This window comes from Ornithodoros turicata, chromosome 6, assembly GCF_037126465.1.
Source record: "Ornithodoros turicata isolate Travis chromosome 6, ASM3712646v1, whole genome shotgun sequence".
In the NCBI taxonomy this organism is placed as follows: Eukaryota; Metazoa; Arthropoda; class Arachnida; order Ixodida; family Argasidae; genus Ornithodoros; species Ornithodoros turicata.
The window spans coordinates 61,737,633-61,809,721 of NC_088206.1; the positions used below are offsets into that span (position 1 = coordinate 61,737,633).

The following is a 72,089-nucleotide window of genomic DNA, read 5'->3' on the forward strand; positions in this document are numbered from 1 at the left end:
GACACACCAAATACATACATACAGCTTTTCTCATTTTGACACGCCTAATGCTAACACATTAATATGTGCGCATTGTAGTACGGAAATTACTGACTGTAATGACGGTTAACCTCAACGCCGCAAACGAGATACAAAAAGCCAGAATACATAGAAACAATCTGGCTCCAGAATACTGACTCGTGTCCAAGACTCTCGCGCACACCTATTACATCGGCCTCGTTATTGTTCAGCTTCTGAAAGAGCTCGCGATTGTTGGCCTCACGTAGGTGGGCAAGGTCACGACTAACGGCATCCTGGGCCGACTTCTAAGGAAACTGTGCCTACATATGTGTGAAAGTGTCTGAGTAAAACCCAGGAAAAACCCCAAACAGCACAGCCGGCACCGGGAATTGGCGAAGTGAAATGTATGTCCCCCTATGTCCCGCCTTGGGATAGCCCGAACATGGTCACATTATTTAGCTATAGTTTTGTGAGGACGAAGAAGAAGCCGTTTAGCCATGGCCCTAACCATTCTCTCTTGGTGTACCATACTTGGTGGATGAAAGGCAGTGAGCGAAAAAGAGAAGGACGCCACGAACGCTCGCCCTTCCATTGGGGTTGTTCTGCTCTGCTCTATGTCGGCTAATGCGCATCGCTTGTCCGTTCGGGACCAAACCCCCAAACTCCTGATTGCAATTGGCATTGCAGCATTCATCACATTGGTCATCATCTACACATTGTGGCTGTATCTAAAACCCGGTAAAGGCACCAACAGCCCCGGTCCAGATCTGGAACGCCTTCTTTGGCAGTCTGCAAACACCTGCATGGACTCCTGCAAGGACTTCTATAGCTACACGTGTTACAACTGGGACCTGGCAGAGGAGTCGACTCTACTCGACAAGTTGTTGCTCCACGAAGTTTACATTCCAACGTACACCTACAGCAGAGCCAACAGCGTTGCGAGTCGTACCATTGCGGATTACTACCGTGAGTGCCTGGGCGCGCTGAACGGAGAGGACATGGGGCTCGCAGATGCTGTCAAAGCTGTCTTTAGGGCATTGAGACCGTCGCTTAGCCCAACAGCCAGGAACATGTTCAACTTTCTCATGCGTGTCACTATTCTGTACAATATGGTGCCTGGCATCAAGATCGCTCCCGAGAATGTCGGTGACGAAGTACACCTTGCGGTCATGCTTCATAATAGAGGCAGCAGCGGTTGGCGTCTTCCGAAGCCACTATCAGTACGGAGACCGGGACTGGCTGTGTTCAACGAATTAACATCACGGAACTTAAGCTTAGACGTACTGCAGTTAATAGTAAGCATATCCTTCGTCGGCGGGCGAAATGTGTTCGAAAGAACGAAACCACGCTCGGCCACATCCTTCCCAACGTTGGCCTACCAGACTGGAAAAGAAATTGGCGGTTGTATAGCACCACGGACTTCCCGCAACAAGTCATTCTCAGTAACCTGACATTACTGCGGCAGTAGTTCACTTATATGGTGAACGGACCGCAACCTGCCAGGTTTGCATTGCTCACGGTTGAGGCGGCCGTTCAGTTGCGATACGATCGGTACAGCTTACAGCATGCAAATTCTCATACGGTGGATATCTGCAGAGCTTTGACATACATGTTACACCTTCTGTGGGACATTGTTATCGCGGAGGCGCTCGCGGATCCACACAAGGATGACAGCACTCGCACCATCTACGGCGAAACAGTCGCAGAAATAGTTGGCCGTGCTACGACACTGTTTATAGCCGAAGATGTCGACGTTATCCGTCTGCAACTCGCGTGAGCCCGAATATATTTCCCTCTGGACCTGCACCTTAGAGACACTGCGCCCCCTGTTGATGTAACTGGCTCCTGGAACAGGAAACTGGCCTTGCTCGAACACGTTCACTCTGTGTCGAACTTCAGACCAGAAGAGATTCCGTATTCCTTACTACCCGTACGGTATTTTCAAGAGGAGGAACTCGTGGAAACAAGTTGGGCCGACGGCCATGTTCGTCCTCTCACCCGCCATGTACATTGCGATGAACTTCTCTGCGGGAGCTGACCCACTGGTTAACATGGCTGTTGTGGGAAGCTCATTTGCGTTTCTATGGGAAAATATCGCCTCCAACCTGGCAGGATACAGCCAACCAACTGTCCTCGCCCTCGAGCAGTTTCGAAACTGTTCTGACGATCACCGTTACGTGGTCACTTGGAGGTTTAAGCTGGAAACCGTCGAGGCCATCACGTCCAGACATGGAAACTGGCGGACGGTGATCGGCTCTTGGAGTGCCGCTAATATGACCAGTAGTAAAATATTCTACATGAGTTTGGTCCTGAATGTGGCGGGAAAACGAGAGATAAACTGCAAGCTCTTTCGACGAATAAGGTACTCTTGGGTATTCCCGACTTTGCAGAAACGTTTGGATGTACTCTCCGCCCTTCCGCCTATTTTACTGTCTGTGTGCTCCCGGTGTAGAAAATACTAACGTTCTTTTCGAAACAGAATACACTCAGAAATATTACGCCAGTTGAACAAAATACAAGATCATATCCATTCAGAGTTCGTCACTGTCGTTTTCCCATCTCGTCTATACTTCGTGGACTACGCCATTGCTCGGTTCGCGCAACGCAAACTCTGTCCTACCTCGTTACTACGCGTATGTTCAGTGGCGTATCTAGAGCTACCTGCGCCGATGGCAACCAGTGAGTCTGCGCCCCTGTTCAGGCACATATCGAGGACACAGTTGGTCATGTTTTGTAAATACTTTAATGAAATCCACAGAACTACTACACATGCAGATGGCCCACTAACGTCACATATCCTTTCTGGCTTTTGCTGCTGCAAATTTGTCGATAATGTCACTGAAATCAATTTTTTTCGTTTCTTCTCGTTCAACACTTAGGACAGCAAGCTCGGAAAGCCTGTCCTGGCCCATTGATGCTCTTAAATACGAAAGTATCAGCTTTAGCTTGCTAAATGACCACTCACAGCTGGCAATTGAAACCGCGATCGTAAGCATTATCTGGACCGCAACCCGAAGGTTCGGGAAGACATTCTCATCTCCATAGTGAACAATAAATTCAAGAAGCTCTTCGGGTCTCGATATTTTGTTTTCTGTACGCCTCGCGAGCAACATTCTGCAGTCCAAAATTTCTTCGTACAGCTCGTTGCCGTCAACATCTAAAGTGTAAAATTTGCCGAAATCGCCCCTACACCTTTACACCTGCCCCAGCCCGACACACGGGTTCAGGTCGACCCTCTCGTTGGTCCGCCCGATACGAACTCTTTTCGTCGGGTCGATTTTCTTGCTCAGATATCTCTCTCAAAGTCCCACTGCTGCGATCGGCTTGCTACCTAAACATCCTCAAATGCTGCTGTCGCGTCCCGAGTAACCGTACAGGGTACTGGGATCTCCCTTTTGTTTAGGCTGCCTCGGTCTCGGCCGTGACAGTCGCTCACTGAGCTGGTTCGGTTTGCTCACGGTGCCCCGTTCTCGTCAATACGTCACGCGCCCAGTTTAGCTACCTCGTGGTTAACATGATGTCCTTGGGGATGCGTTTTCGTGTGTTCCGCACTAGGTTTCACATACAACCTCTCTAATTTAGATCATTTATGAATGTGCCAGGTTGAGTGCACGACCTGGCACATTCACACCCGACCATATAATGGCGCCCCTGTTCACCTGGCGCCCATGGCACCTGTCCACACCTGCCACACCCTAGATACGCCACTGCGTATGTTTATGTGTGAGGGGAGTGTAGCGGAGAAGCGAAACTATACCGCGACGGGGAATCGGATAAATGAAAACGGACACTTTTAAGAGCAGCAAAAATGCAACGCCGGATTGATATTCCAACCCCATTAAGAATCGAAAGCGTTCTTGCTGGCGTCTGCGCCCTGAGCCCGCATGGAAAAGGGGCGACAAAAAGACACCCTTGGATGGGCAGGAAGGAGCCTCTTTAGGGGAAGCCTGCCCTTGTTGCTGAAAACTGCAAGGTCCTGTCCAATCTAGGGCTAGCCGCCTTGAAAGCAGTCTTCCTGTCTCCTAGTAGTAGGTCTTAGTAGTAGGGCATGGTACGGCTGTACGGCGTGGTGCGGCCCAGTTCCCTCTTGCAGACGCCCGGCGCGACGTCTCTTATAGGCGGTGGAAGTGGAGGTGCATATCCGGCGTTCTGTGAGAGACGCCGCGCCCTAAAGTTCGACATGCCGAACCATAGCCTCCTATACACTACATGCCTGCCCAATGATCCGGGAACACACAGGCGCCGGTCGTTCACAATAGTGGCGCTAGATTCCTAGGTCGGTGATAGCTACCTCGATGCAATAATACAATATCAGCAGTATTGGTCATAACGCCGTCTTCCTACGCAGAGATTGCCGAAATTTCTCCACGGCGTTTCGCGGCGCTCACGAGAGCTCGAGAGAGCGATGTTTTCTTGGCCAATGAGATGATACGCGTATGTCCAAACCTCGCCTTCTCGTTTTGTCGTTTGCTGGTTTTCGCCGTTTGTTGCGGCAGTTTTTTCGCATTTTCCATTTCGCTTGCACCATTGAGATAATTAAAATATTGATGAGCCGCTGAAGCATCGAAATGAGAGGAAATGAAGGATCCACAGAATGCACTAAAAGGAGGCTGGTCCGATGAAGTGCCCCGAAGGGTCTCACCAACCACGAGACATAGTGGTGAGCTCTTCGTTGTGAGGACATGAAAACGACACCAAAGTTCGCTTCCTTCCTGCTCTCTTGATGGCCTTGGTTTTGAATTTGATTAATTTGCATCGCAAAATTTACCTAATCTAGCTATAGGTGCTCGTTTAGGATCGAAAAAAAAAAAAAAAAAGACTGGCTTTAAACACTGAGTGGCTCCAATCCTGCTGTTTGACATTTACCGGAAAACTCGTGATTCAAACATTAGTTAATGAATTTTAGGTAATTCCCTTTAGGTAATCTAGTAGTTGTAAACCCTTTTCGACAGTATGTCTGCCATGCCATAGAGCCAACATGCAAAATAACAACAACAACAACTTTGTGAGATGGTGAATGGCTTCTGCGATGCTTTCATAGTAGTTTTATAGCGAAAAATTTGGATCGAAACAAAAGCAGCATATATACACTGCTTACCTGGTCACCCGGGCCGTTCTAAAGAACTTCACCGAAGTAGTTTAACGTAATTATCTATAAAAATATAATACGGCTGATATTTTTTATGTATAAAATGTTTCCGCAATCTCCCAGGTGTCCCAACGTATTCCGTATCATGGGTTTTTGTGCGTTATTCCTGTAGTGTTGAACAGAGACGCAGACCTGAGAGAGAGGTGCGGATGTCATGAATCCCCTCATTTTCTATGTCACATAGTGAAGTTTATGTTACAGCGTCACTTGGAAGACGCACGGACGTAAGACGTTGCGGGAAGTCCATGGTGCTGTACAACCGCCAATTTCTTTTCCAGTCTAGTAGGCCAACGTTGGGAAGGATGTGGCCGAGCGTGGTTTCGTTGTTTACGAACACATTTCGCCCGCCGACGAAGGATGTGCTTACTGTTAACTGCAGTACGTCTAAGCTTACGTTCCGTGATGTTATTTCGTTGAACACAGCCAGTCCCGGTCTCCGTACTGATAGTGGCTTCGGAAGACGCCAACCGCTGCTGCCTCTATTATGAAGCATGACCGCAAGGTGTACTTCGTCACCGACATTCTCGGGAGCGATCTTGATGCCAGGCACCATATTGTACAGAATAGTGACACGCATGAGAAAGTTCCTGGCTGTTTGGCTAGGCGGCGGTCTCAATGCCCTAAAGACAGCTTTGACAGCATCTGCGAGCCCCATATCCTCTCCGTTGAGCGCGCCCATGCACTCACTGTAGTAATCCGCAATGGCACGACTCGCAATGCTGTTGGCTCTGCTGTTGAAATGTAAACTCCGTGGAGCAAAAACTTGTCGAGTAGAGTCGACTCCTCTGCCAGGTCCCAGTTGTAACACGTGTAGCTATAGAAGTCCTTGCAGGGGTCAATGCTGGTGTTTGCAGACTGCCAGAGAAGGCGTTCCAGATCTGGACAGCAGAAGACATCTTTCGGGCTGTCGGTGCCTTTACCGGCTTTTAGATACAGCCACAATGTGTAGATGACGACCAATGTGATGAATGCTGCAATGAAAATGACAATCAGAATTTTTCGGTCCCGAACGGACAAGCGAGACGCATTAGCCGACATAGAGCAGAGCAGAAGAATCCCAATGGAAGGACGAGCGTTCGTGGCGTTCTTCTTCTTCTCTCTCTGCCATTCGTCCACCATGAGAGAATGGTTAGGGCTAAACGGCTTCTTCTTCGTCCTCACAAAACTATAGCTAAATAATGTGACCATGTTCCTCCTATCCCAATGCGGGACATAGGAGGTCATACATTTCGGTACGCCAATTCCCAGTTCTGTTATGTTTCCCTGTACTATTGGTATTATTTTTTTTTGTTAATTTATTGTTTGTGTAGTCCACAATTCCCTTAGAAGTCGGCCTAGGACGCCGTTAATCGTGACCTTGCCCACCTCCGTGAGGCCGACAATAGCGAGCTCTTTCAGATGCTGAACAGGCCCATGTAATAGGTGTGCGCGAGTCTCGGACGCGAGTCAGTATTTTCTGGCTTGTGTATTTCGGTTGCTGTGCGGAGGTTAACTGTCATTACAGTTTGTAACTTTCTTACTGCCGGGCGCATTAATCTACGACTCAGGTTCGTGGGCTAGAAACCCTCAGGTCCGTCGTGGCCTAGAGTCCTCGGGTCCGCTGGTGCTTAACGCCCTCAGGTCCTCTTACACCTCAGGTATAATACCTTCAGGTCTGTCGTGGCCTCGAACCCGCGGGGCCAGGCGTCCGTCGTGTCCTAAAACTCTCAGGTCCGTCGAGGCCTAGAACCTCCAGGTCCGTCGGGACCTAGAACCCGTAGGTCCTTCGTGGCGAGATTCAATTTGATATGAGGGACTAATCAATCTAGTTGTATGGGGCAGCTTCCGGTGTGTCCGATGCGCGTGGACCTGAGGGCGTTAAGCACCAGCGGACCCGAGGACTCTAGGCCACGACGGACCTGAGGGTTTCTAGCCCACGAACCTGAGTCGTAGATTAATGCGCCCGGCAGTAAGAAAGTTACAAACTGTAATGACAGTTAACCTCCGCACAGCAACCGAAATACACAAGCCAGAAAATACTGACTCGCGTCCGAGACTCGCGCACACCTATTACATGGGCCTGTTCAGCATCTGAAAGAGCTCGCTATTGTCGGCCTCACGGAGGTGGGCAAGGTCACGATTAACGGCGTCCTAGGCCGACTTCTAAGGTAATTGTGCCGACATATGCGTAAAAGTGTCTGAGGAAAACCCAGGAAAAACCCCAAACAGCACAGCCGGCACCGGGACTTGAACGCAGGCACCTCCTAGTCTCGACGTGACATGGCCAGCACGCTAACCACTGAGCCACGTGAGCTGGGTTGTTCCTCATACGGGTGACTTTATATACGACCTACTGCATGAGCTACTGGAAACACATACAAATCTGTTTGTGAGCTAATTCTAATGAGCTAATGAGCAGTGAGCTAATTCTTCACTGCTCCTTGTGATCACCTTTAGGTTGCGACCTCTCCACGCTATGGCACTTGAGGAGCGACTCACAGCCGTAGAAGCCGTCCTGGTGGGACTCACCCCGTTGTTAATAAGATCCTGGAACATTTGTCTCCGAAGGCGGAGACAGAAGTGACGCTATCTGAACAAGGCAGACCGGAACAAGGCAGACCGGGGACTATCCCTGCGAATGGATGCCCGCTTTGAGGTTGAGCGATCGGCTCATGGGGAGCCCCACCCATTAACTACGGAATGCCCTCACTCGGGGTTCTCCGCCCCTGCAGCTACAATACCGATGGAGAACCGGGTGACTACACAGTCAGCTCCTATCGCCTCCCCAGCAGATGATACATCTACGCCAAGTTGGTTGGGTGCAACTTCGAATTTTGCTCAGCGGCATTGTTCTCGAGCAATCGAATAATTCATCCACCGTAACTCGGCCGGGGAGACTAGAGTCGAACGTCGAAGACGAGCCTGTCTTCACTATCCTCAAGGAGGACGGAGGAGTACGACTGATTCTAAATGGCGATTAATCTGTTCATTCGTCAGGAGCACTTCAAGATCGAAGGCTAGTATTCACTACGCCCTCTCGTACAGCCGAATGACTATATGGTGAGGATAGGCTTGGCGGATGCGTACCTCGCCGTATACCGTTTCACCCTCGGACCGGCCTTGGCTTTGTTTCAACTGCAAGAACAGTCTTTTTCAGTGGACTGCACTACCGCTCGGCCTCAGATCGGCTCCCAGAGTATTCATCAATTTACTGAAACCAGTTGTGGCGTTCCTGCGAGCTCAGGAAGTCCGTATGGCCATATATCTGGACGATATGCTGCTACTATATCAGGAGCCCCAAACTCTCCTGACTCAGCTTCACCTGACTCTCTCGACCCGCGAAAAGCTCGGGTTTGTCATCAACTGGAGGAAATCGGAACTTCATCCTGTCCAGTGCCTCATTTTCTGGAGCTTCACAATCGACAGTCTCCAAAGATGAACTTAAGCCTTCCTTGTCGGAAGGTCGATCACCTTTTGCGCGACATCCTGTCAGTTTTGGACAACTCCCAGGTTGAGATAGACGTCCTAAGGACGTTTATCGGGAAGCTCATTGCCACTTCTCCAGCTGTGTTTCAGGCACCTCTCCACTTGCGGGATACAACATCTCCAAAAACAAGTTTCCCTGCACGAGCCATGCGGGGCTATGATTACACTAGACCCGCAGTCCCGGCTGGAACTAATTTCGGGGCGAGACGCACTTCAGAATAAGGTGGCACGACCGATTCACGACCCACCCGTGGTGCTGACAATCCAGCTGGTAAGCTCGGTACTAGGGTGGGTTGCTTGCTGTGGCAGTGTCACCACAGGGTACAAATGAAATCCGAGCATGTGGACAGTACACATCAACGTCTTAGAATTGATGGCAGGGTTTTTGGCTCTACGCGCTTTTGCGGAACGCCTAAAGAAGGGCCTTAGAAATGGACAACGTCGCAGCAGCTGCAGTCATAAACAGACAAAGCAGTCTACCTTCAATGCATGTATGTGCAGTGGCGAAGAGTCTGTGGGACTGGTGTCTGAAGCAGGGCACCTGAGTTCGCGCACGGCACCTTCCAGGCGCTCCGAATGTTCAGGTGGACAAGGCGCCACGGACGTTCCGAGACTCAAGCAGTTGGAATCTCCTACCGGAAGTATTCGAGAAGATATCACACCTGTGGGGCCCTTTTCAACGGACCTCTTCGCACATTGCTCCAGCCTCCAGGTCCCCCATTACTTCAGTTGGAAACCCGACCCCTTTTTCGGCTCTTTTTCGGTTTCGGGTTTTTGGTTTTTCCGGCGGGAGTCGACGCTCTGTCTCAGGCCTGGAACAAACAAGGACTATACGCATTCCCGCCGTTCTGTTTAGTAGGGAAGCTATGCGAACGACCATCTACTTTGGTCACGATCGCCCCAGTGCGGCCGTACACAGCCATGGTACCCTCTTCTGTTGCAATTCGTTGGCGACCACCCTCGCCTCCTACCGGCGCTAACAGGCCTCCTCCGAGATTCTCCAGCCCCACCCGCTCACGAAAACAGGAAGCCCAACTCTAGCAGCCTGGAAGTTAGCAAGCCACCCGAGGCTCTTGACGCGCTTTCGGAAGGCACAACCCGCCTCCTCGAGGCTTCCTGGAGACGGAGACCGAATCAATGTATGCTTACTGCTGGAGAAAATGGATTCGCCGGTGTGGTGAACGACAGATTGATGCATTTCTCCATCTTTAGCTCAAATCCTAAATTTCTTGGCTTCCCTTCTTTCCCAGAATGGTTTAGCTTATCGCACTGTCTGCTGTTATTAATCCGCCCTGTCCCAGTTTCTTCCACCAGTACAAGATGTTTCGATCAGCGAACATCCAGCAATTTCTCGCCTTCTGCGGGGCATTTTAATTCGTGCCCTCCAACGCTCCGTTATTCTTTCACCTGGTCTGTCAACCGAGTCACGTCTTTCCTTGCTCATTTATGCCCAAGTTCTGATCTTTCACAGCAACAGCTAAGTTATACGCTGGCGACACTTCTTGCGCGCTGGTCTCTGTTTAGATGTCTTTGGACCTCTTGCCCTGGTCTCTGCTTCGAGGTCTTCGGACCTCAGCCTGCTGTCGATAGCTGGCGTCAAACGCTCTCCCGATGGTTGGGAGTGGGCTTTAGACGGCTTGAGGAAGACATCACGGCCGGGTAAGTCCCGTCCTAGTCTTGTCACGCCCTCCGTTCCTGATAACGGACTTACATATCCGATCCAGTGTGCAGTGGCTTGCTTCCAGAAAACTGCCTTCCTTCGATCAGATACGTTTTGTTTGTTCATCACAACACAGAAACCGTTCCGAGGGGCGTCCAAAAACACAATTGCTATTTGGATTAAACGCACCTTGTCACAAGCTTGCATTGACACTACCTACTTCTCAGCACACTCGACTCGCGGTGCCTCCACATCAAAAGCGGCTCGGCTCAACTGGGCGTCACAGTTGACCAAATTCTCGAAGCGGCGTACTGGACATCCACCTCCACATTCAATCGGTTTTACAATAGACCGTCTAACCCATGTGGCGACTTTGGACGGAATGTTCTGGCTTTGAACAAGCAATCGGAAACTGTGATAGTAAGTGTCGACGGGGGCCGAAGTATAATTATCAGTTTCACAGAACGGTACTTACCTGATAGGGAAGCTGGCATTATACGAGGCACACGGAGACACTTACTATCATGATACCGCCCACGCTCCCGTCCGCGTCTCTTTTGTCCGTTGCAGACCGCAAGAGATAAATAAGGCTACACCTGCCAGCATTCGGACGTTGACTTTCCCTCTGTGGGCAGTTGTATATGGTTGAACGTGGTTGAACTCTTTTGAACATTGTGAAGTTTACTGGATAGTTTATTTTCAGTTTCCCGGATGACAAATAAAAGCTGGCTCAGTCCTTACCCTGTGACCTCTGACCTGAGATCAGCTTGGCAACGTCCTTGTGGGATGTGTGGTCTGTCCCTTTTCTCTTTCCGACAACGCACTGCAAACTCGGGAAGATGAAGTTGCTGGAGACGAGCACGCGGACTAGAATGATGGAAAGCACCATCTATGCAGAGAGTCTACAAGTTTTCTTGGAAGTTTGACGCTAAGTTACGCTGACCGAGAAGAAAAACAATCGTGAACCATGATAGTAAGTGTCTCGGTGTGCCTCGTATAATATCAGCTTCCCTATCAGGTAAGTACCTTTCTGTGAATCTGCATGGTAATTGCTTGGACGAGTCATTTCTAATGAGCGTGTTGATGGCTCCCATTTTTGCATTTGCCGCACTTCTCAATCTATGTAGAACTCTATGCACCGTAGTACTGTCCTCTAGGTTAGGTTAGGTTGGTTTGGGTTGGGTTAGGGCTCGCCCCCTTCTGCCATGAAGAACTTCCTACGCCTCTTAGCACACGGCACGCCACAAACGCACACTGAAGGATGCTTCGCCGCACCATACAAGGGATATGCGCAAGTTGCCTTGCGCTCGACGCTTGGGCAGTTCCCAGTGTTGTACCCGCTACCAAAACTAAGTAACGAAACACCGCTACCCGCTACTCCACAGAAAAGTAACGTAAATACTACGTCGCTACTTTTCCGCTATCGTACCCTTCTCTATGCAACACCTTACCGTAGGCATCTCGTTGCCGAATGTGTGCCGTGTGTGCTTCGCAAATGTGCATGAGTCTGCCTGATTAACAAGTAACTAAAAGGAATGACCAGAAGAAATTCTGCTTCACCGTTATCTCACTTTTTCTCTGTGTTCTACACGTCTTCCATATTATGAAAAGTAGCACGGTAGCGGAGAAGGAGTCTGCCCCGACCCGTATTTGTAGCGGAAATGCTTTTCCAGTTACTAATGCAAAATGTAGCGCGATCGCTATCCGCTACTGAAAAAAGTAGCGAATACGGTAGCGGCGCTACTAGTGGAGCCGCTATGTACAACACTGGCCTGTTCCTCCACCCGATCGTGGATGAACGAGTGCATGATCGGGGAAGTGGCGATGAAACTCCCCATTCATTCTTTGTCTTCACCTTTCCTTTTTCCTTTTCTTTTCTGTCCCCTTTTCTTCTCTTCTTTTCCTTTTCTTTTCTTCCCCAATTTTCCTTTTTTTGGAATAGCAAGCCGACCTCCGTCCCGCTGACCTTTCCTTTCTTTTTTCTTAATAAACATATCCACCCCCCATTCATCATCTCAAAATAAAGTTGCTGTTTTTGATACGAAAGAAACTAAGAATGTCGTGACAAATACGACAAAAATCTTGCATTAGGGCAGGCAGAGCGCTATACATCAATAGCTTTTGATGGAGCAGTAACGAGGGTTGATCGGCGACAAGATTGACAGTATCCGCACGGTGTTCGCGCGTGTACGATCCGTATCCGCGACAGCTGTATATTCGCACATATATCTGTCTACTTTTCTCACCTTCGCTTCGAACAGCATAAGCCTGCTGTTAGTATTCTGCACGACGTGCGCTATCACCTGCACGCGAAATAGGAACAACGCCCCCTATAAATCCACGCATCAAAGACGTCGGAGAACAGGTCTGGCCTCAAACGTGACCCTGCGGTGAAGACCACGACCGAGCCAACGCTGGACTGAATCCAGAGATAAGCCGTCATCACGATTGTACTTCAAACTTCACTGTGCACGTTTTATATCGTTTCAGCTGTCGGCACTACCTATAAAGTGTTCATTTCAAACAAACCCGTTTTTCACTAGGCCTTTTCTGAGCAGACACGATTCCTTTCGTGGTCAGTGTCAAGGTGACGCAAGGTTGAACGACCCTTCTCCCCTTTCAGATGCAGTCTTCGAGTACGTATCCAAACACAAAGGTAAAAAGTGCTCTAAACGCAAGAGAGAGAAAGCGGGAGAGAAAGAGAAAAGAAAGAACGACGGAGAGCGAAGTGCATATAGTAGAGTCGCCCACACGAGAGAAAGGCTGCCTATTTTAAGGCACTCGATGCACATGGGGTGTAGAAAGGAGGGAGAGAATGGTGGCAAAAATGTTTTGGGGTACACTCAGCTTGAACTTCCGTCGCACCTCTTTTGGAAGAAGTTGGTAGGAGTATTTTTAGCTCGTCAGGGTGCAAGCATAGAGAGCAACAGGTGCGTCAGTGTCAGCAATGCGGTCGCCTGATTCAGTGCGGCTGGTCTGGGATCGAATCGTATCGCCGGCTGTATACTACAAAAGTACAAGCATATGCTCAACGTGCAGCTACAGAGCTTGGGCTATTTTTTATTTGTATATATATACATATATACGCACACAAAGAAAGGAAAAAAGCCGAAGCCCTGTGGCTGCACGTTGAGCATATGTTTATAAGCTGATCGTGCAGTCCCAACCGAGGACAGCTGTTTCGTTCGAAGCTTGTATTGGTGACTGATTAGGTGAGTCACAGACTTCGTGTTCTGAAAAAGTTTTATTCGCAACAATTACTTATGTACCACAGAGTGTGTGTATTGTCATCAAGCAGTAGAGCTACCAATGGAGGTAGTCCCCTTTGGTTAGATGTGTTAGGTGTTCCACTTGGAACTCGTCAGCTCGGCGCAGGGAAGTCACAGATATCTTGGGTCGGGGCTAACAATGTGCCTCGGCGAGACGTCAGTGTTCCACGGTGACAGCGCCACCTGTGGAGGCCGCAGTGCAAGCCAGCAAGTACATATACAAAGGAAGAATAGCCGAAGCTCTGTGGCTGCATGTTGAACATCTGTTTATAACTTGATCGTGCACTCCCAACCCCTCGGTGGCTACATGAATGACGATGTGATGAGGTGATTCACAGCAACAATTTCGGTACCATACCTCAGGGCATATCAGTGGGATGACGATGAAAAAGATGAGGCATACACACTCGCACAAATCGAATCAAATCAGCGAACAGGGAATTACTATATCGTCTCACTCGTATTATCTAATAACGAGGGCCAGAGCTGTTCAAACCGTACGAGACGAAAATAGGGGCGGAATCTCTCGCGTTCATGTGTTCTATTTTGCTTCCCACATCGCGTCTGCCCTATTGAGTTCAAGGTCCGCCACTCATTATTTTAGCCGTGCCTACACTCTAGAATGTGCTGCACCAGTCGCTAGTTTGAAGTCTCCAATGAATCAGAGCTTTACACAACGGTTAGTGCGCAGGAGTTACGTAATATGTTCGAAATAGCTGAGAAGAACCCCATCTTATGCTGGGTCTTGGGATAGACCAGTCATCAAGGCGTGATGGGGACCGAGTACAAGGCTCATACCTTCGTGCCACGCTATCACTGTATACGGTGTACGCGGTGCGCTCATTGATGCAATGGCAAAGTTAACTGGAGACGTAAACGGACATCATCACCACTGCTATACCTTCTTCCTGAAAGGCACAATACAATGACCACTCCTATCACAATACTTCAACTGTTTGACGTATGCATGAGCTTCATGGACGCTCATATAGTAAGTCAAACTTCGCTCGTTCCTAATGACATCCAAAGAAAGGACAATTCTCACCCAAACACATAATCAAACGAAGCGGATAGGACCGGCCAAGGTATAGCACAGACGTTGAGCACGCGGAATACGTTCTCAAGCCCACACTCAGAGCGAAAAGAGAAAGAAAAGGGGCAGAGTGGGGACAAATGGGGACTTAAAGTACATTTGCGGGTACTTTTACATTACTTCAAGTAATTCTGCTGAATAATACTTTCTACTTTACTCGAAGTACGTTTTGCTATGCTTTCGGCTGAAGTTCTTGAAGTGTCCTTCTGTGAGCCTCGCAATCCTCTCAATCCTAAAATCGCAATCCTGTCAAAGGCGACGTATTCGCACGCCTCTATGTGCTCTTCCGATTTGGTTTCTTGTGCAGATAGCGTCCGTATAAGCGTCCGGCTAAGAGGTAGCATTTGAACGTATTTGTGTGCATATTAGTCTCAGTAAACAGCTAAAAGGCATGTCATGAAACCAGCATGTTTTGTTGCATGTTGTGAACTGCATGTTACAGGTAATGAAAATGTACTTGAGGTACTTTTTAAGTAGGTACTTAAAAAGTACCTCAAGTACATTTTCATTACCTTGTTGTTTACTTACAGTATTTACCGCCCGTAGGGCTTTTTACTGTATTTAAAGTACACATATTCTTGCAACTACTTAATACTTTACTTGAAGCACTTTTTCTGTTACTTTGCCCATCACTGCCACTGGACCACCAATGTTCCTCATTGTAGTCCCCTGACCTGAAATTTACACCCCACCCAGCACTGCAAACAATCCCTTGCAATACATCCCCAAGTTCCTGATATAGTGTCCTTCATTGTCCCTTGTCCTTGTCCCATCGGCCATTCCAGAAAGGGACTGACGGTCGCCGCACATCATATCCTAAAATGGGCTGAACTTACTCCCTCTTCTTCGAGTGCGATTCATGCAAGCACCGCAGTGGAAATCTCCAAAAGACGTCGCAGAAAAGGGGGGACATTAACCGAAATAAACTTTCGTCGAAGAGGAAGTACGAAGAAACAAACTGTGAGCGGAAATATTAAGAAGAGCGACGTTAAGAGACGACGGTTACGACGGTTTCTCGCGTGGCGCAAGCTGTCAACGTCGTTGGCGTCGTTTCAGTAAACGGAACAAGCGATGACTTCTAAAGGAGCCGACGCGAAAGGCAGCTGTGGCTGACGATTAACGTGATTCCAGTACACGTCCTATGGCGCATTCAAAGAATACACACACACACGCGGCGTTTGCCTTATGGTGCTGCCGCGTGCCAGATGTGCTCGCTGAACAGAAGTGAAAGGCTGTCTGCCGAAAGTTATGCGGAAAACGAAAGCTCGTTGCGACGAACACGTTTAACGGGGTGTGTATATACTTCCAAATAAAGTGATCGAAATCCCCGTTGCAAAATAAACTACCGTATATAAATGTGATGTGACTGCAAAATGCCCAGTATATATATATATATATATATATAGACTACAAACAGCGAACTTAGACTAACCTAGACATACAAATGCGAACATCGGAGCTGGACTAACCTAATAATAAACTAACCAACGTGCTGTTGCGTCGTGTCCGGCCTGTTAAGCCTAACGGTCGCTAACGTGCGACTATCGTTCGCTAAAACGACTTGAACCGCGAAAAACCGTGAATTTAAGTGGTTAAACAGTGATGCCGCGTTTTTAAACACAGCATATACCATCTTACGAAGTAATGGAGCATTCTCCTTCATTTCACTTGCTTCGAGAACGTGAATTTCGAGATCGGCGATTTTAATACATAATAATTGGGGGTTTACGTCGCGAGACAACTGAGATCATGAGCGACGCCACAGCGGTCGGTCTGTGGATTGCTTTTGCCCACCTGAGGGTTCTTTAACGTGCGATGAAAGCTCACCACACGGCACCCCGTATTTAACGTCCCTCGCGGAAGAGGGGGTGTCTAAGCAACTTGTACCCTGCCGCCAAGTTGCTGGCGTCACCTCGGCCGGGTTCCAACCCGCGACCTCGGGATCAGAAGGCGAACACGCTACCGACTGAGCCAGATCGGCGATTTCGCAACCGGGAATATCGGGGTCCTCCCGTTCAACGAATGCAACAATCGGAGTTGTTCCTCTGACCTTCGGCCTCCAATTACGAGGTCTGGAGACCATGGTAATCTAAGAGTTCCTAGTTCGTAAGAAATCTGCACATTACCTCTGGCTGTAATTTACGTAATTTAAATTAGTTACCAAATAAATCATTTTTGGTGTACACTATGAAAACAGTACTCCGCCGCATAAAACTTTCGTGCCTTGCCAGGCGCATGGAATGATATCGCTGGGGGAGGGGGAGGGGATTTATCGGCAGAACAATGAAAAATAAAAGGAAAATGAAATATAAAAGGGGAAAGGCTGTGGAATTGGGATATCGCTGCCTTGCGCCTTGCTTCCCCCTATTCTGACGCGCCCTATCGGCGATGTAAGGTGTGGGGCACCGACGTTGCTATTAGGACTATCGCCCCTTACCGACTCCAATAAAGCGGAATGGATCATCATGGATTACCGGATGGGTCTTTAGATGCAGTGGTTTATCCAAAATCCCAAGCACGAAGGGGTGTTAGCAAAAATTGGGGGGGGGGGGGTCACGATTATAATTACGTCATTATATACCTTAATATATCACCGACGTGTGTCTAAGGCTGAAATCGCAAGGGCACCTCCTGTAGGGGGTACACAGACGAAAAAGTTAGGGAGGTGTCACTGAACATTTAGGGGGTGTTAGGGGGTGTAGCGGGGGTCTGGATAAATCATTGTTCAGATGGACACGTTCCTCAATCGTGCGGCGTATATTGTGCAGGAGATATTTCCACCTGACTCAATAATGAAAACGAACTCATGGCGTCACACACGACGCTATTTTTCTTTTTTTTCTTCTTCTTTCGTGTTAGCGCCGGGAAGCAACTGTGGCTATGAGCGGCGTACAGATGAGGACAGATGGAGAGAGGACAGCAGCAAGGAGTGGGGGACACGGGAGGTTAGTATGCGTCCTGGGCCGATTTCAGGGGGAGCTGTGCCGACATTCGTCCTGAAAGTCTTCGGAAAACCCAGGGAAAACCTCCGACAGCACAGCCGGTGGTAGGATCTACGTTATTGTGCTACGAACGTCGTGTACGTGACCTGGCGTCGAGCTGCCCCGAAATGACATTGCTACCCTTCTTTTTGTTCCTCACCGTGAGGTCACGAAGGGGCCAGAGTTGAATAGGAGTGTCAAGTTCAGCATTCCACATACGTGACCCGACGATTATGCTCAGATGTGATACGGCGCCTTCTTTTATGTCCGACCACGTTCAGGCACCTTACAGCGTCGCACCTGGGCTGCCGGGGGAGGGGATGGGGGAGGATACATGCTTACTGGTATGAAAGGAGGTTAACCAGACTATGGGCACACCATGCTTATATACAGACACTCGAAAAAGTATTTAAGTTAACGGTTACTGAGTACCAGGCAAAAAGTGAGCAAAGTACTAAATTCTCAACCTGGAAAGGTACTTGAGTAGAGTACTAAACGCTCTAAAAAATGCGAGTGACTGACTGAGTGTCTCTGTCATTGTAGTTAAGCATTTTGTTTTGCTAAGTGATCTGGAGTTGTCGGCTCTCGTAATGAGTGCCTCTCTCTCCATTTTTTTTTCTTCATTCTTTCAACTCAACTTAACAAAGAGTACCTCATTGCTTTCAAGGTACTTACGAGTTACAATTCGTGAAATTTACTGTCAAAATTGAAACAAAGTGGAGATAGAAAGATATACTTGCTCGAACACTCTCCTGTTCCCGTGGTACGATCCTGGAGGATGTTCTCCTCCTCGCTGCATGCATGCATGCATACAGAAGTGCATACCGCCCAACAACAACAACTTTATTTTGATGACGATGTTTGGGGAGTTTCCTATGCGAATAAAAAGAAAAATAGAGAAACAGAAACAAATGAAATGTCTTACAAATAACCTACCGAATGAGTACAAGTTACTTCCAAAAAAGTATTCCTCAGTTATAGCACGACGTAGACCCCCAATTATTATCAAAAAGTATTTAGGTTAGAAAGCTGAATACTCATTTTGAAAAGTATATGTTTGGTGCTTTATGGCACAAGAGCGACTAAAAGTATATGTGTAAGATGCCAAGTTGCTCCCAAAAGTACAAAATTGAGTAAATCGAGTACAGTTACGCACAAGTATGTCACACCCGCCCTTTAAAGCTGCTTTTCGATAAGCGTGCATGTGCTCAATCATACAGGATTTAGTCTGAAAGAGACTCGTACGTAACCGAAATACGCTTGTGTTCTGTTACCTTTGTGTCTTATAAATACATTTAAAACTCAGTATTTAGTACCTTGACTTCAAAACTTTTTTTTTTTTGTAAGAACATGCACTCATTTCCTAAGTTACTGCAAAGATATTCCTTTTTATTTCTTTTCAGGAGACAGAAAGGTCGAGAAAAAGGTTGCTTTCTTCTGTTTTGCTTGGGCGCAATGCACTCGCATGTGCACACATTTCATCTGAGACATTCCGGGGTACCCATGTCATTCTGCGGTGTTTAGGTTTAGTTGGTTACGCGGCGCAATGTGATGGCCTGAAAGGTATGTTGGTGAATGCTCAAGGTCCGTCGAAGCCAGGGAAAACGAACGATGTAAAGTAATTGTTCTGAGGCTGGAACCCTATACAAACAGACAAACACAACACAGTCCTCAAGTTGCCTGGGAACATGAACAGTTGGAGTATGGCAGCCCATGACTGCCATATATTTCAAGACGAGCGATGTTTCATGGAGTAAAGGCGAGCAAGGACGTCTATAAGCGTTAATACTTCAATTGAACAGTTGATTAAAACGATTGATTTAGTTGAAGAAGGCTTGCTCGTTTATGTACTATATGTAAGTCTTATGTGGCGCTTTCTTCTCCTCCTCCCCCCCACAGCATCGCATCGGATATCTGCGCGTGCGACATTATCGGGCGTGATGTACGAAGAGGACACCATGTACCATAAAGATATCGCGGGAACACGAAAACAGTATCCAAACGACATCCTTTTTTTTTTCTTCAGAGGACGCAGATCGAACAGCCGCAGGCGCGCACCAGTACACCCGCCGTGTCCCCATCATATCTTGTCTCGGGGGGATCGCCGTTACCTCGTCTCAAGCCTCACTGGCCCCACGATGCAGTCTCAATGGTAACGCGACATCACCACCCACTCTGCTTTACTCCGTTGACCCCACATTGTCCCTTACTCTCACCCGTCGAATGCCGCGTTCCTTTACCACAGTATTCCACCGCATGAGACTTCACGTGGCTTTTACACCAGCTTTCAAACACCTCCTCGGTGTCGGCGCCTCCAGCCTCTGTTGCACATGTGGTGTGCGCGGTGACCTCCATCACGTCCTCCTGGTCTGCGGACAGTACGAGCGCGAGCGCGCTCTCATGGAAACTGCTCTCCAACGCGTCGATCAACGCCAGTTCGACTCAGCCAAAATTTTCTTGGCCATGGTCGGACACCTCACATCTGATGCAAGGCCTACGAGCTGTTGCTGAGTTCCTCTCCAGCACTGGATTAATGGACGAACTCTAATAGGACACCTTTCCATCATCATCACTTTCTCATCCCTTCCACAAGCGCAATGGGGCAGTGTACCGCCATAACGGCGGAGGATAACCCACCACATCGTCATCCCATTTGTGTGGGTGTTTTTTTTTTGTCTTCGCTTTGTTCGTATTTGTTTGATAGCAAATTTCACAAACTGTAAGTAACGACTAACGAGTTACTTTCCTCGGTATTTATAGTATTCTACTCAAATACTTTTCCAGTTGAGTATTTAGTACTGTACTCAATTACTTTTTTGCCTGGATCTCAGTAACTTAACTTAAATACGTTTTGTGAGTATCTTGTACAAGCCTGGTCAGAAAAGCGTGTACGAGGGTTTCATATTCTTTTCCAAAGGTGTGGATTGATGGATTATCGGAGGTAAAACAAAACAGTGAAAGAAAAATCAAATGCCCACATTGCCATGGTCCTACTCGGGGCAACAGTTTTTTTTAATTTTCCTGGACACTGCAGGACCTCAGCCCTCGTGAATCTCATTATTATAATTTCACCAAATTGCCGCGAGCTACAGGAGACTGTATGATCGCCTGTATAGCGATAGAACATCCCAATTATCATCATCATCATTTTTCTTATGCTCCATCTGTGCTGCGTTGGCTGACACTGAGCATGTGATTATGGCCCGTGATTTATGCGGCAATGCAAGAGAGTTTCTACTTGACCGGATCACCGGATTAATATCACTGCGAGGCACCGTTCACGTGTACATTAGTGCTTAGTCCCTGACTCGATATCGTACAGCACCGCTAATCACCATGGTTTGGTCACAGAGGGGCACAGGTCCCCCGTACACTGCTGAACTGGGCTCATATCGTGACTCTTACCTCTTGTGCACAGATATTATCTGGTCACGAGGGTTTCATGAGTCTATAATGTGATGACTCTTAGGTCTTGCTTTATGTATAGGTTGTGATACAGCAACGTGTGGGCCAAACGACGCGACAGCAGGTGAGTCCACAGTACTTCCATTGCACTTAAGAGGACAAAGTCCTCGCCCTCGGGGATTGTCGGACAGAGGGCAGCATGCGACAGAGTTGGGTGGTGGCGGGCCTGTAATTAGGACTTGACCCAGCGGCACCGGAACGTAGACTCGATGCCCAGCGGCACCAGAAGCACTCAGAGGCGACACACCAAGGCTAGCAGCCAAGAATCCTGACCAGCAGCAGGAATCCGAGCTTAGACCTAGCGACAGGACCCAGATAACAAGACCAGTAGCCGCAGTCAAGCGCCAGGGGCCAGCAGAAGGGGGGCCAGCAGAAGGAGAGCCAGACAGAACCATGCGTTTACTCGGGACCAGAAGCTGATGCAGGCACGTCCTTCTTCTCGCCAGGCCAACGAATGTCATGCCCCCGTGCGGTCCTTTCTGTGTGCACACACTTCGTTTCCCCTGCACGTTTTTCTTTGTTTCCACCATGACAGAGGTTACACGACGACCCTTGGGAGTAACATGTATGGACATGCGTTATGTCTATGTAGGGCTCTAGGTCTTAAGAGTTAATTTTTTTTTGTTTTATTCGGAAGGCGTTCATCGGAGTTACTATCGCACGAGAATTCTGAACCTTTTTTCCGTTTAACCGTGGTTGGTATCCGAAATTCGGAGAAAACGGGATGGCTGTGAAACACATTCGCAAGAGGCTGCCTTGCAAAAAAGTTTACTGTAAAAAAAAAAAAAAAGAAATGAAAAACGCGGCAGAATTCGCAGACAACGACATATGTATCACGATCACCAAGTGAGGTGAATATCTCGAAATCCGGCTATTCTTAGACAGAGTCGCAAGGTAGTTTTCGCTTACGGCCCATATTACCGTCTGCGCTGCGACAACTAGCTGCCGTTGATGTTAACAAAAAAAAAAAAAAAAAGCTACCGTTTCAAGAAAACAATTCTATGCTTCGCGCATTGTTAAGTGAGACTGCTGCACAGTGTCAAGAGAGCTTAACTGCCTTGCACCCTTATCCTGCCCTTCCTACTCGAGGCAAGCTCGTCAGCCTGTCATCAGTGCATGACATTTGTTGGTGAGCTCTCGGTGACTAGGACCCCAAAGAAACGTCTTTGTCGGATAAATCGAACACGGAACCCTAGTTTATTAACCCTTCACTTAATCATTTCATATCTCATGCTGAGTAATGTGCTCTGGGGCAGCGAGCCATAAATTATGAATGACAAATTTCCTGAGTCATCGTCTTTACACGTAGTTGCAGCTGTTCTTTTTTCGAGCTCTGGAATGTTCTTATCGTCGCTTTGTGGACCACGCAAAAACTGCGATGCCGCTAACTTTGACTGAAAAATTTACACTGACGCTGTGTGAGGTTCAAGACAGCGATTCCAGCTCAGCCGATCCTGGGATCCATAGTGATACAACGAGGAGCCTTTCGTTTCCGGAAGAAGCAGGAACAGTTCTCGTGCATGCTACAAGGCAATTTGGATGGATGGCAGCACAGTGCAGTGTTAGAGCTTAGGAATATAGTGCGAATAATTTTAACTAATCAATCAACTCTTCATTTCCTTTCAAACCAGGACGCTCGGTTTTCCAGTCCTGCGTGTCAGGACACCTTACGTTTCTCTGCCGAACTAACAGCAAATCTATAAATATCCCACAACCGGACACGCTGTAATTTCGTGTCGTTAAAGCGCGCTTCGAGGTGGTGCTCTGCAACGAATGTGTCCGCGCAGGAAAGGTGCATGCAATTGTTCCCTGCAATTACCCGGCGGGAAACGGCTACTGCTTTTTTTGTTTTTGTTTTTTTTTTGTCAAACAACAACATATTATCCTGATGGGTACATGCAACGAAAATGACGATGGACAGGTATGCTGGTACAATGTGTTTGATCTCTTTTCTCAGATGGATCTGTCCCCTTATGAAGTTTCCCTTTCAGCGTTCATGTGGCTTTCCTCTAAATGTACCCTTAGAGAACCCGAAACAAGAAAAAAAAAAAAAAGGCCATAACATAGCCCGCAACTGACAGTCCGCTCTTCACTGTCTTCTACCCCATCATACGTATCCCGCAGAGTTGACCACGATTATAAAGTTAGGTTGCTCCGATCCCGCACAACATCTTTCGCAAACTCATTTCTGCAAGTGACCTCATCAGACTGGAACAGCCTTCCACACCACATTTCCACTTTTGTTCACCACAAAGAGTTCATAGCCGCTATCACTTCACACTTCATGTCGACTACCAACTATAGACAAACTACTTTGATAATTACCCTGACATGCAGTTTTGGTCGCTCTTATTTGCTCTGTGCTCTTTTTTTTTTTTGCTGTGTGTATGTATACTTAGGAACAAATCTGTGTCACACTCTCTTCGGTATTGACCTTCTAAGGCTTCCAATGAAATGAGATGAAATGAAATGGAATGAATGAATGAATAGATGAATGAACGAATGGATGAATAGATGAATGAATGAAATGGGATGAATGGACTTTGTGTTCATGGACTGGCGTCGGTGGGCCAGTCCCTAAGATGTCTGCCTATACTGATCCCAAGGTCGCGGATTCGAACCTGGCAGAGGTCGCCAGCAACTCGGTGGCATGGCATACAAGTGGAAGGCGACTCGTAGTCCTCCGCGACTGACGTCAAATACGGTCTGGATAGCGGTGTGTGAGTACTTCTGTCGGTGTCGATCCGTTAGTATTCATGTCATCGATCGCAGCAAAAGCAGTCAGTCACGCGATTGTATTACCTTTCATACACAACCCACCTTCCTTTCTCGCTGCGTAACCGTCGCATGCGATTAGGCAAACGTATATATCACATTTCTACCCGTCGAGAGAAAACACTCCATCAGCGACACCCATGCGGAGAGACCGTCCTTGACCCAATCACCACGCAGCTACTGTGTATATAACACATACACATTCATGGACGCACGTGGTTTCGTGTGCGCATTCTTTCCTCTGAAGGAGCTCACGTGGTTTCCATCACGTCGGACCGACACAAAAGTCTTCCGGGCACACATAAAACAAAGGACCAGTGCGTGACAGCCGGTAGACTTGTTCATCAATCTCAGCCATCTCGTGCTGCCATGGCTTTTAATAGGAACTTCGTCCCCTGGTTTTCAAAGTGGGTGCTCGAAAGGGTTTAGTGCCAACTTAAGTGCAGTAAACGTGCTGTAGCAACGTACTCTTTCGAAGGAAAGAAAAGAGGCGAGACAGGAGCGGATCAAAAAGCAAGGCTCGATATGTTCATCGAATGCCATGACAACTGACCACTGTGGCGACGCCACAGTGGTCAGTGCGCGGCTTACCGCCGTATTCTTGCTCCGCCCTCGGGGATCCCTAGAGCCTAGTGCTGTTCAACGGGCTCTCTCACTCTCTGTGTTTCCGCCGTTTTCTCGCTCCGTCCTTGAGTATCCCTAGAGCCAGGGAACAGTAATAGTAACTGAAAGTATATTACCGGATCCTGGACCGGTAACGGTATGAGAAACAGATAAACACGTAGATCGTGTACCACTATTACCGGAAACGAAAATGATATTCGGTATTGAATTCGGATAATGGCTGTGTATATAAAAGAGGAAGACACCACACAGGTACAAGGTGTTGCACAACCGAACCTTGGGTACTTTCTTTTTGCTTTCCGTTCATGCATTTGTAGATGTAATTATCAATACCTTGCACAGTAATCTGAATACGAGTACAGAGTGAGAGCAGAGAACGTAGTTAAAGAGAGAACATGATTATCAGGCACGTGTCGTTCGGGGAGGGGGGAGGATATATTTATTAGGTGAAAGGAAAAAAGAACGGGGGAAAGGGCAGCCGAAGGGGACGTCCGCTTGCTATTCCGCAAGGAAATAAAATAAAAGAAGACTATGATAAATAAAAAAGAAAAGAGACAAGGACATAAAGGATAAACCAATAAACAGTGAAAGAAGGATGAGATAGATTAAAAACAAAGATGACAAAAGGTCGTGTCGTTCGGGAGCGGCAGTCAGTCAGGCAGTCATCGTTGCTCCGCAAGAGAGATAGAAGAGGTCCACCTCTTGCGGCGGCACCCAATACGACAGGGTGTCGATAGTTATGCAATCATGAAGGAACACCCTCCGGCACGGTGCCCATGCCCATGCTCAAAGCGACCAGAAGTGCCCAAGCAGGCCACTGGACTGGACCGCGCTCCTGCTTCGGGCAATGCAGTTTTCATTTTGAACGATCATCTTATTCTGTGAACTTGGTGTTGCGCTCGTCTCCGGAGCACACCGGCGCATGCGTATTAGCAGTCACAGCTTTCGCGCACCTCCAAGATGGAAGGGAAGGTGGCCGTTTGGTAGGTACCACCAAAACGCATTTTGAAAGTCCTGCCATATAGCGATGACCTAGGACTTCTGAACGTCATGCTGTAGTCCTACAGGTCTCTTCAGGGCACCTAGCTGTTCACAGCCGTACTTTCCTGCACAGTGCCTCCAGGCCTATGGGCCAGGGAACTAATCTGTGCAAATAAACAGAAAGATACCGTGTTCACTGCAAGACATTAAAAGCAAGAGCAACAGGAAAGAAATGCGAGACATTCAAGCTCATGTGCCCAGTGCTCTGCCGCCATGCTTTCGCGTTTCGTGCAAGTGCATACATACAAGGAGAGTAGTAGAAAGAGTAACAAAGTATGATCACACTGTGTGCTTCAAAAATTAAAAAGTGCTAGCGCAGTGCCTACAGGTTTGCACGTGATGTACGTTCATAGCTCCCCATCAAGCATCTCATTACCGGAAACAGTAACGGAAACATAACGGAAACGAAACTCAGTGGCAGGTACTGGAAACGAATAACGGAAAGGAAAATGTTCCAGAAACCGAAAAGGAAACTGTAACGAAAAATACTGCCGTTACTGTTCCCTGCCTAGAGCCCTGTGCTTGTGCGCTTCAAGGGGCCCTCGATCTCTCTTTCCTCCGTGTTCTCGCTCCGCCCGTGAGGATCCCAGGCGCCTTGCACGCTTCAAGGGGCCCTCTCTCTTTCTTTCTGCTGTGTTCTCGCTCCGCCCATGGGGACCCCTAGAGCCTTGTCCGCTTCAAGCGGCTCTCTCTCTCTCTCTCTTTAGAGAGAATACCCCTTTATGCGCACAAGGCTCTTGGGCTCTCTCTTTCCGCCGTGTTCTTACTCCACCCTTGAGGATCCTCAGAGCCTAGTACGCTTCAAGGAGCACTCTCTCTCCGACGTGTTCCCACTTCGCCCTTGGGCATCCCTAACCTAATGCGCTTCAAGACTCATTTTCTCTCTCTCTCTCTGCCGTATTCTCGCTCCGCCCTTTATGATCCCTAGAGCCTAGTGTCCTCCAAGGGGCACTCGCTTTCCGCTATACTCTCGCTCCGCATTTGAGGATCCCTAGAGCCTAGTGAGCTTTAAGGGCACTCTCTTTCCGCGGTATTCTCGCTACGCCCTCTTGGACCCCTAGAGCCTTGTGCGATCTCTCACACTCTCTCTATTTCCGCCGTGTTATCCACTTTTGAGGATCCTCAGAGCACTCTCTCCGCCGATGCGGATCCCTAGCCTAATGCGCTCCAAGAATAATTATCTCTCTCTCTCTCTGTCGTATTCTCGCTCCGCCCTTGAGAATCCCTAGCCTAGTGCACTTCAAGTTTGTGCTTCCTGACAGTGCTTCCTGAGCCTAGTGCACTTCAAGACACTTTCTGCCATTTTCTCGCTTTGAGGATCCGTAGGGCCTTGCGCGCTTCAACGAGCCCCTCTCTCTCCCTCTTTCCTGCTCCATCCTTGAGTATCCCTAGCGCCTAGTGCGCTTCAAGGAGCACTCTCTTTCCGCCGTGTTCTCACTCCGCCTTTGGGGATCCCAAGCCTCATACGCTTCAAGACTGATTCTATCTCTGTCGTATTCTCGGTCCGCCCTTTATGATCCCTGGAACCTTGTGCGCCTCAACAGGCACTTACGTTACGCCATATTCTCGCTTCGCCCATGAGGATCCCTAGAGCCTATAGTGCGCTTGAGGGGGCAATCTTTCCGCGGTGTTTTCGCTCAGCCCCCGGGAAGTTTGTAATTTCGTCCTTATTAACGGTCATTGTTTGCAAAGGCTATCACCGAATATATTCCGCCCAGTTTTTTTATTGGTTTTAGCGCCGCGAAGCAACTGTGGCTATGAGTGGCCTACAGATGTGGACAAACGGAGAGAGGAAAGCAGGAGAGCGTCGGGGATTAGTATGCGTCCTGGGCCGACTTCAGGGGGAACTGTGCGACATTCGTCTGGAAAGTCTTCGGAAAACCTAGGGAAAACCTCATCCAGCACAGCCGGCGGTAGGATTCGAACCCACCACCTCCCAGTATTCAGCACGACCTTGGTTAACACCAACGAGCGGACGCCTTAGCCCACTCGGCCATGCCGCTGGTATATTCCGCCCAGTAACTTCTAGGCAATCTTAGAGCGGAGCTAAACAATGTGCCTCGCATTTATTCGCATATGTATGGCTGTATTTATTTGTGCGGACAGCCATGTGGTCCTGGTATGGAACACCTCAAGGCGTGGACTACCCATTACAGCTCCTGCGGCCTTGACCATATCACTGCAGCTGCGGAGGCGGCTTGTATCCAGCCATCATCAACTATCCTGCCTATTACGTCACGTGCAACATCTCGTCTGAGCTCTATATCACATTTTGCTAACCGCAGGAAATGTAAAACATCAGAAGAGGTGACGGTATAGTGCATTCGAATTGATCACTCGTGTAGAAGAACCTTTTCCGCCGCCCTGTTAAAGTGTTACAACCTGTGTTAATGAACATTTGCTCGATCAAACGGGAAAAAAATAAAACAACATCAAGATCATCGTCCCTTGAAATCAACTTGTGAGCACCAGGCCGGTTTCTCGTGCTGTCACATTTAACGTAAGGCGAAGATACAGGCCTAAAAAAAGTCGAGCATATATATCGAAGAACGTGACCCAAATTTGCGATACATTTTGATAGATACACCCACTCATTTCAGAGAAGCCCGATTACGCAACACCGAGGAAAAAAGCGCCGGTTCTACTTTAAAAGGAAATCATTTCTTATACGAACCACTTCCCGTATCGACCCGCCAAATAGAAACAGTAAAAAACAGAGCGAAAGAGCGAACGCACGCAGGACGAAGGGGGAATTGAAAATATAACTCCCATAAATCTAGCGGACGAGTGCCGGCGTGATATCAGTGTGGCAAAAGCGTAGTACGCGCCGCGATTAACATGGCGGACAGCATGAGAACGGTGATGACCCCGCGAAATACATGGGTGCAGGTAGAAAAAGGTACCTATGTCACTTTAAGCGTGATAAGCGGGGTCTGCGCGGAGGACCAAATCCAATAACTCACTAGAAATCTCCGCAAAGTTTGTGACCTTGAAAACTCCATTATAAGAGCGATAGAAGCAGCGTAGAACAAGAAAAAAGAAAGTGTTACTCAGCAGTTAATGGAACACGTTCAAGTCGTCTAAGCAGTGCCGACTACGTTTTACGTTGATCACATATGATTTAATGAGGACGAAAAACAGACGAACAAAACAAAGAAAGACAAATGAAAACATGTCCCGAACCTGTAGAGGTGCGATTTCGGAGGAGTTCGCGAAATTCGAAGTAGTTCATCAAGGTCTGACAGCACTGCGCATGTGCGTCTATCTTTTCGCCGAATCTTAAGGCGTACATTTTCTGTCTCGCCAGACTACCACGTAGCGTTACGTGTATGCGATAGTATGATGTTAGGATGATGGAAGCTTGGGCTATATAGACAGATGAAGACCATTTCACTCATATGCGGTTCTGCCAACTCCTCACTTGGTTTCATTCGTCGCACTTTCTATATGGCCCCCTCAAACGTTAAACTGCTCCTGTACAGATTCCTCGTGCGTCCTAAGCTAGAGTACACTGCTTCGGTTTGGGACCCCGGAAGCACTAACCTTACTAACCTGCTAGAATCCATTCAAAATCGCGCAGCACGCTTTATCATGGCAAACTACAACCGCACAGCAAGTGTTTCCCTCATGAAGCAGTATCTATACAACTACTCCTACTAGCCTGTCGTCGTAAAGTTGCTCGCTTATCACTTTTTCATATAATATTCTATCATGAGGATCTCGTCCTCTCCTCTTACATATCATCGCCCACGTATACCTCCCACCGCTTGGGTCACTTCCGAAAAGTTAAAATCTATCACGCCAATACTGATTCTTTCTCCGACTCCTTTTTCATTCGCACCGCACGTGATAGGAACAGGTTACCGTGTGACATTGCTACCATACAGGATCTGCCCTCTTTTAGGGATTCCATTACAGAGTTATTTTCTGCATAAGTAGTGCTAAACCCATTTTCACACCCATGCTCTCCTGTTTTCCGGTTTCCATGTGCTATGTCTTATCATATGTTAGATGTTATATGTTAATTGTTGCTACTATTATTTATTTTGGGGCATCAGACTGCGGCTCTTTTGCAATATTCAATAATTTTCCACCATGTACCTTTACACGCTTACTGTCTTTGACCCTGCGGTGTGTGTTCATTGTTCATTCTTTGAGCGCCCAGTGCGCCTTTTTGTAACTGTTTGCATGTTTGCTCCATTTATGTATTCAAGCCCCTCTCCTCTTTTGTCCCCCTGTGGCCCTGAGGGTATTGAAAATAAATAAATAATGCAATGTGGTAAAAAAAGCAATGTGGTACAGCCTTACAACAACAACAACATAGATGAATGGATGATGATGATGTGGGATGTTTCCCTGCGTTGAGTGCAGGACCCTACCCCATTCCAAAAAGGTTCACATGAAAGGATGACGAGGGAAGGAAATCCCTACAGTTCGTGAAGGAGGCCGGTGGCCCTCAGAAAGGAAAGAAGAGCGCCAAGTGCACGGCACTGGTGTCCAGGGTTACTCCATGGGCCGAGAACTTTGCAGATGTTGAATGGCCTCTGATCCAGCATTTCAAGTTGAGATTTAAAGGCCCGTCGCTCGCGTACGTACTGGCTGCAGTCTTCGAGAATGTGTCGGATTGTTGCCGGTAAACCACAAGTTGCACACAGCGCCGTGGTGCTGTGGCCCAGCCTATACCGGAGTGCAGGGGTGAATGCGACGCTAAGTCGTAAACGACGCACTAGAGACGTAAAGAGGCGAGGGAAACCGCTTGGCATGTCAAATGAAAGCGTTGGGTCAACAGCATACAGAAGCGACCACCGGGTGATGTCATGACACCATTCCTGATGGGCCCAGGGCGACGTCAAAGCGGACAAGAGGGTTCCGACAAAACTTTACGGAACACTGTATTGGTGTATATAGTCATCTGAGCGACACGGTTGCTGCAAACATGAGTAGATAGACTTACGAACAGGTGACTGGGTACTCGACGCACCTCTCAGTAAGTGTGTCCACTCGCGTTCGCCGCTAGGGTGCCGCTGAGATCAAGAAATACGTCACTCTGGTGTTCCGTAAACTTTTGTCGGGATCTGTGCTACATGGATATGCGACGGCCGTAAAACATAACAGAAAATGAAGTCCCCGCAACAAAAAATAAAAACAAACCAGCTACTGAATGGAACCCTTCATACTCTGACAAGCATTCATCTTCACGTGTCAGAGTGAATCTTTGGTAAGTGGCGACAGGCTGTCCTCGCATGATCACATCAAGAAGCGCACAAGCGACGAAGACTACCGAGCGTATGTCTTAGTTGAGCGTATGTCGTGATGAGGGCTACAATCCCCATTTTTTTCTTTCAATCATCATCATCATCATCTTAGTGGAATTCGCCAGTAACAGATGTGATGTTCGTATATACGAGGACGTGCACGCAGCGCTATCACTGGATATTCAGAGTAGGTGGGAATGTGAGAGGCCAAGTACAAATGTCCGGTTATAACGATGAAGTGTCGCTGTACGCTAAAAATGTGCACCGAGAGTCTTTCTACAAAGTACAATTCGCAAAGGAATAGTGAAAAGGAGCTGTATCTCTAAGCTCTCAGTTCAGAGAGGGATATCCCAGCGTTAGAAAGCAATGACGTGTTTATTTCTGCATTTCTATGTTTTTGTTTCGGTTGACTGGGAATAGTTTCTGGCAACATATTGTGGCTACTTAAAGGGGTTGCGACACTTCTACCCAGGTTATCCCAGATAAACGTAAAACACTTTTCGTTTCACCGATGCGAACCTAATGTATTCCAAGTTTTACAGCGACACACACACACACACACACATATAAGGAGACGATGATGAGATGGAAGCGAAGTGGTTAATACAAGCGTAGGAAATTGGCACCGCAAAAACAAAAAAAAAATGCCGGAAATTCACACGGTTCTGACACCACAGCACTCGTCGCGCGCCGACGATGAGGCAACGCGAGAGAGGTGACGTGCGCTTGTAGCTACCAATGGAAGTGGCCGCAGCTCTCAGCTAGGTCTGTGACGTCGGTGCTTTGTCCGGCCGTGTGATCAAGGGTTTGTATCTCGCCAAGTACTCACTAATAATACTGTAGCAGCACTAGCTGCACCACCATCGCCTTGGCCACATGACCCTTTTTCTGCCCTGCCACCTCGCGCTCGCGAGATGCGAGCTAGTTACTTCTTCTTCCACTCGAGCGACCGGCCAGAACGGTCAATAAAATAGTCTGGTCCGACTTGACGCCTTTTGTCTCCTGGCCTCACTCAACACGCGACAATACTTTTTTCCTCAGTAGTCTGGAGTAAATGATAATAATGATGATGATGATTCGATTTTAATCCGCGCACAAGCAACTAAGGCAATGGTTAAAATTGTGATAAGTTAAAAAGTAGACGATTATGCTAAAAACAATATACTTGGCAAATTGAGATATAAACAATAACACTCTGGAGTAAAGTAGAATGCGTGCACGATTCTATAAAAACCACATCTATTCACTGACTCATTCATTCACAAAATACCCCTATCTGTACATTACCTGTTTTGCTTTATTATTTATTTATTTTTGTTTTAATTTTAAATGGAAGCCGACCTTTGTCTGGCTGACCTTACCTTCCTCATTTAATAAACTTTCAACCCCCCCCCCCCCCACACACACAAATCATCATAAACCAACATATTATGTTTGTGTATTCCTAACAATATGTCGTTATAACGTTAACAGTAGCACAACAACAGTACAAAACGTTTTATCGTTATATAGAGGTGACGTCGGTGTAACACCATAACGTGACCAAACAACGTTACTCAGGGACAGCAATAGGGAATTCTAGAATACATTACCCAAGCACCTTGGGGCCCGCACAGAAATGAGGACCCGTCACTGCGCGTGCGCAGAACCCAAACAATGCATTGGGGACGCCCAAAAGCACTGGTATCTTATCGAAAGCTCACTAATGTAATGCAATGCAAAGTCGCTCGGTCCGTTCAACAACAGAGCTCGACTTTGTCCCTCTGTTTAAAAATCATTCGTCAATTTCTCCTTCTGTTTCAGAACGCCTTCATCTGGCACAGAAAACACCACCCTTCACCGTCATCTACTTGACGTTGTCACGGCCACGAAGGATTGTTTATATCTACAGCGTCGTGCCAACAGTGACACATTTGGAGCCGTCACAATCTTTCAACTGAGCCAAACAATTCTGGCGCCTAATCGCTTGGAGTCTACAGCCTGTTGTGTGTGAATGCTCCAGAGGAACGGGCGCATATTTGGAAACCCGCCAGACGAAACGGGGGACAGATTTCGTGCTCCGGCAACGCTGAGAGCGGTACATGCAGATCAAACCCTTTACAGATAACCGTTAGTAAGCAGGGCGAACAAATATTAGCACATTAGCACTCACTGCGATCAAGGCAACGGCAGTCTGACAGCTAGGGGGAGAGAGAGAGAGAGAGAGAGAGAGAGAGAACCTTGAAGGTGGTCTTCCGCCAATAGGTTGAAATTTCCACCTAGTTGGAGCCGTGGAAACAGATTCGCAAGTACTGATTCGAGACACCTCATTTGTGTGAGCCATACGTCTACACAGCGAATTATTATTTTTTGAATATGATTTTGCAAATGGACGGTAATCTAATTTACCTCCACACATCAAAGGCCAAAGGGTAGCGCTTACATGAACAAGTCAAAGTGAGGCATATATATATCCAGGGATGGGCATAAATAAATTTTATGAGTATTTAAATATAAATACATAATACTTTGTTGAAAGGGGTATTTAAATACTCTTCATAAATACTTTTCAACATTAGTATTTAAATACAAAATATCAATACAGTATTTAAATACCGTAACTACTGCCATAAATACCTTGAGGAAGATGGTACCTGGGATTACAGAAATAATGATGATCATCATGACGAATCAGCAAGCAATAATAACATTTATTTGTTAGACTATCATGACGATTTTAATATTTGAAGTTTCTCGAAGACTGCATCTTTGAGGCATCTTCTGCTCAGCTGTACGATCAGTTTCGCAAAGGAGAACAGCATCTCCACAGGTGCATCGTACAACAAGGTAATCGGGCAGATGCGACCGTTGTCCGCAGCAACAGTGAAAAACCCCCCATCTAGAATGGTTGTCGCATGCGTATGCTGCGCAAACAAGGTATAACTAGGGAGTGACTTTTTCGGGTTAAATGCCTTTCTTAGATTCAGGGGGTAAATATCGGGCGCTATTTTTAAATCTGTAATTCGGGGAGAAATCGGGCGATAATTGTGTTATCGGGTGTTTTTGTTTCTCCTCTTGTCTATTAAGTCCTTCCTAATCTCTCTTTTTTTGTGGGATCGTGAACTTCCAGCGGTAATCCCCGAAGGCATAGACAGTGTTGACACACATGGGTGTATTGTTTGGAAAGTAAGCGAGCCATTCTTACATGTGTTACACGTGGCAACCTTTGTTCATCTTCAGTGGAAACATCACTTGAGGATTTCATAGTGACTGGAATTCGGGGAGAAATCGGGTTCAACCCGAACTGGTCGGAGATCAGTTCAGGGGGGGGGGGGGGGGGGAATAACCGGGCGGAATCGAAAAAGTCACTCCCTATCGAAATCGAAAAATTCACAAAGTCGAAACCCGAAAAAGTCACTCCCTAGGTATAACTGTGCCCCAAACTCGCCCTTCTTTGCGAAAGGTCAAATGCGGGGCAATTTTAGGGTAGGAACCAGTATATAGTGTATTTAGGGGTATTTATAAAGTATTTACAAGAATAAATACCCGAAAATTGGTATTTAAATATAATTAAATAAATTTTTCTAGTCTGTATTTAAATACAAAATATAAATACATGTATTTATATTTTAAATAGTATTTTAATTACAATGTATTTAAATACTGCCCATCCCTGTATATATCTCCATGTCATCATCATCGTCACCATCATGAAAAAACATACAGGCAAAAAGAAATTTAAAAAAATGTATAAAACGGGTGCTTATGCAGGTCCACACCACGACCAACTAGATTATAACGACCATGTCATAATCGGCAATTTCTATGAAGAGACCGTCCGCACGATCCGCTAGGGGCGCTACTCATCGGCCTGCGAGATCTACATCATGATTGGACATTGGGAATTTGAATTTTGAACGTGCAGAAGCGGACGTACGACTACCGTAGCAGACGACAGCAACAGCTCCTATGAAAACGCGTAGAATGATGATAATAATCAGCTTTAGAACGAAACATCTTCCGTGGAATATCTACCGCTTGTACAAAAATACTAAGGTAAGCTGAAGTACAAAGTATTGTAGAAGTTGAGGAAGCAATAAGCGGGCCGATGAGTAGCTCCACCGCTAGCTTCCAAATGCGGCTCTGGGAAGGGGTGCCAATGACATGGTCGTTATAATATAGTAAGTCGTGGTCAACACCTGTGTGGTTGTCTTTCAACGAACAGGGTTCTCTTGCGCTCGAAGTGTTCCCTAGCTCGAGAAGTTCCTGAAATGTAACAAGTTGAGTGCTACGAATTTTTCTGTTTTATTCTCCATTTACATTTTTGTTGGACTGCATAAAACGTAATTTGGAGTGCACAGGGAACGAGGCACATTTGTTAGTCTTATTCGAACGCGGTGGAACTAGCAAAAATGAATATTTCATCTATTCCGTTTCAAAGTGTATAGGCTTGTGTAGTTTCTCTTTCTTCTTTTCTGAGTAACGCGTCCAGGAGTAGCCAGTCCCGAGTGGCTCGGTACCATAGGTGGGGAGTAACGCGTTACAAAGTAGTGCGTTACCGGTAACGCGTTACATCCGAGTAGTGAAATATGGTAACGCACCACTTTTGGGAGAAAAGTAATGAGTAACGTAACGTCATTACATTTTTAACAACTAACGCGTAACGGCGTTATGCGTTACTGCGTGTTCGGGTCGGGAACTTGAAAGCTTGAGCGAGGATCGTGCCTGCAGAGTCCGGGAAAATCGCCGATTTTTTCTATTCATGTTCAACAGTGATAAGAAGGTCACGTCAACACCCACGAAGAACGCAAAAGAAGGGTTATTGACCTACCCTGGTTGAGATGTCACCTTTGTTTACCACCTCTGTTTTTCACTCCCTCTTGTATTTTTCGAACGAATGGGGCAAAAGCGGCAGAAAAATAGCCTCTACCCTCTGAACAAGTAACAAAGTACCAAGGAATTGGCTGTTTGAATTTGTACTGTATGAGATAAAAGGTCACCGTCTCTATCAACCTTGACAAGGAGCACTCACCGGTCATTAGGCGTCCTCTCAGCCCAACGGGCGAAGCTCACAGATGAAAATTTTGAACATGAACTACTTCTGCGTTGCAATAAATCGCACATGTAAGTTGTGTTCATGCGTGACCCTTGTTTGTGCCCAACATTGCTTGTCTTGATTTGCGGAATGCACTTATGTGACTCAACCAAAAATGGTACATATTATAAGGACAACTGGTGAAGTAATGCAAAAGTAACGGCATTACTTACCAGAAGTAACGGCGTTAGTAACGCGTTACCTACTACCGCAACAGTAACGAATAACGTAACGCGTTACTTTTCGAAAAAGTAGTGGGTAACGGTAGTGCACCACAAAATAAAAGTAACTTCCCCACCTATGCTCGGTACTAACATCTCTTTTTTTTTTCCTTTTAGAAATCAAATCAATCAATAAATCAATATTTCTGGCTACCCGTAGCTGTATACAAGAACAAGTACATGACGTCTCAATGGGCGAAACGTCTGTTTCGTTTGTCGTCAAATATTTTACATCTCATCCTAATCGATTTCACGGCTTCGAGCTGCTGACTCAGACGATGGATTCCACTTCTTGTCTGCGGGCATTCAGTTTCAAAATTCAAAGCTCACCGAAGCACCTTCGACAGTCATAACAAGCAATGGTTCATATTAGAGAGTTTTAGAGTACATCGTACGCTATCGCCTTTGCGTACGTAAGGGTAGCGCCGGTGGTTCAGCGCACGCGCAAAACAGAGTTTCGCGCAGGGCACAGAACCACTAACGCTATCCCTTACGCACGCAAAGGCGATAGCGTACGATGCGCTAAGTTTTAGTAGTGAGTTTTAGTATACATTACGCTGTCGCCTTTGCGTACGCAAGGGATAGCGTTTGTGGTTCTGCGCACGCGCAATACGTAAACAGAGCTTTGCGCATTGCGCAGAACCACCATGCTATCCCTTACGTATGCAAAGGCTACAGTGTACGAAACTCACTTATGGTGAGTTTTTGTGTATCGTACGCTATCGCCATTGCGTCGTAAGCGGTTGCGTTGGCTGTTCTGCGCACTCACAGAACATATAGAACTTTGCGCTATAGCAGAGAGCATAGAGAGCTTTGCGCATTGCGCTGAATCACCACCTAACGTACGCAAAGGCGACAGCGTACGATATATTAAAAACTCACTATTGTCCGGGCGGGGGGGGGGGGGGTGAAGTGGGGATTCGCCGCTTTCGTGTTGCGTGCGCCCACGGAGACGTTCCTTGCACATGATAGCAATTGACGTTTTGAGGCTGACAACATCAATTGCCATCATGTTCAACAGATGCCGCTTGCGTCGATCCCGTCGCATGAATGTGTGTATGAGTGAGAAGACATGCAAGAGTGAAAGGGGGATGAGTGAGAGAGTGGTTGGTTTGTCCCTTCAGATGACGCGCCCTTGGAAGTCGCCGGGGAGGTGTGTTAGCTTAGCTCAATTTGTAGAGCCCTGGACCGGTAATCCAGAAGATGTGGATTCGAGTCCTACAGCTGGCTAACCTTTTCACTGACTTCCTTCTTTCATCACGTCCCTTGCGTTTTGAAGAATGCCCTCACTTTGAAACAGCCGTGGCAGCGCGGTCGCGGCGAAGGGCGATCAGTGCACGAAAACAGCCTGATCGCAGTCGTAAAATGTTGTAAAGTCGTCTGCAAAACAGCAGGACACGTCTCTTTGGCGCCATGCGCAAATAACTACCTTCTGCGACATAGTCCTCTGAATGCGAAGTTGCCGACTTCTTACTTCTTCTTTGCTTCTGCTTTCGTGCTTTACGAAGCATCTGCATATTCAAGATGATAACAAGGGACACCGTGTATCGATAGAAGGATGCCAACTTCTGCTTATATATTCTTTCGTCCGGAATGACGTCTTCTATAGGTATCACGCGTAAAAAATAACGAGTGAGTGCGCGGAATCTCAAAACGTGAAACAGCTCATCCTTCACGGCCGAAGAGCAGCCATTTCAACATTCCGTCTTGCCCTCGCTAAGCAACCAACACAGAGGTGATTACCGCGATAGCTGCACAGAGGCAAAGAGTCGCAAATATTTTTCCTCTTTCATCCTCCCTTCGTGTCACGAAGTGTTTGATAACCTTGCTAGATTGGTTCGAAATTTTTATTTTTATTTTTTCAACACCTTTCACTAGCAGCGCTTCACGCGTACTACGCGATGAAGCTGGCGAAAGAAAAGGTCGTATTCACGGTGCATGATTAGCGAGAGGTGTGAGGTGATAAGGCGGAGCAAAAGACAAGCACGACAGGCAAACCCTGTTATTACGTGCCAGTTGTAATATTCTTCGGCTGTTCGATGCCTTGAGGACAAGGAAATGACGTATTAATAGCTACCATTACTTAGAAAAAAATATTCGAGGCTTTATAAACACTTTTCGTTTTCATTTTCACAGCGGACGAATCACGTTTTGCGCGACTAGTCATAAACACAAAATAAAATTGTTTTTTGCGCGACGATAGATTCAGCGTATATCTTGGTTGAATTTTTTACTTTCAAAGGAGAGTTATTTCTTTAAAATACTATCAGGAGCACAAGGGCAAAGACTAGCGACAAGGATGCGGGAAACTTGGACGAAAGAGGGTCAAATGGAGGAGGGGCAAATGAGGGAAAAAATTTTGGGTCAATATGGTGATGTTGCACCAGAAGGGTATTTTCCCCCAAGATTTTACGTGAAAAAAAGAAGAAAAAAAAAAGTCGCCGTAAGATTGTGCGTCACTTGCGCCCTGGCTTGGTCACGTACAGCACCAGTGACAACTGCGAGCTTCGGAGCTTTGCGTGCGCAAGGCGCGGACAGTACGCCCGCGTCAGAGGTCGCGCGTGCGCAGGCCAAAGTTTATTGTGAGTGGCGCGCAAAGTTGTTTGCGTCTGGGAGTGCGGAAGTGTGCGTCGTGTTGTATTTACCAGATAGAGCAGTAACACCATTTGTGTTTCGTGGGAGAGAACGTGGTGCTTAAATGGTCTGCAACACTTCGTCCAAAGCTATATATGCAAATAAATGTGAAACATATTTATTGTCATGCGACTGTGAACCTACACTCCAAGCTTTATATAATGCAAAATTTACTTTTAAATAGAGGTTAGGCTGCTATCCATAGTTGCTTTAATTCGAAACATCCTAGCAATTTCTTATTATTCAACAGCAAACACAATTAAGGTGCACACAAACAGAACAGTGATTAATGTAAACGTATTTTTATTCGCGACGTACCAATTTTCGCGAATCGCGCATTCAGCCATTTGCGAAGTTATTCGCGGGTATTTAATTTCGCGATTCCAGAGCTGGTTTCATCTCGCTCTATAAACGCCATGCTGTGTTCGCTGGTACAATTTTTTCGCGATTTCTTAGCGGTCGCCAAATTCGCGAAAATTAATACATCGCGAATAAAAATACATTTACTACTTCTTACTTTCTTCTATGCTTCTTACTATACTATACTTACTTTACTTACTTATTACTATACTTACTATACTTCTTACTTCCCGCAAAAAAAGAAAAATACGAAAAAGCGATGAGGTATTATGCAGTGCGAGACTGGCATATTTTGCTATCATAACATAATGACCGCATTCAAACTAAGTACCGTAATTTCACGCGTATTAGCCGCGGCTTATGCGCGATTTTTTTTTCTCACGGGCGCTCTGCGGCTTATCCACCGGTGCGGCTTATCTGATGACTATTTTTTCCTGGTATTTTCCCCATACGCCGATTTTAACGAAAGGCCCGACAGTGTCTCTGGAACAGCACTGCCCTGCCGATGCACGAACAGTGCGTAACAGGGACGGGTCCACACTCGAGTAGATTGATATTCCTGATGCATTCCCCCAAGCAGCTTTAATGAATATTGTGACAGTGATTCACGTCTTCTGGAAGACCACTGACCCCTCAATCCACGAAAAACGCCCAACAAGGGCACAATTCGATCTGTGGTCTCCTTTGTCGCACAAATCAGTCGTCTCGTATTGCCCGCGGCTTATCTGCGGGTGCGGATTATCTGCTAGAAAATTTTCAAAACGTCCCTAAGAACGCGTCCTGCGGCTTATCTGCGGTGCGGCTTATACGCGTGAAATTACGTACAGTAACAAGGAGCACAGGGAAACAGATGAGTTCACCCTCGAGTGAGCAAAGCATTGTCGCCGTGGAACTTCACTTTTACTCCCACTGTTTCTGTCTTACGTTATCCTCCACTTCGAACTCACATCATCATAAACATACCTCCTCCAAAAAACCGCCTCCTCCGAAAAACCGCCAAACCAGTAAATTTGTGCCGCCCAAAAACAACCGAGACACTTTTTATCCTCATGGCAGTGAGGCCGAAAGAGCAGGATATCAGAAGAACGATTTTGGTGTAATTGGCATGGCTTCAGAAAGCAAGTCATCATGTCTCCCTGTTTCATGCCAAAATAACCGGGGGGGGGGGGGGAACCTGCGTGGCCGTTTACTGTGAGTCGTATAGCACGGTGGAACCCAAAGTTAGGTTGAAAAAAATGAAAGTGTGTGAAGGTCTTGTTATGTGATTCAGAAACTGCTGCCTGCCAACTGCGTGGAACGCGCAAGTCTGTGACACTGTGTCGATTCAAAAGAGGAGACGGATTGGCTGGATGAGTTTCCCGACTTCGCACTTGCTCGAGTTTTGGAGTACTTCTTTTTTTTTTTCTCGCGCTCCTTTGGTTCTTTTATTTGTCTGGTTATTCGAGGAATAAGAGTAAGGAGTCTGAGGGCACGTAGTCTGTCATGGTCACGGCGATTAATCGCCCCGTTAGCATGTAAGTGCTACTCGCAGGGCAACTGCGATATACTAGTGCGATGTACTGGGAAGGATATACTGGTCTGGGTAAATGCTTAGAATTACAGACGGGAGTCATTCAAATAAACGTTGCGCAGATTTCGACGGAGAATAATATAACATGAGACAATTGATGTTCTGAGGCTGTAACACATAGAAAGGACAAATACAAGGACATTTTGGTAGAGCCCTGGACCTGTAATCCAGAAGACGTGGGTTCGAGTCCTACAGCTGGCTAACCTTTTCAGTGACTTCCTTCTTTCATCATCAAGAATATAACGTTTCGGCCTGTTTTTTTTTTATGTATGTTTGTTACCGTTTGAAGTGCAACAACAACAAAAGATGAAATGGATTAACACGACGCGTTTTTTGACAGCAAGCGTGAGTATAATTTACTTGGACAATGCGCTTTGGTTGGGCCCGATAGAGGTCAAACGCTTATTATCACCAAACGCCCGTAACCGCCGAACGCTCATTATAACAGGCGCAACAAAATTTATCAGCGGGACACGAGACGTTATACGAGGGTTGCAAACAAACAGCAGAAACATTTTAACAACCTCCCTTCCGCTCATGGCATTCGAAACAAACAGTGGCTTGGTTGCAAGCTGGCTTCTATATTTACGCCATTGTAACATTCCTTCTCAGCGTGCCGTGTTGTAGCATGTTATCAGATAAGAGCCACGTTCATGCGTGTGGCTTGGAACATCGCGCCGTTCTTTCGTTGCAGAACATTCCGTTTGGTTTCCGCTTACCTTGTTAGGAAGTTTGTCCGGTTCAAATGTCGGTTGTGGCGTCGGTGCTACAAGTCGCCGCTGAAAAGCTAAGAAAACAATATAAATTCATTAAAAACTGGGTTTGGCTTGCTCTGGGTTAATCCTCTATACCTTAACAATATCGTTTGCAACCAACTTCGAAAATATTGAATTTTAGTGAATCGTACTCTATATCGCTACAGGCGTGCGCGGATAACATTGACGTCCTGGACCCGCATCCGCACTGCACGCGCGCATGTAAGATCCGCGATCGCATTCGAAAAAAATCAAACACGACGAAAATGTTATCTTACAAACGTTTTCATTTTTCTACATGCACAACGCTCAGGAACACCGACACCATTTTGGGTTACAGTCGATACCCGTTCATATGAGCACGACCGTTACCGCAGATATTGGTCATAAAACGAATGTTAACGAACCGTATACGACACACATCATAGAAAAACGGGTTCCGGAAAAAATGGCCCCGGAAGAAATGGTCCCGAAAAACCGGGACCGGAAGATCAGATCAAAAGATGGCCATATAGAGCTATAAGTCATGTCTCGATTATCCGGACACCTCCGGAGTCGTCCCTTTTCGTCTGGATAACGAATTCCGGATAACTGAACCAAGCAAACCCCCTTCCGGGGAAAACCGAAAAATTTGGGAGTTGCTCCCCCCAGAAAAAGAAACGAGAAAAATATCATTACTTCAAAAATTGCTGTTGCTTCAATGCTGCTTCAAATCACCCTGCTGTTGAAATAGAGGTAATGTCTCAGGAAGTTTGTCCCGCGCACATGTTTTTTGTGTTTTTGCGAATGTCTTTGGCATAGGCCAAAAGACAGGCAATGCTTCCGGATTGCCTGGACATTGACGTTCACATGTGGATTTCTTGCGCCCGGTGCATAAGGGGCACCTCTTCCGCTTATCGTCTACCATCTCTACCGTGTGCCCTCGCACACCAAAAGGGAGTGACCTCCGAAGAAAGGGGAGTCAAACAGTACAGAATGCCCCGGTGAGATATGACTCTTTTCCGGAATAATGCGAACACAGCACATGCCAGGGACAGACGACGTTGACACTTTTCCGGATAAGCGAATCAGAATGACCTAGGTCCTGGAAGATTGGTGCCCGCGTACTTGCTGTCCGGATACGGACAACGATTTCCGGATGACCGAGACACAATCTAATGGTAGCAGGTTCGTTCACGGTAATATAGTCCGGATAACGAGTTTTCCGGATATCTGAACTCCGGATAAGCGAGACATGACTACTCCATTTAAACGTGTTATGAGTTTCAGTGTAATGACATTTCCTCGGGTCACAGCCTGACCGTGCTAGCCAGACCAAGTCCTCGCTGTGATGCTCCTCATTGTATGTATTTTCACCAAATTACTGCGAGCATTCGGGGATAGAATACCGCCCGTGGCGAAGGAGCACACCAATCAGCATCAGCATCATAATAAAGCTGAGTATATCTGTATCTTCGCCTCCTGTGTGATTGCCTCGAGCTCAACGGTATTCCGGACGAATTTCTTTGCCGCCTCGACATACGGGTTACACACATAAAAAAGAAAAAGAGGACAAAGAAGGAAGGAATGGGAAGAAAGATCTTAAGAAAAGAAAAGAAACTAAGAAAGTTGCGAAGTGATCAAAGAAATGCGCTTCTCGGCAGCGTAATTCGATGCCGCCGAAACAGAGCAAGGCATAATATCGCGGAAGACGAAACCGCCGCAATTAAAGTTGAAGAAGAAAAAGGAAAAACTGCCGGTTTTCCTATATACGTTGCCTCTCTTTTAACGACTCTCTGACTGTAACACGATATCGTGGTCGGGGCCAATTATTCAAACTCTTATCAACGTTGAAGCATCTTAATAGTGGCGCCATTTGATCCACGGTGGTGCAAGAGAGAACGCGCATAGAAAAAAAAAAAAGAAAAAGATGAAGATCCTCTTCGCGGCTAATTACTGCGTTAATGTGAAGATGGAGGGGAGGTGATTATCAAAATGCAAGGTCCGTGGAAGGTAGACAGACGAAGCCTCCTGTTTGTGGGAATCAAGATTACATTCCTTAGGCCTGTGATGGCTTATTATCAGTGGCGAAGATTTCCAGGCATTGACTATTAAGGACAAGTTGGTAGTGTGAGAGATAAAGGGAGAAATACAGTGATAGCAGCATGGGCTATGGGCTACTCGAGCTGCGGTGCACAGACTTTTCTCTGGCCACTCTGCTCGGCCCAGTACGCCATCCCACACAGCGGTCTGTGACGTTCTTCAGCGACACAGGCCTCATGAACAGCTTGTGAACTCAAGTCCTCATTCTTCAGTGCCCCACCCTCACCCTCAAAGCATTAACCTCATCTTTGTTTATTTTTAAAGTCATCTTATGCTTTAATCTATCTCATCCTTCTTTCGGTGTTTGTTAGTTTATCCTTTATTTCCTAATTCTTTTGTTTTCGTTTTATTTATTTTATTCTGCTTTCAGTATTATTCTTTTTTCTTTTCGGAATAGCAAGCCGACGCCCCGTTTGGCTCACCATTCCTCCCTTTCTTTTTTTTTCTTCTCTGTTCTAGTAAATAAACCTTTTCTCGGGTTCTGTTTTTTTCACTATGTACAAGCTGGCCTGCACCCTTGCCCTTTTGCCATAAACCCCCCCCCCCCCTCCCCGAGATTAACAATGCTAACCTCCGCTTGTTTACGATGTACGCATAATCGTTCCTCGATGTTTATGTTTACAGGCGCCTTTCTACTTAAGACTGTTGTTGGTGTGTATTTCTGAATTACACGAGAGACAAATGAATAAAAATGAAGAGCAGATAGAGGGAGAGAAAGAGGCGGAAGAACACAAAAACAAACGTACGTGCAAACAATACTAAAGGTATACAAAACCTTGCAGTAAAAAGGAGAGGAAAGACCTTAAGATATAGTAGATTTCAAAGGGAGAAAAAAGGAACAGAAAAGCTCCCACTCTTTTTAGGTGGCCATTCATTTCAATCAATGCACGCGTCAAGAGCCGACGTGGTGGCACATTAAGTTTGACAACCCTTCCATAATTCCTTATATGTTCCGGCTCATGAACAGCGTCTTTCAAGCAAATGACTTCCCTGTCGTATATACCTGAAGCGGGCGCAGCGCTAAATACGGAGACGTGCGGATCTACGACAGCGTGGCGTATGGGTATACCTGTGTTTTTCCGCTACAGAATGGAGCGTATAGGAAAAGCCGAAGGATAAATGGTTATTTCGGTGAAGAATCTGACGATGAACCTCCCCACTCTTCCTCTCAATAATTCAATTCTTCTCAAAATAAAGTCGTTGTTGTTCTGCCCCGGGTGGTGGGTATATAGTTATCGGGTGGGGAGACGCGATATGTCTGAACAGAAACTGTTCATCTACAGTCTAAAGAAAAGAACAGGAGGTAAACAGGGGAGCAATTACAGCTTCTAATCCCTTAGAACGCAATTAATCCCCGCCGATGTAGATGTTGACAAAAAAAATAATAATAATAGGGAGAAATTGAATTCGCCGCACGACAGATTCGGCTACTCCTCTAAACAGATCCCCCCCTGTAAAAAATCCCCCCCAGAAAAAATATCAAAGAAAAACCAGCGGCTTTCGCGATAACTATCGGCCAAAGGCCATATCACCCGTCAACGTTGCGCATAATGAGTCACATAGTACTAATAGACTAACACCAACTCACACCTCTCAATAAATGACACAAGTGCTGACAACCGTTTAATCACCCTGACCTCGAAGTTTACTCCTCAGCACTAGAAATAGTCCGTAAACTTCGCATAAATTTGCGTGCATGATGTACTCCCAAAAAGGACTAACAATTGTGGCTACAGTCTCCAAAATGATCAAAAATCACTCCTTTTGTTTCTTGGCGTGCACTTTGCACCGTCCTCATAATTGGCAATAAATGGTCACAGTGAGATCAAAATTACAGCATAGGTTGAAAACGGTGAAAACGGGAGTTTTTCGGCACCAGGTACCCCCCCCCCCCTCCCCTTTACCCTCGTGAAAGACGCTACCAAATGGTATAAGAGCGGTAACCTAGCGAGGCGCCAGCGGCATGTCAAGCGTACACCAGCATGCAGCAGCCACATTTGCTCAATGATGCAGCATACCCCCGAAGTTATGCTGAAGGATGGGAGAAATTTAGTGTTGTCGCGAACTAGCCGGAGTTCGAGCTTGCACAGGTGTTCCAAGAAAATGGAACTTATGAAAAAAAGTTCGTCGAAAAATCCGAAGTGGTCCAACATGTCTGCGCATGCGCCACGCCCAAATCTGCAATTTACATATATGACAAGTTTTTGATAAACCCCATCGGAAAACGTCCTAATACTGTGTATATGTATATATATATATACATATATATATATCTTGAAAAGTTGGAGTTGGATCGGACGGCTACGTAATTATAGTTGAAATAAATGGGAGACAGAAGACGAAAGTAGGGGAAGTAACAAAAAAGGGGTTTATTAAAACTTAAAATTTAGCTCTTTTGTCCCGAAGAAGGCGGAGCTTCCGCCGTAATGTAGACATCCTCCCTAACTTTTATGATTTTTAAGTTTTAATAAACCCCTTTTTTGTTACTTCCCCTACTTTCGTCTTCTGTCTCCCATTTATTTCAACTATATATATATATATATATATAGTGGCGAAACACGTGTCCTCTGGTGCTGCCGCATCGTTCCATGAGTATCTATATATATATATATATATATATACACAAAGGAAAAATAGCCTAAGCTCTGTAGCTGCACGTTGAGCACATGTTTACAATTTGATCGTGCCCTCCCAGCCAAGGACAGCTGTTTCGGTCTACTTGGACCTCGTCAGCCTGGCGCAGGGAAGTGACACGATCTTGGATCGGCGCAACAGTGCGTCTCGGCGAGACGCACTGTTGCGCCGATCCAAGATCGTGTCACTATAGTGTCACTTCCCTGCGCCAGGCTGACGAGGTCCAAGTAGACCGAAACAGCTGTCCTTGGCTGGGAGGGCACGATCAAATTGTAAATATATATATATATATATATATATATATATATATATATTTACAATACAAGAAAAATGTTTTCTTTCCGACATGCCTTCCGGCATTGCACAATAGAGGCATGCACACCGACGCCCAACGCCTGATTGTCCAAACACTGCTCGTAACAATCGAAGCGGTATAAGCGCTCGCTCATCCTCGTGCTCGTCGTCGAGAACACGGGTTGCGCTTCAGATGGCACAGGAGAGAGTTTTCCACACTCCAGTCATTTCATTCGACGTTCAGATTCCATTTCCAACAAAGTACCCACGCAGAAAGGATAATGCTTTGGTTGCCCCCAGGTGTCGCTAGAGTACTGATTGTTTTTGACCCGTCAATGCACTATTACAATTCGTAACATAGAGGTAATGACATTTAGAAAGACACTTTCTTTCCTACATGGACCATAAAACTCAGTACGTCGTACAGCTTTGTACGTCTTTCATCCTTTTGCTCGGAAATGACATGGAACCGTGGTTCGACCTCGAACTCTGCCGTTGGAAAAAAGTTAGGGACATCCCTAGACTTCTAATCCTACCCTGTGTTGTCCGAACATAAATACTGCAGAGGCGGAGTGAACACTTAGGACAAACACAACGTTTAACCCTCACCAACGCCCAAGGAAAGTTTTCGTCAACAGCCTTCCTTCTTGCCATCGGAAATCAGGGATACTCCCTCTTATCCGTTCAGTCCAAGACAAAGTAAAATTGCACCTTCGTCACAATACTGGATTTCCCACGATATAAGACCAGTGATTCATGTTCAATTTATTTTCTCTACTTAGTTGCCAATGCACACAGTTTGTGCTTGTATGTTTGTTGCTGCCGTTTGCAGTGCTTTTGTTTGTTCTTGTTGTATACTATTGTTAATTCACCATTGTACTGCTTCTTATTTATCTGTTATTTATATCCATGTATATTCTGTACTTTGCTTTAATATTTCTTGTCTTTGTTTCGGGACAGGGCCTTCAGGACTGTTGCATGACATAATTTGCTGACGCATACGAACCTCTCCAACGTAAAGCTAAGCAATACTAAAGCCCTTGCCAGCTTCTGTAGACGTCAAGTACACAAAGGCAAGATCTAACTATATAAAGCGGCGTTGGAACCACCGATAATTCCTGGTATCCTCAGAGACTCCAGACTTCCGGCATTCTAACCCAGATGAGCCGCACGGTATACAACTGCGGAGAACATGGAAGCGGAAATCCAAATTTAGTGAAATTATTCCTGCGAATTACGCCCGTACGTTGGAATTCGCGAATCATTTAGGACGCGAAATTAACCACCACACAGCAACCTATTGTGCACACTCAACAGGACGTCTTCTGCGTAGAGACGCAAGCCTCTGATACCGCCTGTATTGCGCCGCGCGCGATTGTTGTTTGACGCTCGAAGGATAGCTTCGAAAGATTCTCTGTCAAATAGGCTTACCGTGGAAGGGCCATCGCAGGAAGCGACGGCGAACACACGTGCACAAGCGAAGAGTTCACCGATCACTAAGAGGACAGGTAACCATAAAACTAGCTGCCCCGATGGCACAACCTGGATGAGCTAGAACCTATGAGCGTGAGACCGCGTGAGCGTTTGTGGGAGCGAGTTGCCACATGATCTTGTGTGTTGTAGCGCCGGCGTCCCCTGCGTAGTAAATCAAGGGTATCACGGCAGGGTGAACAACTGTCTTGCGAATATCACATTTCAGGCACAACCTGTCAAATTCGCGGTTATCGACAGATGTCGCGCTCCTAAAAAATGGCAATTCGATACTTGATAAAGAGATTACGTTATCTGTTCTACTGGAAAGGTTTCCCCAGGCAATGCATCCCAAGCAGCACAATGTACTGAAAGTCGGGTGCAACAGGGGTGGACGGTACGTGTCTTATCAGTGTTGTTTGGTTTCACGAGTTTGTTCAAGGCCTTCCACCTACCCGTCCACCCCTATTGCACTCGGCTTTCAGTACATTTTGCTGCTTGGGATGGCATCAGCCAGCCGACTACTGTTCCGCGCTAACCCACGCAGCACAATGTACTGAAAGTCAAGTGCAATAGGCGTGGACGGTATGTGTCTTATCAATGATCTTTAGTTGCACGAGCCTGTTCAAGGCCTTCCACCTACCCGTCCACCCTTATTGCACTCGACTTTCAGTACATTGTGCTTCCCAGTACACTGGGAAGTATATGGTGAAGATAACTATTGTGTGGCAGCATGCTGCACGTGCCGGCAGGAATGCTGATAATTTCGAACGCCTGGTTGTATCGCATTATCGCATGCACGACCCCGTGTATTTTCTCAATACAATACAGCTTCCCAATATTCAGGCCCGAAGCCTCCGCGTCTGTTTGGGAGTTCCCCGAACGACAGAGACCTAGAGTAGCTTGATGGGCTTGTTGGTACATGACTCAGAGAACAAGGAGCAGTCAAAACAGGGACAACGACACAAGAAGACACACAAAAACAGAGGCTCCTGTTTTTGGAGCCTCTGTTTTTGTGTGTCTTCTTGTGTCGTTGTCCCTGTTTTAACTGCTCCTTGTTCTCTGAGACAGAGACCTACCCTATCCTGGCAGATGCACGCGAAACGCCAGCAGGCGTCCCACTGGACGTGGAAACACTCTGGATTTGTGCGCGTTGCCTCACACAGCACCCCTACCATTATCTTCGGCTAATCGATATTGACTGTCCGTCGACTCTAGCTTCGACAGCGCTGTTGACCGCCTGAAATCGTGCCTCCCCACCACACCATCAGTGCGTTCCTATGTCCCGCCAATGTGGACTCTTCGCAGGCCTCCTATATGTGACCACATCCCTGGTGCAATTCCACATTGAGGTGAAAACCTCTGTGCTTCCAGTTGTTGCTCATCGACGAGCACCTCAGCTCAGCTTACTCTCAACGACTCCCGGGGTATAGACCGATGGAGCAGTGGCTCAAGGCGGTTCAACAGCAGTCTTTTGGATCCCACATGAAAACATTGAAGTGGCACAGAAACTCCCCAACGAAACGTCATCTACCGAGTCAGAGCTCTTCGCTATACTGACCGCGTTGAACCACAATGCGGGATCAGCGCATGGCGCGTGGACTGTGTTTGCGGACAGTAAGGCGGCTCTAGAGGCTCTGGCAAATTATTGTACCAGAACAATCGGCGGCCTAGACACCATGATAGTCGCAACATACAACAGACTTCTATCCTTGTGTCATAGCCTGTGTTTCCAATGGGTACCCAGTAACACCGGCCTGCACGGAAACACCCGCGCAGACGCCTTAGCACGTCGGGCACATGGGGACGTCCCCGTCAATAACTGTCCACTTTCAGCCTCAGCATGTCGATTATAGATACGCCGAATCCGCCACAGCGGCAGTTTCAAGAAGGCGCTGTCCGAGTAAACGATCATCTCCGGTCCATCGACCCGTCGATGGATTTCGTTGCCACACGCCACTGCTCGCGTCGAGAAGCGTCCGTACTACACTGACTACGACTTAATGTCACCAGCACACATCTGCTTCTCTATAAGATGTGTCTTCCATTCACCCAAACGCCCCAGTTGCGCTGATGAAGCTGATATTTCACATCTTCTCCTCGACTGCCGCAGATTCGACACCCCTCGAGTCGCGCTCAGACGACGCCTACTCGAGCTACGGTGCACAGACTTTTCTTTGGGCACTCCGTTTGGCCCAGTACAACATCCCACACAGCGGTCTGTGACAAAAGCAGTTTTGACGTTCCTCAGCGACACAGGCCTCATGAACAGCCTGTGAACTCAAGTCGTGCTATCTCATCCGTCAGTGTCCTACCCTAACCCACATCTTTTTTTAAAGTCATCTTTGTCTCTAATCTATCTCACCTTGCTTTCATCTATTATTAGTTTATCCTTCATTTCCCGATTCTTTGCTTTCTTTTTATTTTACTTTTATATATTTTCCTTTTCTTTTTTGCACATTTTGCGTTTGTAGACAAGGCGTTTCTGGGAAAGGACAGTTTGTGGGCAAGGAGTTTGTAGGCAAGGACAGTTTGTGGGCAATGAGTTTGCGGGCAATGAGTTTGTAGGCAATGAGTTTGTAGGCAATGAGTTTGTAGGCAATGAGTTTGTAGGCAATGAGTTTGTAGGCAAGGACAGTTTGGGGGCAAGGGGTTTGAAGACAACGACAGTTTGTAGACAAGAAGCTGCGATATTGAGACCATTTGTGTGCTGTCAGGATGTGTACCTGAACGCAACCTTATTCCTGCTATACAGGACCACGAATTTTTAAAACTCGCTGCTGTGCGGCGCACGTCTAACTGCATACTAGCCTCATGACTTCTTGGTGGTGGTACCAGACGTAGCTGTGACAGCAATGTGACAGGTTCAGACAAAGAATGCATAATATGTTGGGAACCCCTGGCGAACTCGTTGACAAGACAGGAATAGAAAAGAAAGTATGTACGTAATCATGTTTACGTTTATTCCGTGCATTCTTAAAAACTAAAAGAAACACCATGCAATTTGAATCCTGTACATACATTTGTCTCACACCGTAAATAGGTACATACATCTTGTCTCCCCACCCCCGATGCTTCATATACATCCTTAAAAGAATAAAAAATAAGCCTCTTAAAAACTGAGCCGTCTAGACTCGCACACTGAATCCATCATCGACAGCACACTCACGCACACAAACACACCTGGTTCTCACACCGGTTTCAGTGTGAGAACCGTTCCTTCGATTGGTCCTCTTCCGATTTGTTCGTCCATCGCGCGAAAGACTATCTGTCTCTCACTTTGACCTTTGGCATAAATACTTTTTTTTTCTTTAAAGGTTGTATATCACACGCATTCAGACGTATCCATTGGCTGTCTTCTTGTAGGCCGGTTGCTGCACCGGGCGAGCGTAGCCCTTCACAACGTGCTTTCTCCACAGGTAGAAAGTGTAGCTCCCCATGATGGCAAGCACGCCCACAAGGACCACCACCGCCGTGATGAAACCGGCACGCTCGCGGGTACCTTGACGCTCGAGTTCTGAGAAAGAAGGTACACGCCGTTAGGCAAGGAAGGTCATTGCAGATGCCACGAAAGTCAAAATGTACCCCGAATAATCTTTATCAATAGTTCTTGGATACTATACCTGGACATTGCATGCAGCAGTTTCCAGACGAATGGTTGCGAGTTCGACAGAAGTCCTGGGGACACATCGTCTCCTGGCACCGAAGCCGACCCCTGTCGCACTGACAGCGGTTGCAGTTATCCAGAGCGCGGTGTTCGCCGTCGGCGAACGTTAGGCTGCCCAGAGTGCATTGGCCAAATTTGTTGGATACTACTTCTGTAAGGAAGAAAAATATCGGTTGTAGCGATGTCCGCGTATAGCGATACCACGGAACCGCAGCCTACTGGCTGTGGGGCCGCCCGCAAGAAGTGGCAGCAAAATGCAGACCTGGGCAATGAGCGCAGCAGCCAGACGTGTGGCCGCTGGAACGGCAGAGATCATGTTGACAACCCATCTCGAAACATTTCACTTGCCCGCTAACACAGTGACAACGCTTGCAGTTGTCCGGTGCCCACAGAGCACCATCTTGATACATCTTGCCGTCTGTGTGGCAGTTTATCGATGACTTCGAAGCAGGCGCTAAAATTCATCAAAGATAAAACATTTATTGGCTGTCCTTAGGTATCAATGCTGTGTATCTGTACCTGGACACGCAGGGCAACATTTGTCCTTGAAGAACAGAGGCTCAAGACACGAGAGCACCGGACACATGTCTCGGTAACAGTGTTCCTTCCCCGCTCGGCAGATGCAGCTGAGGCAGGGTTCTGGACGCCACGTCTGGCCGTGTTTCATGCCGTTGGAACACGGTAGTTGATTGGAATGATTGCTTCCCAGGTGGTCATTGTCTGCGCGGAAGCCAAAAAAGAAATCAATCATCAGGTCTGTGCAGGAAGCAGTAAACGCCACATTTATGCAAACTCTACACGGTATTTCCGCGTTTATATATATATATATTTGTTTGTGTTATCGCCACGAAGCAACTGTAGCTATGAGCATTTCCGCGTAGAACCCCTATGTCGCTGATGGGTGAACAAACTGGACATCGTGTCCCTTCGCGATCGTAAATTCACCAAGTCTCTGTTAGAGCAATCTCGCAGAGCGAAACCTAGAACCTGAGTATCGTGGTATCAAGAATGCTGGTACTACCCTAACACAACAACACATAAAGGAGCTTGGAAGGGATAGAGAGATTGAACGACGATTAATGTAATTAAGGCGGTGGAAATGCGTCAGGCATTCGGCCAACCCACCCACTACCACTATCTACCCCTATCAACCCGTAACTATCACTAACTGTTACTAACTACACAGCCACAACAGCGGCGTAAGCCCTCTTCTCCGCCGGCGGCGTATTTTGAAACACTGCTTTCGCTCTTCCTCTGTCTCGTTCGCCCGCTTTCGGCGCCGAGCAGCGGCATCCGCTGCCTGATGTTTCTTTGCTTTGTTCCTAGGTTTCGGCAGCTCGTCGATTTCGCTCAGAATCCGTCTTCTTTTGGCGCCTACTTAGCCCGGCACTCGTACTCGGTTGGCACTCCATTCTGTATTTGAATTCAGCCCATACGCGCCTTGCACACCCGCAAGTTCAGACTAGCCCGTGTATCTGGCGCGCCGCCAAGACCGCTTCCGCTCCGTGACCTATTTTCTCTTACTCTCAACACTCCACTTCCCTCCGCCTCTCTCGCGCGGCGTACTTCCCTCTCCACGTTTAGACGACAGATCGACACCGACACTTTTCCTCGAAACGCCGCTTCTAATGCTCACGCATTAAAAAAATGTCAGAAAGAGTTGATTTTCAGATTACAACCCATGGGTCACATATATGCACAAAAAGTAGGAATGCATCGCGCAATCCTGGTGCACAAGAGAGCATTCAAATCTCGCGGAACAGAAAAGCTGCTTCCCTCGGCTGCCAGTCTGTGACGTTACGTCACCGCCCAATAATGAGGCGCGTGCATTCTTCTTTATTTCTTTTTGTGGTCGTATTTGGCGCCATCCGTTTCGCGTCTGAAGCAGAGCAGACGACTCTGGACAGCCAATAAAAGTGCTCGCCTGATCTGACGTCACAAGCCAGAAGGAACTGGGAGAGAGATCGCAGCTACTGCTCTTACAAACTAATCTTCTCAGGAAATGCGCGCGTTCCGACGGAAATGTTTTGTGAACAGTTTCTGAAGAAAAAAAATACATGGTTTGCCTTGCAGGAGCGCTGAGGTGACCTATATTTCTTTTTTCCTTTTTTAGGTTCGGCGTCTTCTGCAACGAGTAAAACACGGTCCTGCGAAAGAACGACGGGCGCAGGTGTCCTGCAGCGCGCGCGCGCGCGAGGCCCTCTGTTCCGCACACCTTTAAACAATCATCCACTCTTGGAAAGATAATGCGTATCAGAGAACGAGGGAACGTCGTGGCGTTGAGTATCCCCCTGGCATGTGACTCGTGACGTAGACCGCCGCAGCTCAAGCGGGTATGGGCCTGATTCACGACGATTTGTAATCGTGTAACCGGGATTTTTTTTTTTTTTGCACAGTTATTTATCGCCTATGCTACGGCTCTGAAAAATCGTGGCGCAAGGATTTCCACAAAAGAGATGACGTTCCCGGTACGACGGTAACGCAGGGTACACGCCGGACACGACCGTCTATAGTCGTGTTCAATTTAAGAAGGAACGGAAATCTAGTCCGTCAGGTCTAGAGATATCACTGCGCCGCTGATAGGATGGCCGGACACAGAGACGTCACGCTTCCTCCTCCGCCAGATAATGTAATCCATCATACTCACTCTGCTTCCGTACTGGCTGTTAAGACAGCCCCCCATATAACACTACGCGAGCCCTCCGTGCCACTCCCCTACTGATGGCGCATGGTGGCACAGCAGTATTTCTCCTGGCGCGCTATTGGCTCTCCTTTATCTCCAACGGCGTATATAGATGACGGATTAGATTAGACAGGATTTCGAGCCACGTTAAATGTCACCTCACTGCTCCTTTCCCAAGCAGCACAACCCAAGCAGCAAAATGTACTGAAAGTCGAGTGCAATAGGGGTGGACGGGTAGGTGGAAGGCCTTGAACAGACTAGTGAAACTGAAGGACATTGATAAGACACACACCGTCCACCCCTATTGCACTCGACTTTCAGTACATTGTGCTGCTTGGGAATGTACTGAAAGTCGAGTGCAATAGGGGTGGACGGCATGTGTCTTATCAATGTTCTTTAGTTGCAGGAGCCTGTTCAAGGCCTTCCACCTACCCGTCCACCCCTATTGCACTCGACTTTCAGTACATTGTGCTGCTTGGGTTGATACAGAAAACTGTAAGGTGAGCTCGACGCTATCAAGCTTGCGGAGCTCTGCTAGGAAGTTCGTTAGGACTGTAACCATTGGCATCACCATATTTTGTACTGGTCACACGTTACATTAAATGATGATACCGCGATTTGCATGACTATCGCTAGCGTGCACACCTTTGCTGTGGAGAAATCGAGATCGATTGTAAGCATCACAAAATATTAATTGCGCAAGACATAGATACAGAACATTGAGACAGAGATAGTACGGAGAAAAAAAAGTAAAGCTTGGAACGTTCATCGGCCATCAAAGGCTCTACCTGCTTCATTGCCAGGGATGCGTAAGCGCAACACACGTATATAACAAGCGCAAGCAGTACCTAGAGGTGAGCGCGGATAAAGCTGGCAGAATCCGGACGGTATCCGGATGTGAGAGATCCGCAACCGGATCCGCGGTAGCTGATATAGGCATATTCACGGATATTAATCATATCCGCACATCCGCAGTCATTCCATTTGTAGGAAAATCTGCATGACGAAATTGTTCCACAGCTTTCTACCCACAGCTGTCCAATAATAGCAGCACATGCTCTAAGATGCAAAGGTGTGACCCTTCGACGCCAATTCAGGTACACTGCGTGCTCTCAATTACGGCTAATGGACGTCGGCAGGGACACTACTGCTTATTTGTGAATAAAATGCGGTATCCGCGCAGACCGCAGGGGCGCGCGCTTTTACGGGCCGGCCGGCTAAAGAACGTCGACAGGGAAACTATAATGCCTATTTGCGGCATTATAGTTATATTATGAAGTATATATTAAGGTAAAGTATATATTATAAGTTATATTATAAAACTATATGCCTATAATGAAAATGCGGATATCCGCAAATAAGCATTATAGTGTTACTGCCGACGTTCCTTAGCCGTCCGTCCCGTAAAAGCGCGCACCTCTGCGGTGTGCGCGGATGTCTGCATTTTATCTCCAAATAAGCATTATAGTGGCACTGCCGACGTTCCTCAGCCGTCCGTCCTGTAAAAGCGCGCACCAGACTGTCTTGCGCGCGCTTTTACGGGACAGACGGCTAAAGAACGTCGGCAGTGACACTATAATGCTTATTTGCAGATAAAATGTGGCTATCCGCGCACACCGCAGACTGGTGCGCGCTTTTACGGGACGGACGGCTAAGGAACGTCGGCAGTGACACTATAGTGCTTATTTGCGGATAAAATGTGGACACCCGCGCACACCGCAGAGGTGCGGGCTTTGAAGGGACAGACGGCTAAGTAATGTCGGAGGGACACTATAATGCTTATTTGCGGATAAAATACGGATATCCGCGCACACCGCAGAGGTGCGTGTTTTTACGGGATGGACAGCTAAGGAACGTCGGCAGGGACACTGTAATGCTTATTTGCGGATAAAATGCAGATACACATCGCAGAGGCGCGCTTCTATCGGCATTTTAACCGCGCGGGCTTCAAAATTCTATACTTTACCGCAAACAATGATGTAGTGCGGTTATAACCGCACCCGTGCACACCTCTAGTCCCAACGAGCAATGAGATATATATACCTGCACAAGCTGCGCAGCATTGACCGGGCTTCTTCACAGGGTTCGCACACGGTGCTGCGGGACAGGGAGCTGAGTCGCACAGCGCTAAGCCCTCGATACAGACGCACTGCGTGCAGTCGTCCAGCCACCAGGTGTCTCCCTCGCGGTGCACGTGACCGTCCAGTCCTTGGCAGACAGCGGCACTTGCGGGAGATTGCTGGAACGGGCTCGCTGCATCGTCTGCGTCAAGAACGCAGAGACCGTCAGAAAGTTGTCAGAAATCAAGGTGACAGAAACGTTTGTGATGACTCACTCAGACATATAGGACAGCATGATCCAGGCTCCAGTATTGGGTGATCGCAGTACGTCCGAGGACAGGCAATCGGAGAGCAGAATTCTCGACCGTCGTGGCATGCGCACTGGCGACATTTGTCGCGCCAGACGCTGCGGTTGCCATGGGAACACATCTGTGTTCCGTTTGGACCGTGATGCTGGTAGATACTGAGGAGCTGTGACGGCTCTGTGATTCCAAGAAGAAGAAAAAGAAGAACGAAAAGGTCGTATCAAAGGTGTTCGCAGTAAAGGCCCGTTCTGACATACAGCGCTTTGCTCCACAGCGCTGCACCACAGCACTGCAAAACAGCGTTGTATTTCCACTGCGGGGTTCGCACTTGCAGCGCTTGTCCCAGGGCTGTACTCGGTGGTCTCACGTGATCGTACCGTCACGTGAACGCGCCGCCGCGTTCTCATTGGTTCAGGGAGCCTATCGCTGGGAGACAGAGATGGGAAAGTTCACCGAAGCTCAACTTCGCCAAGCGCTGTTTTTCATCGAGTCGCAGCCGGGAGAGGAGGGAAAAACAGCGCTGTTTTCCAGTACTCTGGAGCAAAGCGCTGTATGTCGGAACGGGCCTTTACTCGTGTAAATAAGTTGACACCATAGCGCCTTTATTTAGATTGCAAGGTTAACAGAAGTCGCCACCCAAGCAGCGCAATGTACTGAAAGTCGAGTGCAACAGGGGTGGACGGTATGTGCCTTATCAACGTTCTTTAGTTTCACGAGTCTGTTCAAGGCCTTCCACCTATCCGTCCACCCCTATTGCACTCGACTTTCAGTACATTGTGCTGCTTGGGCAAGTAGTGCTGCTGAAGTCTGGTACGCAGTTATTGACGTGAAGAGTCAGTATCAGTAAAAATGCCGATGCAGCGTATCACTTATTTCAAAACGAATGTAGAAAGATGATTTACACAATGACGATTCAGGGCCCAGCACTATACTGTTCAATGTCTTCCGCGCTGAATACGACGTCATCAAGCAGCATGTACCATGATAATAATCTCGCGTTCTGGGCTGAAACGTTCACCACTGAGCCAAACCAATAAGGCGGGATGCTTCAAGCTTGTTCGAACTATTTTCTATTTGTTTAACGCGACTGTTAGAATGTCGTCACATCAGATATTCTGAGACACCTACAGGGATGAAGCACAAGCAGACCTTACTCTCGCATGCCGGACAGCACATCCCAGGCTGCTTCACTGCATTCACACACTTAGTCTCACACATCTGCGTTTCGCACTTTGCTCGACCAGCGACGCATTCGCACCATGTACAGTCGTCCTCCTTCCATTGCTCACTATTGTTCACCTGGCGACCCGACGATGTCAGACAACCTGTCGAAGACAACGGAATACAACGGTTACTATTGTGCGCATCGTACAAAACATAGGGGCTGTGATAAAGCATGAGCTTTTATGGCGTGCATACTCTAGATGCTTCATGTCTAGCTGACAGTATGAAGAGTGACCTGAGCAGGTTGGACCGTGGACCGCTCAACGTGGAGCATGTGCTTGGGGCACGGCCAAATCAGCAGACGAGCTGCGCACTTTGCGCCCTTCTGCACTTTCTGATAGACAGAGGTGCTGAGGCCATCCTTTAGGATTCAATGCTCACAACGACTTTGTCTAACACGCAGACCAAGTGTTCTGAGGCAGCTTTCTGCACCAGTGGGGTCGACGTCCGCATTTCTTCCCTACTTTTCGCGCGTCTGGTTGGTTGGCTCTCAATATACTGTAGACCTCTACCCGAGAAACGTCATCATGACGTTGGTAGACAGACTGAAAGCGAAACAAATCGGAAAGGGAGGGCTCGGTTCCAAGAATGGGCACTTGTTCGCTGCCTCCTACTGAAAGAAAAGTAGGACCGAAGGTCGCGTCCCTTTCAGGAACCATCGTGATACCCTCAAGACCGTGTCTTTCGGGCGCGACCTTGTTCGCCCCTATGACTTCGAGCCCAGTTCAACTCTACCAATTTGGTGGCGATGTCGAACACTATGACGTCATTTGTTTACAAACAGGGAGAGGTCTCTCGTCTGTCTTCTTGCGCTCCGGGGGGACGCAAATTCCACGCAGCGCGTTAGTCCTCACTTTGTTCACCTCTGTGATTCCGACAACAGCGAGCTCTTTCAGCACTAGCACTACCACCATCACCGCCTCTCGCGCAATAATTGTGCAATCCGTGTATTTTCAAGGTCGATGTGAAAGCCATTCATTGTTATTCCATCGCTGAAATCGAGATCGTCGTTAGCAACTGCCCTTGTATTGATTATTTATTGCTTTTTTGAATCTTCCACCATAAGGACGAATGCCATAGCCTGGAGGATATTTTATTCTAGTTGCTACGACGAACGTCTGAAATTGTAATTAGTACTTTTTTGTAATGAGTACTTTTTTTTTTCATATTGCGCCTTTTGTCAATAGTGCCACTTTGAACGAAAGAGCGTCATGCCCAGAGCAGCAATGTCCGAATGCTAAGTATCACCGATATAACTTGAACAGCAACGCAAGTTTTCTCGTCGTATGCACTCCATATAGTACAAGGGCAATCGTTATAACCGAGGTTAACGTACCGTTATAACGAACCGTTTATGGGTCGATTTAAATTCGTCCAAGAATGTCGCTCTACATAGACACTACTAATTTGTGAACACCGTGAGCAACTTGTTACTGTTCTATTGCAAGACTTTGAGGCTTACCGAGACAAAGCGGGCAGCACTCCCCCTCGGCTTTGTGCAACCAGGAACAATGCGTGTCAACTCCTTTGCAAGGATAATCGTGACAATTTGCGACGCCGTTGCGGCAGGAGCACGAACCACACTTGTTTCGCCACGTTTCACCGTTCTTGTACGTCTGTTTGTCGACGCGGCAGGACCCGTCGCTGCTCACTGAAAAGATATCGTTATAAACGGGTAAACTTCTTCAAGGTTACAGTTCTGCGATGAGCCACGCACTATAATGCGGGTGAGCATCTGGAGTTCTCCTTTTACGACGTTTACGTTACAAACACTGACAAAATATACAGAGCGGCAGTTCAGCGATAACAACGGCCAGCGTAGACAAATGCTTCTCTGTAGCTAAAATTTTCGCTACGGAAGAAGGCGTCTTCGCGCAATGACTTGGTAAACATTAAAACGGGTTACGTCAACATATCTCCGCAACTACCTTACATTAAATAATTTCACGTTTATGCAGATCGATTTCTACAGACCGCGACGTCGACAGACCTTGAAGAATTATTCGTAGACTACGTTAAATAGAAAGCGAGCAAAGCAACCTGAGGGAACACAGTGGTCTAAGTAAAAATGTTCGAAATATCCCGTTTAATTACCAGTTATGCGTAGTAATAAGCGTATTCGATTCGCAATACGAATCGAAAGCACAGTTATTCGCTTCGGTCTTCGAAAAATTCCAGCGTTCACGCGGCTCTAAATTCTACCTGTCGTGTCCGTGTGCAGGCCCGAAGAGGTTGCGCTGGTCAGTACATGTAGGCACGAAAAGTAAAGTGAAAGTAAAAGTACTTACCGGCCGCGCATTCGTACGTATCGCAGCAAGAACCAGGTATTTGGTTGCCGCGTTTGACCAACTTGGGAATTGTATCCGGAGGACAATCGGGCGACAAACAGTCTCCTGGCAAGCAGGCGCATCTGAAAGGGGGAAGGACTTTATAATTACACCCTATTACGAGGACGATTTTTCAAAATGCCATTACGCGCTGGGCGTAACTACGGTTAATGAAAGATTACTTCACAGGCGGGCGTTCTGCGCCGCACAACTTCAATGCGCCTACTTGAATTTCATTACATTTTTTACCGCGCAACCGGAGCGTGATTGATGTACGTTAACGACGGTTTCTTCTTTCGTGTGCGCTGCTAGCAGTGTGTTTCGCCGCAATGCACGCGTGTTGTGCGGAGAAGTGCGAAGCCAAGTGGCATGTAGTTGCATTTAGTAAAGGTAATTTTGGCATATTAGCTTTCTAAACTTCATAAAAGTACACATTCACGGACAGGTGGATACAAAAACTACTTGTTTCTAAATACGTTCTTTAGATTTGAAAGTCAGCAGCGTCTGGCATAACGTGACTAGCAAATACGAAATAATCGTTACTGTTGTCATGAAACTACGCTCGTTACTACTAGTCGTGTGGTACTTTTAATCGAAAACTATATTACGCTGTGTTACTTTACGAGTAGTCCGAAATTTGTAAACAGAAGCCATCTAAATTAGCGAATGAATTTCAAATACAGTTAAGCTTTTTCGTACTTCCCTGCACAACAGCCACCTTGGGGCACTGGGGGATAAGTGAACAATATCCTTGCGCTCAACTAACAGAATGCTTTTGTTCAACTAAGATTTCCTCGTGGCCTCAAGGGTTGCTGTAATCGCGCTCGGGAACGAAACCTTTTTTTTTTTTTTTTTTCAGTGTTATTATTAAGGTTGACGAGAGCTGTACAACCATCAGTGGCAACCCACAACGCGTTATCTGCGGGGCGTTGTGAAACATTCGAATGAATCCGGTAAACCTCAAGCGGTATCAAACGACCCAGGAAAAAGCGATATCTTGCGACGAAACAATAAACAATCAAGTAAACAATTCAATAATTTTTAAATAATAAGCATTAAATATAATAAATATAAGTAAGTTTCGAATAATTATTTAATTTAATAATTAAATGTTTAATTAAATCTCAACAAAAATTTGCCACTTGGACGTCATCTATTCCGCTAACTCACTTTTACACAGTTGCCCCAGTACAATAATTTCCTTGAGGTTGTGCTGGCACGATCAAATAACAAAAGTTAAGAACCACAGCATTACATATCAGACAAGTTACCTCATGAGAACTTTAACGGAATAGATATTAAGTGGAAATGAAAAGATAAAGAGAAAACAAAAACACTTGGAATGGATAGATAGATAGATAGATAGTTTGAAAAAAGAATAATATGGAGATGACAGACTACTATATTTTCACCTTTTACGGAGAATGAGTTAACTGAAGCAGGTTTTTCTTATTTGAAGATTTAAAAAAAAACTATTAGTTACAGTCATCCACGTGAAACAGGTAACTCTGTCCGTGCATATCGTGGTTGCATCCTTGCCGATAGTGATCGTAGCGATTAACGGCACATGGCTGAAAAATCTTCGAATGAAGTCTCTTTCTCCATAGGACGTAATATTGGTACTAAGACCCACCAGATCCAGATCCACCAGCAGATCAGATCAAGCGGTATAATGAGTCTTTCGTTTTTATCTGTGAGCGTATATACTCCAGCCAGACATCCATGTACTCCAGCTTGAAACCCTCTGTCGAAATATTAGATGGAAGAATGCGATTAAAAAAGGCCACGCCATGAGAGTGTTGCACCACAGATATCGTTAATTATGTTGTGGGCTTCACACGCAAGCGCGGATACGTCGGGTTTCTGTACGTATGACGTGTGTTTCGCGGACAAGTAACACTAGCCGTGCGCCGACGGGACGCAGAATAAACGATAAACGCCTCCTGTTAGATAATATACTTCAGAGATCCGAGATAATTAATTATCGTCACGTTATGAGGGACGTCACGCAAAGAGTATTCCGCTCTCGCGTTTGTAATCGTCCCGAACCTCTTCCACGCAGGTTTTCCGAAAAAAAAAAAAAAAAAAAAGAAGCTGTTCCAGATTTCTGGTGCACTAGACCGTATACTTTTCGCAATTTTTATAATTTTTTTATAAACTAAAAGTCAATTAGCGTATCTTTGTCACCTCAAGAAATGGAGTCTGCTGCATGGAAGCTTGCGGCATAATAAATTTAGATAGCTTCAGTGGTGTTTGGTGCTGGGCCCCTGGACCAGTAGCGCGCATGTGCACCAAGGTCTCCGTCACCTTTGGGATTTCCTGTCATCAACAGACCTCTCTACCCTGCTTTGATCACCTGAATCCGCATCTCCATTATCATCTTTCACTATCTAGAAATGGCAGTAGGGCTGCGACCAGCCTGCTGGCCGCCGTCAGCGCCGTCTCATCATCGTCTCTTTATATATGAGTGTATTTTCGTTCGTCGACAGTGCTTCAAGTCGTTTCCAGTCTCTTTATTCTTCAAGTGCGGAAAGCAAGCAGTACGAATCTAGAAAGATAACTGGGTGCTATACAGTACGATGAAACGGCGTTCGACGATACGAGCACACCCCGTGGTCATCGACTGACGTTTCTTCTTACTTATATATATATATATTTTTTTTTTTTTTCATGTGTACGTCACGTGAATGAAAGGGGGTCACGAAACCGAAACACTGTACTGTTGTAACAAAGACGATCTGTCAGAGCGAAAAGCCCTTCACAAACACAATAGTGCAAGCCGCCAGCTTTTGTTTGCTGTAATGAGTTCCCTGTCAAACGCGAAAACTGCTTACTGCACAGCACCTTTCGAGGTCAGTGCCTGGAAGACTGTCAAAACGTATGTGCCGAAGCACGTGTGGGATGATTCAGCGTAACAAGACTCCGTAGCCGAGATAAATCACTAGAAGGTCACGGTCCAGACGCTCCGCTTCCACTGCCACCTGTGTTTATATCGCACTGTTTACATCCATTAAAAAGTGCCTTCTTTCGAACGAACAGGAAAGGGCTCTGCGTTGTTACACGTACCCGCGGCAGTGCAGACGGAGGGCTACAGACGTGATGCTCTCCTTCTGTTATGGGCGTGCACAAAACCATCACCGCTATTCCTTACGCACGCAAAGGCGATGGCGTACGATGTACTAAAACACCGTTATGCACGCAGCGGCGTCTCTCTATGCGTAGGTTAGGGCCCTTGCGTTCCTCGCTTTCAGCGCCGCAATGACAAGCCAGACTACCAATGTCACACGGGCAGTCTTCAATGACCATTGAAAATGCGCGTAGCGCCACCAAGCGTATAACGCGTCAACTTCTCAACGAGCATTGGATCCAATGTTTCCTGATAGGTTGACAAATTACACGCTAGGTGGTGCTTCCTGCATTTTCGATGGACGTTGATATCAATGGTCGCTGAAGACTGCCGTGTGACAGTGATATTATCGAGAGACAAAAGATAAATTAATGATGATGATGATGAATGGGGAAATTCGCCACATGGGGTGCAGCCCACTACCCCAAGGCACTTTTTTTTATTCCGTGTTAGCGCCGCGAAGCAACTGTGGCTATCAGCGGCGTACAGACGTGGAAAGATGGAGAGAGGACAGATGGAAGGAGTGAGGGACAGGGGGGTGTTAGTATGCGTCCTGGCCCGACTCCAGGGGGAACTGTGCCGACATATTCGTCTGGAAGGTCTTCGGAACCCCTCCAAGGCGCAATGGACGGAATGAGATGGGACCTGACGATGAAAGACGCTGAAAAGGGTTGACGGTCAGTGGAGTCAGTGAAACAACATCAACAGGACGCTAGGAAAAAACACACACAGAGGTACGCAGGCACATCATAGGATAGAGAGGGGACCCGTGTCACGGAGAAAAATCAGGAAAAACTCCAGAGCTGGACGATGTTCGATCTGGTTACGGACCATAAAGGGCCGAGGATGGTTACCAAACGTGAACGATGCGGCCGCGATCGATTGCACGCGACACTGCAGGAATCAAGAAACGGAAAAAATGTCCACATTGCGTCGCCAGTAGCAAAATGACTAGCATCGTCAAACAAAGCGGTTTTCTTGTTGGCCATGTTTTAATTCGCATAGACACGCTCTCGAGGAGTCTCGCCAACCGCGAGAGCGACACATTGCGGTCTCACGCTATTTTCGAAGAATAGGAAGCACGCATGATCCTAAATGGTGGTCCAACCATGGATATCGTTCTCGAGAAACAAAACAATTCCTATCACCGAGAACACAAGATGATGATGTTATTTGGGGAAGGGGGGAGGGGGGGTACAATACAGAAAATCTTATTAATTACAATCAAATAGGAACAACAACGCTCTTCTGTCTCCTTCGACGCATATTGTAGCGATAAGGGATGGGCATAAACAGTTGTAATTGCTGTTGTTTCAGGGAGTCAGCTCAGAGGTCGTTAGCTTCTGAGAGGCAATAATGGTAAGACCCTTCGACGCCTGAGATACAACATGCGCCTTGCGATGAAACAGCTACGGCGAAGCCTTCATCACCTAGGATATTAAGCGCTGCAGGGATATTTCCGGCATAGCATTCTTGACCCGCGAGTGGAACACAGGATAGAAAGATATACGTCCGAGAAGCCCGACCAAGGTGATAAAACGGTAAATTATTTACGATGTGACCTCGGCTATGTATGTGTTTCTACTTCAGTGCTTATCGCCCGGTGTTTTATCGAAGGTGTGCTTCGTTGACGTCATACACACTCAATATGAGTCAATCTATGCATCTTATCTACGCACGCTATATGACGATATCACTAAAGATTACATTATATTAGAGGAGAAAAGAAAATACCACTACACGAATCGAACCAGCCCTATGGGTGTTTGTTTTGGCAGGAAAGGTCAGCCAGAAAGGACAGCTTGCTATTCCTTGGTAAATAATTTCTTAGTGAATAGTCAAGTTCCTCGTGCAGTCAGAGTCAGGCGATGTGGGGCCAGAGGCCAGAGGACTTCCGCCGTCCCACACATGATATCACAGGCTTCTGAGGAGACTGGTATCCCGCAGGTAGTTAAGCAATCCTATGGTGCAGCGCTGTTTACGGGAATTGTCACTTCTTGTGCTGGATTATAACTTAATTACCTAGTTCGTTTAGTCGTCTTTAGGGGCTGGCCTTCGAGGATACATTACATTGACTGACGTGTGAGCATTTGTAAAACACGTAATATATAACCGGACGCTAGCAGGACAGAAAGGGCAGGTAGATATTGAAACCAAGAACAGCAATTATACGACGACGACTACGGGAGGTGTTCCGACGCCGCAGTTCTATTACATGTAAGGCATTAGATGAGTGATAAGCTTTATATGGAGCATAATTGTGTACCACAGTATCCGATACTGCGCTCGAATAGTGAGGTGGAAGCGAAGTCTTCGTTCGACGGCGGTAAGGCGTAAGCGGTATGGAACGGAAAATAAATTTGGATCGTCCGGATACACGAGCCCTATCCACGATATCTTATCTCCATACATTTTCTACACTAGATGAGCTACCTCCATATCTCTTTTTCCGGCCAACTGGATTGCTTCAAAACTAAATCCGAAATATTTTCAGCATCAACATTTGGGAAATGACTTGTTCACCGTACGGGATAATATTTTCCCCACAAAGCATCCAAGTATTGCGGTGAAGCCATACGCGGGAATCGCTGCCGTAATGATTACGGTCGAGAGTACTACGGAGAAGAGCGTACCCCGATAGAAAGACCTCTGTGGATATGCATTTCTCTTCCATATGCAACTCGAAAGATATGGGTATCTTGCCATGTGGAAAGCATATGTACTCGATCAGAATATCAACAGCTTTGTGTCGTCCAAGAGAGCTTTCCACGAATTCCCTTCGCACACCTAGAATTGACTGTTCAATTCTATCTGGCAGCTCCCCTGAAGCTCGCACCTTGCCCCAAGGCATTCCATCAGAGTTACTCTATAGGTCCCCTACACAATGGTACATCACGTTAAAAGAGGCCAGGGTTATTGCTTACGAAATTTTTCAAGTCCTATATGTTTATTTTGTAAACAGTGTTCTGGAGCTCGCCTCGCCATGCATTACCGTAGAATTGTGGTGCTTGATCGCTGAACAGAGAATGCGATATCTGGTCAAGCAATTGGTCTGTTGTAAATAACTGGACCGTTGCCGATCCCGGTTGATCAGTTTGCAACGTACCCGCATCGTGCACATAGTACACCAAGCAGCATTCGATGGCATGGTACAAATATCTTAGCCACGTTGTCTTTCGCTACAAGCGTTAAATACGGGGTGCAAAGGACCATCAGGTGGGCACAATTAATCCACAGACCGACCACTGCTGCGTCACCCACGATCACAGCTACTTCGCGACGCAAAAGCTTCCAATTATTAATCGTCTGCCAAGTAATAAATATCCATAAACCGTGACGTCTGATACGCCGCAAATCAGCCTATATTCCAGACGACTTCTTCTTTCTTCTTTTTTGCAGCTTCCTTTCTTTTTAATCCGACAGCGACAAAATTTACGACGCCTCACAGCTGAACGGGGGTATACGATTCGCTTTCTCCGAATTCAGGGCCTGCGGTTCTGAGTCTCAATAGAGAGAGTCGGTAATCGATTGCGGGAGAGGAGGAAAATTTAATGCGACTGGAAGCGTGAACGATAAATCGCTCTTGACGGTTGTTGCCCTAAGTGTCCCTATAGTGTAGCGGGAAAAACTGTGAGGTGTTTACGACTGCGAGGCGCTATCACCCGCTGCGTTACTGGTGGAAGGGACATGTTTATGACTGTGGCTTCTTCCACCACTTGTTGTTGTGTCTGCACTTCAGCACGGAGAGAATGTTCCCGTTACCGGGGCGGGAATACGAACTGCGCTGAGTCATCGCGATCGCTGGAACATGGACATGTGCGGCCTCGGCATATTACCAAATTATCGGTGGTTTTGGCTATTGCGTCGAGACTGATTGAATGAGATTAGAGAGTTTTAGCAAGCCGTTGATAACGTCGCTTGCGTCAAACGGTATCAACGGGAGCCAATCAGTGGATGAGATTCTGAGTCACTCACACGCGACTGCGATTGGCTCCGATAACCTTACCAGCGGTTGCCAAAAACTGTCTATATAGACTACCCTCTGTTTACAATCATGTGACGTCACGAGAAGACCGGTTCGGGGTTATACTTTGCTGTGGTGGGCAAGAAATTGGAAAAACGCGTCGGCTGATAAGCTGATAAAGCTGATAGTGCCCACCAGGGTTGCGGAATGGGATCACCCATTTCATTCCAAATCCATTGCGAGGAATGGATTGATTGATTGATTTTTAAAAGAAAAAATGGCACGGTTACCGGTCCCTTTTCTTTTATTGGTGGAATTAAAGGAATGGAATGGGGTTGCCAAGCCATTTAACTCTCACAAATCTCCATTCCTCGGAATGGAGATTTGCGATAATTCCATTCCTTTCAACTCCTCGGAATGAAAAGGTATGGCCAATTCCCACTCTTGGAATGGCTTGGCAACCCCATTCCATTCCTTTAATTCCATCAATAAAAGAAAAGGAACCGGTAACCGTGCTCGGTAGCCTAGCAGTGCTATAGAGGAGATTGACATTACCCATCACCGAAAAAGCAAAAAGACAAGGTTATTTCGCCCTTGACCGTGTGGCACACAGACCAGTCTATTCCAATTCCATTCCGCCTGCGAAAAAAAAAAAAACGAATTCCATTCCATTCAGATTCCATTCCGGGCTATGATAAATCTGGAATGATTCCGGAATCATTCCAACCCCCGGGGTGGCAACTCTGCAACCCTGGTCCCCGCCAGTATGTTTCGCGCGGTGGCGTTACGTAATCAATCATAAGGGCGCAGGTCGTGTATTATTTGGCCTTTTATTGCTTTTGTAGTTTTTCTTTGGAATAAACCAGAGATTAGATTAGATTGGACCCTTGGTTGCGTGTCGTTTAACGTTGCCGCCTCAAGGTTTTTCGCGTTACTGACTCAAAGGTTTTGGGACGCACGGATCTTTGAGTGGCAAATAACTTGTTCGTGTGCGAACTACTCGTTGGATGCTACACCCTCGCTTTCTGTCTAACCAACGAAATACCACGTTGGGAGGTCGGGTGACGTTAATTTGAATAGCTTCTGCTTCTCTGTACGGGAATCCCAGCACATTAACGCAGGCAGTGCAGTTGTTTTAGAATAGGAGGTGAACTGAGAATAAAAACAAGAACAGCTCTGCCGCAAATCTGATTGTTATCTAAAATCCAACTTGTCTGCCGCACAAAGTCGAAATGACTGCCATTAAATCTTTAATCACCCGTCAAAAAAGCTGGTCCGACGCTACAAAAAGAAAAAAAGAAGAGGCGCTGAAAGCAAGTCCGCACTAAGACTTGTAACTAAACTCATTACTTTTAAGCTCCATGAACCTGTCAAGAAACTCGTTCCTTTTACGAGTAATTTCGTCGCAATGACTCGAGGCATGTTAAAAGTTCCTTTCCCGTGCAATTGCGTCTCTCGCGCTCAACTTCCTCTTGTTTTTCTTTCGTTCCTTCTCTCTCTCTCTCTTCTTTATTTTTTTCCAATCCGGGAACGCATTGGCGCTATTACGTAGTCATGGGTGCAGGATCGCGAGCATTCTGGCATATACAACCTATGATTAAAAGGTGTCAAACATTGATTTATTAGTCTCGGTTGATTGATCCACTATTAATTGAACTGCAGAAAGAGAACCGAAGGAAGAAGGCTGAAAACAAACAAACAACGTTGCCACATTTATGATATCACCATATGTGCTGCTTATGTGTTCACATGCGTCCTTTTTTTTCTGTTACTTTTACCTTACAAATGCGTGTATCTCTTCGGGCTACCTCATTCAGCCTTGGTTGTTTCGGTACACGCACTCTACTGAGATTATACGGTTATACTGAAAAACCCAAGCTGGAGGCGAATGGCAAGAAAAGATGCAAACATATTTGCAAGCTAAAAAAAAACAGGAAGAAGAAGAAGAATAGGCATGCGACGTACATGTGAAACACATAACGATGAAAGAAATGATGAACGTAGCAGGAGCAGGCAAGCTAGCTGGTGTTGAATTGATATTAACATTGCCTTGAGTTTGAGGGGGAAACACAGGATGAATCGTGAGTCTATCTGTTCATCTCGTCCTGTGTTAGTCCTGTTACGTGGGGGCAGCTGCGTGGGAGTTGTTTCAGCCTCCTTTGTTCGTCCCCGCTACCATGCCAGGACCTCGGTGTCAAGTTGCGAAGGCGAGTTCCAGAAACTGAGCCCTCCTGTGGTGTTGAAACAACCAATGTGACTCAAGCGTGTCCAAGACGAAGGTCGTCAGAATGCTGGGCTCGGGTCCGATGTCAACAAAAGAGGAGGACATCGGAGAAAACGGGGTCTTCCTTCCCTCTGACTGGACTCTGGCCGTTCACCCATCATGTATTCTCGCAATTAAATAGTTATCTGTTTGGTTTTAACCCTGTTCCGGCTCGCTGATTATCCCTTCGGGTCCAAACCACGCTACCTCGGAGGACCCTTGCAACAGTCCTGTGTTTTCCCCTCAAACTCAAGGCAATGTTAATATCAAAAGAAATGATGAAAGACGACGAATGACGATACTGTGAATGTGGCAACGTTGTTTCGTGGCGATAGGCGCGTTCGTCATTTGTTTTTCGCAATGCTTGATAGGAGGCTGCTTTCAGTTTTCGCTACAGAGAGAAAAAAAAACGTACGTATACTAATTTCCCGTAGTAACATTATGCGAAATTCATACCAGCAATGTGGGCAAAAGAAAGTGCTCTTGTAGTCGTTTCACTGTGATTATCCCGCGTAACGTTCCAGATCCCAGTTTCTAATCTGTCAACTGAGCTATAGGGTACTCTCTCCCTCCAGTGAATTTGTTGTTGTTGTTACTTCTGTTGCCATGGTCGTTTTGTCCCTGACGCCATAAACATTCCCCGCTATAGACCTTCTCAATCACTGGCACTGATAAAGCGGAGAAGATGTTTTCGCGCCCGCGGCGTATCCAGCTGTGTCTCCAAAGGCGGCGCCACGATAAATATGCGCAGCAACTTTAGTCTTATCCATGCCTCTGAAAGGATGCTCCGATAGACCTTATCAGTGCATGACACCTGTTCATTGCTATGACACGTGGATAATGCTTTGCCAAGAGATCAAGCCGCGCGTCAGTAACTGCGTATCTGAAGGAGCAACGCGTCAGATGACCAGCGCGTCGCCAGACTGCCAGACTATATGGATAGATGGCGCTGAAAAGCTACGCTCAAGAGTGAGGTAGTGGTGGGGCTCCAGTTACACTAGTGGCAGTACTGTACGAGGAAGGTGTGTCCTGACTCACTTTCAGAGCAGTTCCTCACGAAGTGTGCCCAGGCAGCGTACGAACCACAGCCACTGCTACTTCTTGCATAGTCAGAATTTCAAACAACTCAGGGAAAAGATGTGCTAACACCAGGAATCAAACCTGGGTCCTCTAAACTCCGGTCGGATACGCTAACCGCTACATCACACCAGCATTCCGTTTCTGGGATGTACTGGGAAGTACTGTTACTGGGAAGTATATACTGGGGTGTCGGACAACCAACCGCGCTATACCAATTCTCTCTTGCATCTCGTCATATTGTAGTTAGCCATTTTTGTTTTTCTATGTGATCTGGAAGAACCGGCTCTCGTAATGAGTGCCTATTTCTCCTTTTTTCCCCTTTCTTATCAACTCAGACTTTCTTACATCTTTCTCACTCACTCTCTCATTCAGACACGAGGCAGGGCGATTTGTAAACGACGTAAACGACGAGAAATTGTCGAGGCAGGCCACAATATTAGGGACGACGAGACACGCAGTTCTGGTTGTTTACGTCGTTCTTGTTGTCCCCTCCCCAAGCAGCACGACATCTTTACCCAATATTGGACCGATATTGTCTATGCCGTCAAGCTACTATATAGGGGGAAAAAAGTCCTTATTTCGTCCTTTCCCGGACTAAAAGCACGGATGTCTATGCGGAGTCAGTGTTCTGGTTCCACTATATTTACTCTTATTGTAGCTGCTCTACTTAACTGATTGTTCGTTTTGGGCTGTACTACAGGGCTTCGCCCTCACAGTCGTATTATACATCTGTGTCCCTTCTGTACATGTGCTTTCGGAAATAAAGAAAGAAAGACAGAGTTTAGGGACTGTTTTTTTTTTTTTTTTAAGGTTCTGGGGAGTAAATTTCTGATTTAGGGAACTAAAGCGTGGAGCAACTAGGGGACTATATAGTATAAGCATTGACGTTCTGACCCAGTGTTCCACTTAGATTGTACGACGTGTCATCTCACGTGTGTCACACGATAACAACCACTAATTGTAATATATCCCTCGATACATTTTGGATCAATCAATCATCAACAAAATGGATGGATCAAACACAAGCACGCGCTCAGAAAAAGACGGCGAATTGGAGAGCAATTACAGCTTGTCAGTTTTTGTCCCGCAGCCCTGAAATCTACTTCTGTCTTACTACTGTGTAACAATGCATCTAACTCCACCTTGCATCTTACACCGCTGCCTAGGCATGTGCTGTTAGTGGGCACGTATAAATAATAAATGAAAAATAAAAAACTCCCTAAAGAAATAAAATTACTTTGTTTTTGTTTTTTCTTTCCTTTTTTTTTTCGGTGGCGGGTCGGAGCAGCTGCCGTTGACGGCCGTGGTTAATATCGAATATTATCGCTACTTGAACGATTTTCAACTTCATATAATTTGAGTGAATGCTTTAGTACAGAGAAACTAATTGAAAATGGTCGGATGCTTGACTGATATTCTTTCATGGTCCTTTGAAAAGCGTCATTCAACGGCTGAAAATGTTCCATCCCCCAGCCCCCAGTGACGTGTGTCACACAAGGTTATCGACATTATCAGTTT

The 72,089-nt window shown here is 46.8% G+C and overlaps 1 protein-coding gene and 1 long non-coding RNA gene across 2 annotated transcripts in view; both read right to left on the minus strand.

Moving 5' to 3' along the window:
- Positions 1-24,966: 24,966 nt before the first annotated feature.
- On the minus strand, positions 24,967-48,114 carry LOC135398130 (uncharacterized). The gene is made up of 3 exons (XR_010424007.1): positions 47,833-48,114; positions 41,356-41,423; positions 24,967-25,626 (listed from the first exon to the last, which is right to left on the minus strand). It is a non-coding gene; the product is annotated as an uncharacterized LOC135398130 (long non-coding RNA).
- A 2,695-nt stretch (positions 48,115-50,809) lies between these two features.
- The window catches only part of LOC135396905 (cysteine-rich motor neuron 1 protein-like), a 49,815-nt gene continuing 28,535 nt past the window's right edge, over positions 50,810-72,089 (minus strand). The window contains exons 3-11 of the mRNA XM_064628130.1: positions 60,099-60,220; positions 59,273-59,461; positions 57,741-57,911; positions 56,557-56,763; positions 56,265-56,483; positions 52,058-52,258; positions 51,801-51,992; positions 51,495-51,689; positions 50,810-51,388 (exon numbers count right to left, since the gene is read on the minus strand). Of these exons, the coding sequence (XP_064484200.1) occupies positions 51,207-51,388; positions 51,495-51,689; positions 51,801-51,992; positions 52,058-52,258; positions 56,265-56,483; positions 56,557-56,763; positions 57,741-57,911; positions 59,273-59,461; positions 60,099-60,220 (1,678 nt within the window). The 3' untranslated portion in view covers positions 50,810-51,206. The remainder of the gene's footprint in view (positions 51,389-51,494; positions 51,690-51,800; positions 51,993-52,057; positions 52,259-56,264; positions 56,484-56,556; positions 56,764-57,740; positions 57,912-59,272; positions 59,462-60,098; positions 60,221-72,089) is intronic.